At 41.2% G+C, this 72,089-nt stretch overlaps 1 protein-coding gene across 1 annotated transcript; it reads left to right on the top strand.

Moving 5' to 3' along the window:
• Positions 1-71,389: 71,389 nt before the first annotated feature.
• Positions 71,390-71,815, top strand: LOC147453309 (uncharacterized). The gene has a single exon (XM_086519145.1). It carries the CDS (start codon positions 71,390-71,392, stop codon positions 71,813-71,815), a length of 426 nt encoding a protein of 141 aa, XP_086375271.1.
• The last annotated feature ends 274 nt before the right edge of the window (positions 71,816-72,089 follow it).

The following is a 72,089-nucleotide window of genomic DNA, read 5'->3' as shown; positions in this document are numbered from 1 at the left end:
AACTTGTCTTCATCAAAGTTGTAGCTGATGAGCTGGAGATTTTGACAGTATTTTTGTTATAATTTTTGCATCTACGGTCTAGGAGATATAGCCAAAATGGCGGACGCCCGTTTTTTCAACTGTTGTGCAGACCACCCCCTCTACCTTTGCACACACACCCTTCCTTTTCAGCATTGAGACCTTCTCTAAAAATTAGCCATTAGTCTTCTCACCCTCCCCTCCTTCCTCCTCTCTCTCAAGCTCAAAAAACCATCACAAATTCCTCTTCTAATCACCTCTCAAGTCATGCTTAATCTTGTTGTAATTCATAAGTTCTCATTCAACTCCTTTCTATTATTACTAGATATGTATTGATTTTATTTAGATTCTTTACATTTTAAAATAAGGAAGCTCTTGGACTCAAGCTATGGAGGAAGGAGTGAAGACAACACAAGTGATGATGGAGCCAATTAGTTGCAAATTGGTCAACAAATCACTTGGAAGGAGCTTCTTCATTGGTTGAATGTCCCTAATCAAGCTTCATTTGTACAAATTACACTTGGATCTTAACCTCACTCCTAATCACTCTCTTTCCTATATAAAGAGGCCTTCCCCTTTGTAATTTTAAGCCTCCCTCAGCCCCATTGAGTCTTTGTATCACTCACCATGAGCCCATAATGCTCATTCATTCACTCTATTCTTGCACATTCTAGAGTGCAAATCGTTTCATGCTAGTAACATCCACTCCTCTTACTTATGTTAATTAAGAGAAATATTTTATGTGTGTGTGAGAGTGCTTGATGTGATTTTGGCTAATCCTTGAGTGGTTGTTTAGTAATCTACATGCTATTTGTGTTGGGAGTGTTTGAAGTTATCCATTCCTTGTACACACACTAAGGTTAATGCTTCATTCATAGTGATCTCTCTCTCTCTCTCTCTCTCTCTCTCTCTCTCTCTCTCTCTCTCTCTCTTTGTGTAGCGGTCCTAGTCCACGCTTCCAAGACTAGGTGGTGCACTCATCTCATTTCCCTTGTGGCACAATGGAGTTTGTTTTGGTGTAGAGGCCGCCATTCCAAATTTCCTTCGTCATTGCCATGGGCACTGATGCCAACTCTGCAAATGAAGGCACGAAAGTTTCCTCCTTTGCTGGCAGAGACGTCGCCACATGATGTGCAGCCAACGCTACTGCAGCCAAGGCTGTCATCAATAAGCACCTCGCCACAGCTGAGGCTCTTGGTGTTTCGTGCAGCACCTTTCTGCAGTGAAAAGACAATGCCAACATGGAGAGTCAATCACTTGGGGAGGCCCTCCCTCCTCCAACACAGCCACCGGCTGTTGCTGAACTTGTCGGTTATGCTCCAACTTCGGAGCCTCGCAAGCAGGTGCCACATCACTGCGAGCCTACTTTGGCTCCAATTTCCAAAGCCAGGCCCCATGAAGTCATCTTTCAACCATGCTCCACAGCTCCTACTGCTTCCCATCCAATACCTGCTACACCTGTCAACCTTGATAGCGATGGTGTGGTCTTCAAAGAAGCCGCTGCTGCTGTCGAGATCGCAACGATTCTCCGTCAACTTCTCATGATGCATGGACTAATTTGTCAAGCTTCTCTTGCCCCACTTAATGGTCATGCATCTGCTAAAAGTAATTAGGTCAATAATTGTGGTTATTTCCTCTCCAAGCTGGATTTTATTGATGCTTTTAATATTGTGCCTCTTCCTCACGAGCGCCTTCTCCACTTACTCGTTGCATATCAGGTGCTCATTGGTTCAATATACATGGATTGCAACAGTTCAATCATCCTTCACCCCTCATCTCTAAATATCCATTTGTACCTTTTGCTCTCACACTCGTCTATGTTCCCTTTGATACTGGTGGTGTAGTCCCTCCTAGTTAGCATGCTGAGGCTCATTTCATGCCTCTCCTTCGAGTGCAATACCATCCTCATCATCAGCTGCTCCTCTCCAAACCCCACAGTGCCCTGTTGGAGATTCTAATACCACTCCTTGACAACCTACTGCAAACTGTTTGCCTCGACGCCCTGGTACTACTATTGCATCGCAAGTCGACGTTCGATCCTTGCTGTAGATCTCCCAGTTTTTTAAAGGCAAGTTCAAAATTTAATTAATGATTAAGAAACATTGGACTCCGGAGAAATTTTGTCAAGTTTTGAAAAAAAAAATATTAGCGTTGTTGACAGTGGACCGCACACCGACGTGTGGTCCTTGGTGTAAGAGGTGATTCCGTAAAATACAACCCAAAAGCACGCTAGAGCACCCACAAATTCGAGAGACCCACATTAACAATGCCACTGTCATGTGCACTTTGTACAGCTTCCCGATCGCTCTACTCTTTCCCTCCTCAGCCTATGGCCTACGTAGTGCTGCTTGGCGGGCCTATGTTGCAACTTTTGTATACGTCTTCTATTTGGCTCTCTCTCATGCGCAAGAGATAGTAGGCAGTCCTCTTTCCACATGCAATTCCTCTTCCCTCTAGTTTGCATTGCAGGGGTCCAACCCCAATTACCCCACCATTGCAAAGTGTTGAAACTCTCACCCAAAGCCAGTTGTGCACCCAACTCTCACCCCACCATTGCAAGGCCTTCCTTGATCTCTTCAATGAAGCATTTCACACACACTCTTAGTCATCGAGCTACACACACCCTCGCATGATGCTACCTGCCAATATCACCACCCAACCATTTACCATGGTCTGCCTTAACATGTAGCCCAATTCTTTATGCATATTGGCACACCACAAAAATCTACTAACACACATACACTCACTCACTCTTAGGCCCATGTCACACTAGAACATGCGGCTATACCACTTTTTTGAAGGTGGCCAGGAAAATGTAGTCACATTGGGTCATTACTTAAACAATGCCCACATTTTTTAATGAATTGCTTGTAACCAGGTGGTAGAGCCTCCGGGTTTCATGTTGACAAGCAGAGTTCAAGACTTGTAATCTTCTTTCGTGCATTCACTTTTTGCAGTTGGCCGCTTCACTCACAAGTTGGCTGGCCTCTCTTGCTCGGGTTTTAGTTCGCTCGAGAAATCTCGCTCGAACTATGGTAAGACTCGAGTTCGAGTGTTACCTAGAAGAAGCGCATGTCCAGGATTGTGCATTTTATTGTTCAACAGTGAAAACACACCAGAGACTCAAACAATTAGGGGTTTATTTGACAACTATGTATGCCGACACACATGCTTATGTTCACAATTGTACTATATGTAGTGCCAAATGACCAGTGGATCACACAACATTGTTTCGGGTAAACATTGCACCTGCATGGAGTCAATATATCATTGACTTCTTAACCACAAGGATGTTTTCTGAAAACATAACAAGAGCACGGAAAAGGGCTATAGAGCTGGAGGCTCGTGACTTTTAGTTAATTGGGAACCAACTCTATAAACGAGGAAAGGACAATCAACTTAGAATCTGTGCAAGTGAAATTGAATACCTGTTGATTCTAGAACACACACATGGAGGCATAAGTGGATGCCATTTTTCAGGCGATAAGACGGCAAAAATTGTCTTAACCGCAAGAATATGGTGGCCTACATTGCATATGGATGCTGACAAATTTGTAAAGCGTTGTGACGCTTGTCAATGCACAAAGGTGCCGATAAAGAGAGATGATATGCCACTATGGCCAATGATGGGAGCAAGGGAATTCGCAAAACGGGGCATTGATTTTGTGGGACCTATTTCACCCCCTGCATATCGCACCCATACCAAATATATCATTGTGGCTATGGATTATACAACGAAATGGGTGGAAGCCAAGGAAACACAAAAAGCAGATGCATGAACCACTGCACAATTTTTGTATGAAAATGACTTTGTACGATACGGGTTACCAATAGAAATTGTCAGTGATGGAGGAACACATTTTCTTAATGAAGTCATTGAGTATCTGCTAGAGGAATTCATGGCCATACATAGAAATTCTGCTCCATATCATCCATAGGCAAATGGACAAGCTGAGGCAACAAATAGAACACTATGCACGGTTCTTACTAAAATTTTATCAGAGTCAAGAACAGATTGGGATCAGCAGCTACACTCCACACTATGGGCATACAGGGTAGCTTACAAAATATCAATAGGAACAACAGCGTACACCATGGTGTTTGTCCTAAATGCTTTATTACCCATAGAGTTTTTAATTCCAACTCTACGAGAAGCGAAACGCTTAGAATGGACAGGGCATGAGCTCTCTTCAAGAATAGATGATCTTGAAAAGCTAGATGAACTTTGCTTGAGAGTTGTAGCTTCGATCTATTCTAAAAAGAGAAGACAAAAGGAGTTTTTTGACAAGCATGTGCGCACGAAAGAGTTCAAAACAAGTGATTATGTACTTGTATATACCTTGAAGCAACATGCTAAGAAACTTAAAAAGCGAGGGATAGGACCCTTTGTGATTAGTGACCTATCACAAAGCGGAGCTGTCAAGCTTGCTACATTAGCAGGTGAAGAAATGCCAAATTGGATTATTGGGTGTCGATTGAAGAAATATCATTTACCACTAACACTAGCAACTCAAACAAACAGATGTACTACTTTCTAGCACTTGTGGAATAGGATGTAGTTGACCTGTTTGCTTGAGTTGCTTCAACAAATCCATCAATAAAAACAACGAACGAAGGAGAAACAGAGGGTACGAAAAGAAGCTCAAGCAGAAGCAAAAGAACGCATTGCAAAAAGAAGACTTATGCGCAACAACAACAATGTGGAGCACCATTGCAAATCAATGCCATTCGACTAACGAAATTTGATGAAGACACAGTGGAGCCAATAATTGGACTCAAAGTTGGGAGAAATCAAGTTGAATCGACGGCGTTGCTTGATTCTGGAGGTCAATAAAATTTGATCTCTTACGGATTATACAAACAACTCAAGCAAACATGTCAACTACATCCTACTCCACAAGTGCTAGAAAGTAGTACATCACATTCGTTAAAAATAGTGGGATGGATTATATTGCATGTCCAAGTATATCCATATATTTACCTACACAAGTTTTATGTCGTCGAGGATAAAAGCACACAACACCACATGTTGTTGAGACAACCTTGGCAAAAAGAGTACAACGTGCAAATAGATTGGAATGTGAATACGGTCAATATCCAGCAAGCACATGAACAACAGGTGGTAACCTTTCTCAGCAACCCTAGAAGAATCAGCGGTGGCCAGCAATGTAATCACTGGATAAAGAGACAAAAGGAAGGGTGCCAATAAAGCACAACATGACACCTAAGGCTAACAAACATGGAACTACAAAACATGCTCACTACAAGCATAAACAGTCACCAACCGCAGTGAAAAGATCATAGTTACCAACACAAGAAAAACAAGTATGGGTGCGGAAGGATCGAAATGACATGGAAAAACACACACAAGAATCCAGAAGAAGTCAACCAAAGCAGACAGTTCAACCAAAAACCAAGGAAATAAAACAGATATGGATCCCAAAGAAACTACTCAACAACCACTCAAATACGACTCGCATTTGGATCCCAAAACCGAAGCAAAAGGAACTCCCTTCAGTACAAGCAACATCGGAAGGCAGACAACTACATGAGAAACTGGCAAACCGATTTATGTGGGTGCCCATCACCCACAAAACAATGGCAACCAAGGAAGTAACAAGAAACCTACAAACAACGGCAAAAACAAGCTACCAATGGAAAGCAAAAGAGAGAAAGACTACGGCCAATGCCACCACGACAATTAACTCCAAGGAGACGACCATGGCCATATCGACAGTAGCAGCAAAGCAAGAGACTTTTGCGAATAAGACGATCAAACAAAGAGCGGTAGAGTTACAAATTTTTCTTGCAAAGAAACTCTACCAACCAAATCATCAACAAATGGGAAACCTTGACGGCGAATGCCAATAAGCATCTTGCTTATACCCTTCTCTTGCACAGCATTAACTTTTCCATGCATTGACCGAGTATGCATTGTATAGGGCCACATTACACGGCCAAGCATTAGCACAAATGTTTCTACCCGTGCACAACACATACTCCAAGGCGATACCTTGTCGTCTGGGAGGACTCCGGCTAGGAGGGGGGGAGGCATTCTCAAATGCGGACCCAATGGCAGAAAAAAGCAAAAAAAGGGCATGTTTTTTGACTATTTTTAAGGGTTGTTTTTTTATTGCAAACTTTTCTGGACTAAACCAAGTACATATGCCCTTATACAGCATGAATTTACAAGTATATGGGAACAAACGCCAAATCAAGCCCCTAGGTGTGTGTATATAAGTAGAAATAACCATTTTTTATGTAAAGTATTGGTAAAACGAAGAAATCCGGCCATAAAAATTGCATGTGAGTGTATATAATGTTTTGCAGTGATGTTTTTGATTTATTATGATTTTGGGGGATTTTTTGGATTTGATTTGCTATTTTCCTTTTAATTTTACTAATTTTTGGCCAAAAAACTTAAAAAATACAAAAAGCGGGTGAAAAACAGCCGTAATGAAAAATGAAAAATATGGAGATGATGATTGAATACAGAACAACCTATGGTACAGTGGGGGTGCAATTATGAGACTAGAGGGGAAAGCGTGATTTGGCTAGATTTTTACCGAAACGGCAAATTTCTTGTAAACTGGACAAATGGAGTCCAAATCAAGAAATTTTTTAGCCTAAACCGCATCTCGCAAGAAGTTGGGAGCACATGTCAAATTTCATGAAAAGTGGTTCGGGGACCCCCATTATAAGAATTTTTCACTTCATTTTTTAGCTCATTTCCACTATTGACCTTTTGGAGAGAGCTTCTGCCACCTAGAGTGAACGGGACTTCCAACAGCTTCTACGATGCGCACAACTACCCGACAGACTTCAGACATGAGAGGTAGGCTTACGACCTTGAGCTTTTCGCGCATGTTTGTCGTTTTGTCGCGAAAACTAGCATAGGGATCACACACAAAGCGGGCTATAGAGACCCACAAGTAGAAATGGCCACCTAACGGCTAACCCAAAAGTAATGAAACTTCATATGTAGTTTACCCTAGCATAGGAGAACATCTTGGATGTCCAAAGACAGTAGAAAACCATCGGGGAAAACCCTAATTCCTAGAACCCCGCAAGAGGCCACCGGATGGGAAATCAGCGGGAGAGGCACCCAAATGCTACCAAAATTCATGGGTAGGAGCATCTCGACATGCTCGACAAGTATATGTAGCCCACATGACCAAAAAATGACCTGAAGTGGCACTAAACTTGAGAAACGGCATCAGACACACAAAGCGTCAAATAGCTCTCGCGGCCAAACCGCATGTCCGTTTGCCACCAAACTTCACAAGCGGCTTTCCTAGACCATCAACAACCAAGGCCTATTGTGGTAGACCACCACAAATCATTGAAGACATGTAAACGCAACCACTTGAAAGAAGTTGTGACGACCTCTGAGAACATCCTCTACCAAAGGTGAGCAAAGAGTTTCATGACCATAGGGAAATGATGGATTCTGGCCAAGTACCATTGTAAAGCGGGATTGCAGTGGTACAGAAACAAAAAGGGTCTCTCCTGATCCAAAAATAGGTAAAACGTTTTCAACGGGCTCCTTGGTAACAAAATATGGATCAATATGTTTTACAAAACTTGAAGATTTGAAGAGATGTGAGAGGCAATATGTACATAATGTACAAATGGGCATGAAAGAGAGTGGGTTGCTAGAAAGACCATATTAGGTATTTTGGTAAAAATCTCACATTATGGGAATCTCCAAATCGACTAAATTCATGTAATTTGGGAATTTTTCACTTAAAGTGGGAAAAATTGAGGTGTGTGGTTAGTAAATAAAATGAAAATCTCATAGGATTGTTGTCAGGCCAAGGGCAGGGCCAAGGGCCAGGACGGACATGCGGTCAAGGGGCGCTATATTTAGGGGCTAGGAGTCTATATATGGCACGGTTGGGTGGAGAGTTGCATGGTCTAGTCCCCCGTAGTCTAAGACTAATGTCAGGCCAAGGGCAAGGACGGACATTCGGTCAAGGGGCGCTATATTTAGGGGCTAGGAGTCTATATATGGCACGGTTGGATGGAGAGTTGCATGGTCCAGTCCCCCACAGTCTAACACTAGTATCAGAGCTCAGGGGAGGAGGAGGAATGGAGGAGGGAAAGAAGCATGGATCTCGTACCCTCTGGTTCTCACTCTCTCTCTCTCCCTTTCCGTTCATGGGAATTCAGGGGTATGTGCTGCCATGAACTTCCCTTCCAAGTGATGAAGGAGCAATCTATGAAACTCATGCAAGGTTGCATGCATGCGAAGCTTTACCGCGGGTAAGCGCCCTTGTACACAGAACTGGAGAGAGGAACGATGGTGTGCAAGCGCTCTTGGAGCGGGAAGGGTTGAAGGACGACCACCACGAAACAGCATGGGCTTCGGCTCGTTGGGATCGCAAGGCCAAGTACACCAATTATGGACCCTGCAACGAGGATGATGGCGCAACCTATTAGTAAGGGTGTCGTTCTCTTTCTCGGCGCAAATTCCAGCCCGCCATCACTGTGAAGAGGAATTCTTTTTTTGTTTTTTTTGCTTCTCACTTAAGTGGCCGCCCACGGTTTAGGGGGTGGCCACTCCTCAAAAAACCCTAAGAGGGTATGTACACCCTCGCCACGGCTTCGCCAGATAGCGTATGACGCACCCGAGCAATGAGGGATGCTCACTTGTCGACGTGATTGGCACGGCCATAGCAGTTGATATGGAGAGTTCTTGACATTAAGATTTTCCCAAAACTACAAGAAGATCATATGTACTCAAGCACAACTTGAGATTCAGCAGGGCAAATCTACCAGGATCCGAAATGCTTGGCATGCATGCTCATGAATCATGCATGAGATCGATCGTCAGCACGTCGAGTCACGTGAGTAACAAGGTGTGCATATATTTTTATTTAGCTTAACACCGCCAAGAGCATGAAATCAAAAATTCTGGTTCAAGTTATGTGCCAAGGAAGCTCCTCTATTTCGGGAAGCGCTCTACACAACAGTTGACACACATGATATCGACAACCTGGCATGTCGATTCAAGTAATTGATGAGGTATGCAGTAATTTTTTGATTTTGTTATGTAATCATTTGCACTTTGTTGGGTTTGCGAATGACAATTTATGCAGTGATTACCGGCCAAGGGGTGTATTGGATTTTCAAGCATGGCTTAAGGGTTTTACAACAAGGTTGTTATTTGAACTAGCCAATTCCGGTTCTTGGCATGGTTTGTCGAGCCATGCCGCATTAAACATTTGACGATTGCAGACAAGCACGGCTTGTCTTGACTTTGAAAATGATGAGTATTTGTTGAATGTATGCATCTACTATAGTGTTACTGGCATACATTGTTGGCATAGGAACAATGCCAATTAGCCTCACGCAGGGCTTGAGTGTATACCGCCTTAAATTGAAGCACAATTCGTCAGCAGTTCAATTTGATGCAAATGCATAGCAAATTGGGCAAGGCCCTTGACAACATGAAGTAGAGTAGTTATTGAGCATGTGCTTGATAACTCTAGTATGCAATGGAATGGATGATCACGGCTATCATTCATAGAGCCAAGCAGGTACGCGATGCATAATTTGCATGTGTTCTACTGATTTTCCACTACATTTACAATTCGACACGGTCAATTTTTCATGCATGATCGACAAGGTCGACTCTCTTTGCTATGACTCTACTGCTAATAGCATTTGTTGGCAATGAGGCCAGACATAGTTATATGAAGCATGGCTTCTCCTGAGTACCTTGATAGAGCACGCTCATCACAGGTTACATTTTGCTTCAAAGGCAAGGCCAAGGGCCAATTTTTCCGTATCTCAAGGAGACAGGCAGCAGGTTGCTCGGCATGGCCGACTCCTTGTCACTGTTTCTACAAGCCGACATAGGATGCTTGCCACACAGGCATGGTTAATTTCACTTGAAATTGCTCGACAAGGTCGATTATTTTTGTCATGCTATTGGCAGCAACAATAGTTGGCTATTAGCACTACCCAATTAGGATGAAGCAAGGTTTCTTCCTTGTGCCAAGGTACTGCCCAATGACTTGGAGTCAACGGCATTGGCACACAAGTTTGGGAAACTAGCAAATTAAGGAATATTCGCTCACACAATCCCTACCAGTTTGGGTTGCTGTCAACCTACAACAACACTTATTTCACAGGCAATGTGCCAATACTCAGTCATTTTCATAGAATCACGACCACTACAAGGAAGGTAGGTCAAGATGTGATACCTCTCTCAATGAGCGAGTTATTCGGGACAATTGTGGACTGCTTATACGATAAGCTGCAGGTCAGGCATAAGATGCGTAAGAGCACACAGCTTGGGTGCACACTCTAAAACTTAAGGAAAGTTCCTCATCCCAGCATGTTCTTCTTTTCTCTCTCTTTAAGGGAATAATGAAAATCTTCTAAGAAGCTTTTGATACATGTTTTGCTCGCGAGTTAGCCTGAGCCAAGGTGCTCTAACTCTCAGCTAGCACGTGGCTAAGATGCTACTCATATTAGTCTTCAACGGTTCAATGGAGCCTGAGCCCAGGTGTTCTAACTCTCAACTAATTTGCATAAGGGATATGAGCCACACAGGCTAAGAGCCAATGTCAGGCCAAGGACAGGACCCAATTATTGGCATTCTTTGGGTGATTGTTTTCCAGATCAAACAGATCTACCCAGGGAAGTATACATCGATGTTAATGCATAAGCAAGCGTCTTGTCATTACAGATGTTTAGTGTGTCATTTTTGCACTACATGTTTTTAGTGCAGCACTAAAGTTGATTTTTTGATACATCTTCAACTCACAGCAGCTGATCTTTACAAGCCAGTATAGATGCAGCAATCAATTGAGACAGCATGGCTGTCCACTACAGCTAGGCAGTTCACTTGTGTGGATTTCGTGCTCTCTCTATAGCACTACGGAGTGTCTATGGACATATTGTTTTGGGGTACGACCCGACGGGTGACTGCTACATCACCCCATAGGCATTGAGGATCATAGTTGATCTGCATTGAGGATCACAGTTGATCTGCATTGAGGATCCAAGTTGATCTGCATTGAGGATCACAGTTTTATCTCTCTCAGTTAGACTTTCAAGGAAATAATTCCGCAATCTACCACGCGGTAGCGGACAAACCCAACTTTTCAAGTTGATTCCAATCATTATGTACACGGTTAACTATGTTGGTTGCCGTTAAATGCTAGTTGAGCAGTTTCTACAAAGGGTCTTACCAAGGGGTTTGACTACGTAGATTTTAACCAAAGGGGTTGGATTGCAAAGGCAACACCCACGGTTCCCAGTGCAATGCTATTTGATTTTTCAGATAGGAGATGTGCTCCTCTCCGTTTGAATACAAGTAAGAGAACATTACGTTCAAACCTCCAGGTACGCATCTATTAATTTGGAGTTATTCCATTTTTTGTATGCTTTGCTTGTTTTTTTTTTCAAGACGTATAAGTACGCATGAATGTTACAGCGGCATGCCAAGGGCATGTCGGCACAAAGTATTTTGGTCCAAGTGTCCAATCTACCTTTTTGCCTTATGTTGTTACGAACCTACTTGTAGGGTTCGATTTGGCACATGTTGTCACATGGGATACAACATGGTCTAGGAACTCAAGGAGTTTGGTTTAGCCAGTGTGGAGCATGATAATGAGGGTCCCTCTCACTCGCATCGCAGAGTGTTTGTAGTTACCTCCACACACAAGTACATCTCGTACTTGATGGATGTCACTTTTTCTAGCATCCTTATTTGAGATATATTCCACATGTGGAGAATATGAGTCTCTGGGACTGACACTAGCACCCAATTCGAAATGATGTGTTGCGATGAAGTCCCTAGGTGCTGGTCGCATCCGTTCATTAGACCAATTGACGCACACAGTATCAGGAACAATTTCAGTGGACAAAAATTGTGGGGTACTAAGTACAGACTTGTTGTGATTACAAGTGCTGTGAAACCACCTTAACGGAGGGTCTTTTCTACATATAGAAAAGTATGCTACGTTCCTGAGAATGTCTCATGGTTGGTTCCTAGGTGTGACCAGGTTGTCACATTCCATTATGGTCCAACTTTTGCTGCAAAGTATGCTACGTTCATGAGAAGGTCTCATGGTTGGTTCCTAGGTGTGACCGGGTTGTCACATTCTATTATGGTCCAACTTTGTTGCAAGATTTTCACGTAAGTATCGTGGAAAGTCTCATCATGGAATTGCGGTTTGGATATGTTTGTGTTAAATGCATGCACACTAGGTGTTATGGGCCCTAGTGTTTAACACAATTTTATTTGGAGCGGCATGCAAATCCATGGACTTCATTATTTCTGCATCCTTTTGCACTGCTAGTGCAATCTCTCTTGCAGATTTAGTATGAGTTTACACCCTGCCATACAAGGTGATGGCTGAGTATGGATGTTAGTGATTGGCTGCTGGAACCTTTAATCTACCTTGAACCTAGTTGGTTGTCTCCATTCCATATCAAGTATATGGCTGGATACTCAATGGTTGAGTCATAGTTTGTCGTCAGTCATGGAAGACTGTCTGTAAGTGGTTGGGTAAAGTACCTCACTCTTACTGCTGTTATTCATCCCACGTTGGATGGGCAGCTTACAAGTATTCTATTTAGTAATAAAGGATATACTAAGCGCATACGTTAGTAAACCGTGCTAAAGGATGTGCTAAGAGCATACGTTAGCACAATGCATTCTGAATAGGTGATTCTCTCCTTATTCTAGAATTTGCTTAGGTTCGGTTTTCAACTTTGAACACTTGTTGTGGTGGGGTTGGATACCGATAGTTTCATAAGTCAAGGACTTAGTAGGTGTGCTGACAGAGTATGTTGGCATGTAACCTTTGTTAGGGGTGAACATGTGGTTCTGTGTGTTCCAAAATGTTCAGAAGTCTGACATGAGGAAACTCCCTATTCTATCTTCCAGTACCTATGAGCTTTTCAAGATACTCCCATGAGTTATCATGAGTTACCATTTAGATACGGGTGGTTGCAAAAGGACAACAATGTTGAAAATCAAGATGTTTCTCTTGGTTTCATTGAACCTCCTCACTGCACCAGGTATCGGTCATATGGAAAATTGGCCCGTGTAGAGGATGCCGATAAGGAAAACATCAGTATTCTTATGAAGATACTACCACTTGTGTTTTCGAGGAAGAAAACGCTTCTCCAAGGGGGGAGTAATGTGAGGACAAGGGCAGGGCCAAGGGCCAGGACGGACATGCGGTCAAGGGGCGCTATATTTAGGGGCTAGGAGTCTATATATGGCACAGTTGGGTGGAGAGTTGCATGGTCCAGTCCCCCGCAATCTAACACTAATGTCAAGACAAGGGCAGGGCCAAGGGCCAGAACGGACATGCGGTCAAGGGGCGCTATATTTAGGGGCTAGGAATCTATATATGGCACGGTTGGGTGGAGAGTTGCATGGTCCAGTCCCCCACAGTCAATTAGACTGCGGGGGACTGGACCATGCAACTCTCCACCCAACCGTGCCATATATAGACTCCTAGCCCCTAAATATAGCGCTCCTTGACCACATGTCCGTCCTGGCCCTTGGCCCTGCCCTTAGCCTGACATTAGTGTTAGACTGCGGGGGACTGGACCATGCAACTCTCCACTCAAGAGTGCCATATATAGACTCCTAGCCCCTAAATATAGCACCCCTTGACCGCACGTCCGTCCTAGCCCTTGGCCTGACATTGGCTCTTAGCCTGTGTGGCTCATAGCCCTTATGCAAATTAGTTGAGAGTTAGAACACCTTGGATCAGGCTCCATTGAACCGTTGAAGACTAATATGAGTAGCATCTTAGCCACGTGCTAGCTAAGAGTTAGAGCACCTTGGCTCAGGCTAACTCACTAGCAAAACATGTATCAAAAGCTTCTTAGAAGATTTTCATTATTCCCTTAAAGAGAGAGAAAAGAAGAACATGCTGGGATGAGGAACTTTCCTTAAGTTTTAGAGTGTGCACCCAAGTTGTGTGCTCTTACGCATCTTATGCCTGACTTGCAGCTTATCGTATAAGCAGTCCACAATTGTCCGGTATGACTCGCTCATTGACAGAGGTATCACATCTTGACCTACCTTCCTTGTAGTGGTCGTGATTGTATGAAAATGATTGAGTATTGGCACGTTGCCTGTGAAATAAGTGTTGTTGTAGGTTGACAGCAACCCAAACTGGTAGGAATTGTGTGAGCGCATATTACTTAATTTGCTAGTTTCCCAAACTTGTGTGCCAATGCCCTTGACTCCAAGTCATTGGGCAGTACCTTGGCACAAGGGAGAAGCCTTGCTTCATCCTAATCGGGTAGTGCTAATAGCCAACTGTTGTTGCTGCCAATAGCATGACAAAAATAATCGACCTTGTCAAGCAATTTCAAGTGAAATTAACCAGTACTGTGTGGCAAGCATCCTATGTCGGCTTGTAGAAACAGTGACAAGAAGTCGGCCATGCCGAGCAACTTGCTGCCTGTCTCCTTGAGATACGGAAAAATTGGCCCTTGGCCTTGCCTTTGAAGCAAAATGTAACCTGTGATCAGCGTGCTCTATCAAGGTACTCAGGAGAAGCCATGCTTCATATAACTATGTCTGGCCTCAATTGCCAACAAATGCTATTAGCAACAGAGTCATAGCAAAGAGAGTCGACCTTGTCGATCATGCATGAAAAATTGACCGTGTCGAATTGTAAATGTAGTGGAAAATCAGTAGAACACGTGCAAATTATGCATCGCGTACCTGCTTGGCTCTATGAATGATAGCCGTGATCATCCATTCCATTGCATACTAGAGTTATCAAGCACATGCTCAATAACTACTCTACTTCATGTTGTCAAGGGCCTTGCCCAATTTGCTATGCATTTGCATCAAATTGAACCGCTGACGAATTGTGCTTCAATTTAAGGCGGTATAGACTCAAGCCCTGCGTGAGGCTAATTGGCATTGTTCCTATGCCAACAATGTATGCCAGTAACACTATAGTAGATGCATACATTCAACAAATACTCATCATTTTCAAAGTCAAGACAAGCCGTGCTTGTCTGCAATCGTCAAAAGTTTAATGCGGCATGGCTCGACAAACCATGCCGAGAACCGGAATTGGCTAGTTCAAATAACAGCCTTGTTGTAAAACCCTTAAGCCATGCTTGAAAATCCAATACACCCCTTGGCCGGTAATCACTGCATAAATTGTCATTCGCAAACCCAACAAAGTGCAAATGATTACATAACCAAATGAAAAAAATAAATCACACCTCATCGATTACTCGAATCGACATGCCAGGTTGTCGATATCATGTGTGTCAACTGTTGTGTAGAGTGCTTCCCGGAATCGAGAATCTTCCTTGGCACATAACTTGAACCAGACTTTCTGATTTCATGCTCTTGGTGGTGTTAAGCGAAATAAAAATATATGCATACCTTGTTACTCACGTGACTCGACGTGCTGACGATCGATCTCGTGCATGATGCATGAGCATGCATGCCAAGCATTTCGGATCCTGGTAGATTTGCCCTGCTGAATCTCAAGCTGTGCTTGAGTACATATGATCTTCTTGTAGTCTTGGGAAAATATTAATGTCAAGAACTCTCCATATCAACTGCTATGGCCGTGCCAATCAGGTTGACAAGTGAGAATCCCTCATTGCTCGGGTGCATCATACGCTATCTGGCGAAGCCATGGCAAGGGTGTGCATACCCTCTTAGGGTTTTTTGAGGAGTGGCCACCCCCTAAACCGAGGGCGGCCACTTAAGTGAGGAGAAAAAAAAACAAAAAAATAATTCCTCTGCACAGTGATGGCGGGCTGGAATTTGCGTCGAGAAAGAGAACGACACCCTGACTAACAGGTTGCGCCATCATCCGCGTTGCAAGGTCGAGAATTGGTGTACTTGGCCTTGCGATCCCAACGAGCCGAAGCCCATGCTGTTTCGTGGTGGTCGACCTTCGACCCTTCCCGCTCCAAGAGCGCTTGCACACCATCGTTCCTCTCTCCGGTTATCTGTACAAGGGTGCTTACCCGCGGCAAAGCTTCGCATGCATGCAACCTTGCATGAGTTTCACAGATTGCTCCTCCATCACTTGCAAGGGAAGTTCATGGCAGCACATACCCCTGAATTCCCATGAACGGAAAGGGAGAGAGAGAGAATGAGAACGAGAGGGAACAAGAGCCATGCTTCTTTCCCTCCTCCATGCCTCCTCCTCCCCTGAGCTCTGATACCAGTGTTTTACTGCGGGGGACTCGACCATGCAACTCCCCACCCAACCGTGCCATATATAGACTCCTAGCCCCTAAATATAGCGCCCCTTGACCGCATGTCCGTCCTGGCCCTTGGCCCTGCCCTTGGCCTGACATTTTGGTGTTATTCCATTTTTTGTATGCTTTGCTTGTTTTTTTTTTCAAGACGTATAAGTACGCCTGAATGTTACAGCGGCATGCCAAGGGCATGTCGGCACAAAGTATTTTGGGCCAAGTGTCCAATCTACCTTTTTGCCTTATGCTGTTACGACTTGTAGGGTTCGATTTGGCACATGTTGTCACATGGGATACAACATGGTCTAGGAACTCAAGGAGTTTGGTTTAGCCAGTGTGGATCATGATAATGAGGGTCCCTCTCACTCGCGCCGCAGACTGTTTGTAGTTACCTCCACACACAAGTACAGCTCGTACTTGATGGATGTAACTTTTTCTGGCATCCTTACTTGAGACATATTCCACATGTGGAGAATATGAGTCTCTGGGACTGACACTAGCGCCCAATGGAAATGATGTGTCGCGATGAAGTCCCTAGGTGCTGGTCGCATCCGTTCATTAGACCAATTGACGCACACAGTATCAAGAACAATTTCAGTGGCCAAAAATTGTCGGGTACTAAGTACAGACTTGTTGTGATTACAAGTGCTCTGAAACCACCTTAACGGAGGGTCGTTTCTACATATAGAAAAGTATGCTACATTTCTGAGAATGTCTCATGGTTGGTTCCTAGGTGTGACCGGGTTGTAAGATTCCATTATGGTCCAACTTTTGCTGCAAAGTATGCTACGTTCATGAGAAGGTCTCATGGTTGGTTCCTAGGTGTGACCGGGTTGTCACATTCTATTATGGTCCAACTTTGTTGCAAGATTTTCACGTAAGTATCGTGGAAAGTCTCATCATGGAATTGCGGTTTGGATATGTTTGTGTTAAATGCATGCACACTAGGTGTTATGGGCCCTAGTGTTTAACACAAATTTATTTGGAGCGGCATGCAAATCCATGGACTTCATTATTTCTGCATCCTTTTGCACTGCTAGTGCAATCTCTCTTGCAGATTTACTATGAGTTTACACCCTGCCATACAAGGTGATGGCTGAGTATGGATGTTAGTGATTGGCTGCTGGAACCTTTAATCTACCTTGAACCTACTTGGTTGTCTCCATTCCATATCGAGTATATGGCTGGATACTCAATGGTTGAGTCATAGTTTGTCGTCAATCGTGGAAGAGTGTCTGTAAGTGGTTGGGGAAAGTACCTCACTCTTACTGCTGTTATTCATCCCACGTTGGATGGGCAGCTTACAAGTATTCTATTTAGTAATAAAGGATATACTAAGCGCATACGTTAGTAAACCGTGCTAAAGAATCTGCTAAGAGCATACATTAGCACAATGCATTCTGAATAGGTGATTCTCTCCTTATTCTAGAATTTGCTTAGGTTCGGTTTTCAACTTTGAACACTTGTTGTGGTGGGGTTGGATACCGATAGTTTCATAAGTCAAGGACTTAGTAGGTGTGCTGACAGAGTATGTTGGCATGTAACCTTTGTTAGGGGTAAACATGTGGTTCTGTGTGTTCCAAAATGTTCAGAAGTCTGACATGAGGAAACTCCCTATTCTATATTCCAGTACCTATGAGCTTTTCAAGATACTCCCATGAGTTATCATGAGTTACCATTTAGATACGGGTGGTTGCAAAAGGACAACAATGTTGAAAATCAAGATGTTTCTCTTGGTTTCATTGAACCTCCTCACTGCACCAGGTATCGGTCATATGGACAATTGGCCCGTGTAGAGGATGCCGATAAGGAAAACATCAGTATTCTTACGAAGATACTACCACTTGTGTTTTCGAGGAAGAAAACGCTTCTCCAAGGGGGGAGTAATGTGAGGACAAGGGCAGGGCCAAGGGCCATGACGGACATGCGGTCAAGGGGCGCTATATTTAGGGGCTAGGAGTCTATATATGGCACGGTTGGGTGGAGAGTTGCATGGTCCAGTCCCCCGCAGTCTAGCACTAATGTCAAGACAAGGGCAGGGCCAAGGGCCAGAACGGACATGCGGTCAAGGGGCGCTATATTTAGGGGCTAGGAATCTATATATGGCACGGTTGGGTGGAGAGTTGCATGGTCCAGTCCCCCGCAGTCTAACAATTGTGGTGTTGATAAACACCAAAAGTCAAGAGGATGTAAAATACATGGATTTGAATAATAACTACGAATTACATAAAACAAAGGAAGATACAAAAAAGATTTTGTTTACAAATTGACTAGTATAGTCACAATAGAAGCTCCACATAATTCTACTCCACATTTGATACTATATTTGAAATTTGAACCAAGTGTGGTTGATGTGCACGAGTGAGGCCTTCTTTGGCTTTTAGAGCATGCCTTTCTGGAATCTTTATTCTATAAAATGGTCCTTCTTTGTTGGGTCTCCAGGACCAAACAATTGCATCTATAGTTTCCCACACTTGTGGGTCCTTATAGTTGATAACCCAATAACCCTTCCAGCAATTACTATAAGCTTGAGTATCTATCATCCCACTTTTTCTCGCGCAAGGTGATCAATATTGAATCAAGAGTTTTCTATAGTTTGGTGATGTAGGCTCATTATCAATGTCAGATAAAGCCATTGCAAGCCACACTGGATGTATTTATATGTCACTCGGAGCAAGCATAACAAAGTCACCTTGGTGCACATCAGACATAGGGTCAAACTCTTCCCTTGGCCTATCTCGTTGAGGCCCACAAAAATGATCATTCAACTCTTCAAGGCCTAGGAATCTTTCTGCTCCTTGTTGCAAATTCATTGTAGTGCTTTGTAGGTGAGAATATTCTTGAGTTTTGGCCAAAACATTTCATACAAGACTCCCTCTGATATGATTTCTTTTCCAATCTCTTCAATTACCTTACTCCAATAATCTATCACGGGTCTATAATATCGCGGAATACTTGAACCATTCCCTAAATTTTTCCAAAATTTTATATAGTTCTTTAGCCCCAAAATGACTTCTTCGTTGGCCTTGACAGACTCCGCCATTGGTACTAGAGGTGGATCTCCATGTGGTAACATTGGCTGCCTTCTGTGTCTGTTTTCCAAAGGCGAATACTTCCACTCCAACTTGATACACCTACATGTGCCTTATATTTCATCATTGGTGTCTCATCCTGCATAAAGAACCTGAACTGAAGCGGTTTGGAATGTCCAACAAGTATCTCTTGTCCATCACAAAGATAGCCATCACAATATTTCTTGAAATCGGGGATCTTTGTGAGAAAAAATGGAGCTGGAGATGAAGATGAGCTGTTTCGTAATGTATCCATCAAATGCGGAAAAGTATAGGTTTGTGTAATCACAACTACTATAGGACTATGCTTTCCAATGTCCAAGTATCCCTTGAGTCTTTCAAGGTTGAACACGTGGTGGACCTTGAAACAAAAATCTCCTTTCTATATCAGAGCATAGCTTGGACAAGTGGTGGACCTAATTATAATTCCCAATATCCAAGGTGAAATACCTTAGGACCTTGCTACCTTGCTTGACAATGTTTATGTAGCCCATCATTTCTTTAATGGAAGCAAGGTTGGACAAGTGGTGGACCTTGAAACCAAAGCCTCTTTGCTATATGAGAGCATAGGTTGGACCTAATTGTAATACTCACTGCCACCTATCAACTACTATAGGACTATGCTTTCCAATGTCCAAGTATCCCTTGCGTCTTGCAAGGTTGAACACGTGGTGGACCTTGAAACGAAAATCCCCTTTCTATATCAGAGAATAGCTTGGACAAGTGGTGGACCTAGTTATAATGCCCAATATCCAAGGTGAAATACCTTAGGACCTTGCTACCTTGCTTGACAATGTTTACGTAGCCCCTCATTTCTTTAATGGAAGCAAGGTTGGACAAGTGGTGGACCTTGAAACCAAAGCCTCTTTGCTATATGAGAGCATAGGTTGGACCTAGTTGTAATACCCACTGCCATCTATCAACTACTATAGGACTATGCTTTCCAATTTCCAAGTATCCCTTGAATCTTGCAAGGTTGAACGCGTGGTGGACCTTGAAACAAAAATCCCCTTTCTATATCAGAGCATAGCTTGGACAAGTGGTGGACCTAGTTATAATCCCGAATATCCAAGGTTAAATACCTTAGGACCTTGCTACCTTGCTTGCCAATGTTTACGTAGCCCCTCATTTCTTTAATGGAAGCAAGGTTGGACAAGTGGTGGACCTTGAAACCAAAGCCTCTTTTCTATATGAGATCATAGGTTTGACCTAGTTGTAATACCCACTGTTTTTAATATGTTAATATTTGTATTATATTTTAGTATATGCTAAATATAATTTATGTTCAAAATTTCACTAATGAAGAATGTTCCCATTTAGCACTCCAGATGCGGGGTATTAGGGCAATGCCACACTGGGGTGCATCTGGCGAGGCAGCACTTCCACGTGAGGATTGGGGGTAGCGCTGTTGATGAAGATGTGGAATATAGCGCTCTCAATGGCGGGGCTTGGGAGGCTGATTTTGGGGTATTGTTCCGGGCGGGGTCAAGGGGCGGCAACGCCCATAGATTTTTTTTTTAAAAGTGAATTCCTAGTATAGAGTTACGCATGTTTTGCATATTTTCAACCATGATTTCTTTAATTTTGGCTGTGTGAATTGGTTAATGTTTTATACTGCTTTTGTTTTTTTTAATCCTATGATAAAACATGGACTTGTAGCATACGTGGCATTCTAATAAACCCTATCAAGATTAAGCACAGAGAGAGCGCACGAGCAACACACACAGAGAAAGCAGGCGAGCAGCAAACACACAAAAAGCGCACACGGATCGCATACAGCTGGAGTATACGCGCGGGTAGAGGACCAAACCCGGCATCATACACAACGCACAGGTGGAGAGCACAGGATTGACAGTTCGCGCACAATATAAAGAAACAACATCGTACACAACGCTTTCCATAAGGGTAGGATCCGGCATAGCTTCTTCTCAGGAGACATTTCACACCTCACGAATAGAGAAAAAATAGGTATTTCTCTCTCTCACACTCTCTGTCTTTCTCCATATAGAGAAGATGGTTCTCTGTAACTCTTTCTTGCACACACACACTCTCGTCAAAAGACAGAGATACATAGTCTAAAAGTATTCCCGCACATATACACATATTCCCACACATCATCTTCCTCTCCCCCACATACATAACCACAGTGAAATCTGTTATCTTGTTGTCTCTCTCTTGAAAATACATGCACATATATTCCCACACACTGTCTTCCTCTCTTCCACATACATAACCACAGTGAAATTTGTTATCTTATTGTCTCTCTCTTGAAAATACGTGCACATATTCCCATACATCGTATTCCTCTCTTCCACATACATAAACACAGTGAAATCTGTTATCTTTCTCTCTCCTCTCTCTAGAAAACAGGTATTTCTCTCTCTCTCTCTCTCTCTCTCTCTCTGTATCTTGCTATCTCTCTCTTGAAAATACATGCTCATGTATGTGTGCGTCTGTGTTATCCATGTGTATGTATGTATATTTGTGTTATTTCATTGTAATACTCATACATAATGCAGATACACAATTACACTTAATTACGATATGCACACATAGTATATATACATACATAAATATCACAAATAACTAACACATTTTAATACTAGTAAACTTGAATGGAAGACTTACTTGCGTGATCTGCTAAAGTCGATTCTTGTAGCGAGTTCTGGATGTATGCTGAGCTGATTTTCCTCTAATCCATTTGTAGATATGATTGTAACTTCTGTTTCTCAACAAAAGTAGTGTTTTTTAGTGATACACCTAATGGACATAAATGGTTGACACTAGGACATGTAGACCAAAAATATGTGTATTTCTTTGGATGAATATATACACTTTTTGGTGACCCTTACCACAAGTGGTGGACCTTGAGACCAGTGGACTATAAGGACCTCCAAACAATACCTTGTACACTCAATCCTTCTTGGTATCTAGGTTGGACAAGTAGTGGACCTTGTTCAAATTCTCTAACCACTCTCTCTAACATGGTGACATAATTTAGGTGTGATAAATTCATATCTATGAAAACTAATATCAGTTTAGGCTTGTTAATTTGAATTTGTTTGAATTTATGTACAATATAATGATTTGAGGTTTGCATATTTGAATTTAGGTGGGATAATGATATCTTTTTGTGGTAAACTTCAATTTAAAATCAAGTTCGCGTGGAATATTTTGAATTTAAGTGGTAAAAATTAAATTTTATAAAAAAGTTTGAATTATAAAATTTGGGCGGGATATTTTAAAATTTAGGCGGGATATTTAAAATTTGGGACGGATATTTTAAATTTGGGACGGATATTTTAAATTTAGGAGATAAGATTTTGAATTTTAAATTTAGGTGGGAAGGTTTTGAATTTATAGCGAGATCTCCCTGACATAAGAGAGTATAGGTTGAACAAGTGGTGGACCGTAAAGCCAGAGCATCCATGCTATTGGACATGATAGGTAGGGAATCTAGTTGAATATTGTATGTATAATATATATGTAATAGATCTAGCTTGGACAAGCGGTGGACCTTGGAACAAAACCCCATGTCAAACATATCATGCACATTCCAAGTGGTGAGAAAAAATATCATTTAAGATATAGCCTGATAGGTTGGACAAGTGGTGGACCTTAACACCCAAACCTTCTTAATATACCGACATAGAGTGAAAAAGTGGTGAATCTTGAGACCAAACCACTCATGCTACTAAGGATAATAGGTTGGACAAGTCGTGGACCCTGAATGTAAACCTCCCATGTACGAAATATTGTGGGTTTAAGGTATTTCAATGCACTACAAGAGGTTGTGTGCTCTTGTGACGCTGTTAGCGACGGAAATACATTGGGTTTTTATAACCCCCGGCGTCGCTAAAACCGTCGCTACGAGCGTCGCTACGAGAGCGTCGCTATAGGCGTCGCTATATGCGTCTCTATCAGCGTCGCTATATAGCAACGCATATAGCGACGCCTATAGCGACGGTCTCACAGAAGACTATAGCGACGCTACAGAGCCATAAATAGCGACGCTTATAGCGACGCCCGAGAGAATATTTTTTTGGTGGCAGGGCATTGAATGCCCTGCCACCCATCAACCATATTGTACTTGATTCACTTTTTTAAAAAAAGTGCAAAGGTAAATAAGAGACCCAAAATAGTCACCCACAAGACGCATTGTTTGCAAAATTGACAATTGTACACATCATAAGCAAAATGAATTGATTGGCAAATGTAATAATGACAATTGTACAACATCATAGGCATAAAGAATTTATTGGCAAAAGGAACTGCGGTGACAAATGTAATAATATACATGGTTCAAAAAGACGTATAAAATCCGTCTCATGATACATAAGCTATGAGAAACCCTAAACTAATGCTATCTAGCTACGGCTAAACTGACATCGTCTAGTCAGACGTCTCATCGCGTCCAAGCGGCGTATCTGTCGGATTCTGCAAAAAAAGACAATAAGACAGTTTTCAGTAAATATAAACATATAACGACATTTATAAAACAATACAAAAAATAAAAAAGAGTAAACCCTAATACTAACCATGCCGCCGCGAGAACTGAGAATGTCCATCAGGGCGTTTAAGCCCTTCCTGCCTGCGTACTCGCGCTCGTACGGTGTGGGATCACGTCCTGTCATCGACCACTGTCAAAACATACAAAGATTTCATTATGTTAGAACTAAAAAACTCATAAACCCTAAACTATCGAACATGCATAAAGAGCAATGTGAAAAGACTTACAAAATCGGCCTCAAATGATGCCCATCCACCTCTCCCCAAGTGGTGCGAGCTCCCTGCCTCTACTCGTGCTCTGGCTGCATCCTTTTGTTGCTTCCACTTGTCGGGATTCTCGCGCGCTGCTTTCTTCGCATTCTTCCAATCTTCTTTGGCCAGCCAATCTGGCCTGTTCCACCCATTCTTGATTGCTTTTTGCACTTCGGAACGCTTGTGTTTGCAGTATTCGCGCATTCGAATCTTCATCAGGTCTTCATTGAAGCGCTGATCCCGTGTTGGAACGGGAAACTCATCATGAAGTATGCTGATGACTCTGTTTTTTAAATCACTTGGTACTTCACTCCATTTGTTTAGTAAATAGTGTCTAAACAGCTGAGAGCAAAGACCACGCATGCGCGAGATCACCTTCTTGCCGTCATCATCCATGATGATGCCGCCGCTGATGTCGACGGAGTAAGGCAAGCCCTCTGGCTGGTGACGCGTGAACCTGGGTGTCCCGGCAGGGGTCTCTAGCGGCGTGTCGATGGGGGTACGGACGTCAGGTGTCTCCACCGGCGTCTGGGCCCCGAAGCGAGGAGTGTCGAGTGGGGTGGCTCCTGGCGGAGTAGGTAGAGGTGTGTAGCTTCTAGGAACGGTCAGCCGTGCAAAACCTGGCGTAGACGGCGATGCTGTGGCTGGTGTGGGGGCGGGCAAAGAAGGGGAGGGTAAAGAGCCTCGTCGAACACGAGGCGGTGTGGAGGCATCGGTGGCGGAATCCCCACAACAACCGCCACCGCCACCACTAGAGCGCCGGTGTCTAGACGAGTGTGACGCTCGTCTCGTCGACGCCGAAGCTTCGGAGCGCGCCGAATGCTCCGAAAGAGAGGGAGATGCGGATGGTGTAGGAACGCGCGATGATGCGCCAGAGCGATGACGCTCCACGTACCACTGTCTCTGCTGCGGTGACAAAGAAGAAAGAAACTCCTCATCATCCATACCTGCATTAAACACACGAATATTTAAACTTAATATTGAATGAATAGAGTAGACAATGACGCAAAGACCATTAAATACAATGACGTAATGACGCATATAAATACAATGACGCAATGAGTCGAGTGATAGAAGAGGCAAGTCGAAAACAGAGCTTTTACAGCACGGAGCAAAATTGTTGAAATACAATATTTGTGGCTTTAAGAGATCTCTCTCTCATCCTCGCATAACTCAGCATAACTTCCTATATCTATATAGAGCTCTCCGTTTAAACACATATCCTCTGTTTCATTTTGTAGCTCCTCTGCATGCACCCCATATAGAGTAGTAGCATCTTTATGCTCGTCTGGCACCACCGCAGCGGCTTCTGATTGAGCATCTTCTCTAATCTCCTCCATTGATGCGTTGTGATTGGCACATGGTAGCCTTCATACGTCCTTGCACTACGAGGGGCTACCTCTATGACGTACCACCAGTTTGATGTAGACTTTGTAGGATGAAATACTACCTGCCAGAGCCACATAACTTACATGAGAGCTTTCAAGCACATAACTTGTAAAAGGGGGATGTTAACTATTTATATACTTACTTGTTCACAATGCTCGGGTAGTACGAAAGTGTCTCTTAGGTCAGTCCATTTCTTAGTAGAATCCACCTCAAGAAAACCAGACTCTCCTCTACGCACAGTAGCGTTGCGACCCTCCATGATTATCTTGAACCATTGCACGTCGAATAAGTCGACAAAAAATCCTCTGTAATCGATCCTCAAAATCTCTTGCAGCGTGCCGAAGTAAGTGAGTTCCGCCACCACAGGATCTGCATCAGAGGAACGTCGTCGACTAGACTGTTCAAATTTTGCCATGATTCCACAATCTTGAGTAAAACGCTTTTTGTCGATTCGTTCCACCCTAAAATGTCGACCTTTACACCATGCTGCTGTGTATGACTTATACTACAACGAACAAAGATTATGAGTGGCCGTTCAAACGTTTATAAATAAAGTCACTTGCTAGTCGTACATTGCAAACTTACCTTGGTCGCGCAACCCCGAGAGTACTCCCACTCTTCTTCAGTCACTTCGTCACCGCATTGTTGTGCGCTTTTCAATTGGTTGTGCAACCATCTTAAGCTCATGAAGGTTGGTAGGCTCTCCAGAACCGCTGGATAGTGCATCGGTGGTCGTCTTCCCCGTCTCCACTCGATTCGTGCCCTTTGTCGCTCTTGCTTTGCATCCTCATATTGTGAAATCCACTTTTGCATCACTGGATTGTGAAGCATGCAAAATCGGTTGATTTTAGCCTCTAGATCTTCCGTCATCTTCTTCTCAACACCGAGATTGCACATGACAATCCCAGATATGCGCTCATCATCTATGGTTCGCCATAGCGTGTCCCGGGATTTATCAAATCCGTCTAGCCACTCTCCAATGTACACTAGGGACTCTGATACCAACCAACCTTCTGCCATGCTACCCTCCGGACGTGCCTTTTGACGCACATATCCCTTAAGCGTTTTCATGAAACGCTCTAAGAAGAACATCCATCTCGAATGAACTGTGCCAGCTATTTCCACCTCATCAACTATGTGAACAAGAAGATGCACCTGAATGGTTAGCATTGTAGTAGGAAAATGTTTCTCAAACATGCACACAAGCTCTGCAGCATTTAGTTTGGCGAATGGTATGGAGTCTACGTCGATCTCCTTTTGTGAGATCCATTGCACCAGCTTTGCAAGTTTGTAGATTGTGTTACGGATGTCAAGAGACAAACATCCCTCAATGGCAGCCGGTAAGATAAACTGTAAAGTATGTGTAGCAATGATATTAAAGTCCACATTTTATGCAATGATATTAAAGTCCACTATGAACGTACCTGACACATTTTATGCCAATCGTGTGACTTCAAACCGGTAAGCTTTCCTTCTTTAGTAAAACACGTTCGGAGCGAGTGCATTACGCTAGTGGGGGTCCGCAAAGATCGAATGGCCTCTTTTACTTTGCGTTCTTGGGCTCCTGTGAAAATCCATGGTGCTTTAGGGAGTTTTATCGATCCATCAGACGCTGTTTGCGGCCAATATTGCTCCATACGATCCACATTTCTAAGGTCAACTCTGGCTCCCAAAGTATCTTTCTTGCCGGTCAAATGGTCCCATAGTAGATTACCCACATTCTTGAATATGTGCATTGGATCGAGCAAGTGATTGATCACGAGTCGAGGCCAGTATGGTAACTCGTACCATAGAGATAGTCTCTTCATCCCTGGAGGCAATCCGTCATCGCACATCTCCTTCTGCTCTAACCATGCTTGTGCAGACATCCTTGGTGGCTCTCTTCCCAAAAAGCCGTCGCGTAACACATGATTCTCTGGAAGATACGCTTGATGACATTCGTAGATTTGCTTCTTCAGTGAGGGTGCCCTACGTGCATTCAGTCTAGGTCCACATGTGACACATGCTCTGTATCCGCTTGTTTGAAGCCCTGCATGTATACACATGATAATAGATCAACTATGGGAAAAAACAAGATTTACAGTGTCTGAGTGAGGAGTGTCAATAGATCACCTGAGCATTCTGTTAGCCCGGGATAGTCATGCATGGTCCACATTAGAATACCTCTGATCAAAGCATTCCGTCGTCCTGTGTGTCGGCTCATATCCACCACCTCTATGCCAATCCACAATTGTTGTAGCTCTTCCAATAGTGGACGAAGATACACATCCATATTCCCCACTTTATATCGCCCTGGCACAATCAAGCTTAGCCATAGGTGCCCCTTCTTCGTAGTCAACCACGGGGGAATGTTGTAGTTGACGATGACAACGGGCCATACACTGTAAGATGTTGATCTTTGACCAAATGGATTTACGCCATCCATAGCCAGGCCTAAGCGCAAATTTCGAGCTTCCCTGGCAAAATCCGACCATGTTCCATCTATATGTTTCCAGGCTGCGCAATCTGCAGGAATTCGTAGCACACCATCCGAAGATTTATTCTCCTCATGCCATGATGCTAGGGCGGCCATGGACTTACATTCGAAGAAATGCTTGATGCGAGGAAGCAAAGGAAAATGTCGCAAAACCTTTTGTGGAATTTTTGTCCCGTGGAGATCTACTCGATATCTTTTGGAATCACATTTCGGACACTTCTCCATGTCTGTGTATTCCCCTCTGAAAAGAATGCAGTCATTAGGACAAGCGTGGATAGAATTGTAATCCATCCCCAAGTTTCACAAAATCTTTCTTGCTTCATCTCGGGAATCTGGCATCACATTGTCAGCTGGTAGTATGTGCTCTTTCAGCAATCTACACAACATAAAAATATGATACAGTCGTGTAAAAATCTATCAGATCATTATACATTTAGAGTTCTATTAAAGTAAACTAATTGTAATAGATCACCTGAAAAGCGCTGTGACGCTAGTGTCACTCCATCCAAACTTTGCCTGCATGTTGAGAAGAACCAGGAGTGCTTTCGATCTAGACATACGTGCTCCATTATACAATGACGTATCGGCTTCACTTTTCATATCATCATAGATAAGCCTTTCTGAATCCATGATCGTCTCGATCATTTCATCAATCTCGGGCTCAGACATTGCCTCGTTGGGAATGTGCTCTGCATGATCATCCCCCGAGCTGTCAGAGGCTACATCTTGTGGCCTCACATATTCTGCTTGACCAAAGCGCCTGCGAACACGTCTATTGGGTTGCAAGATTGCTGCTTGTTGGCCAGCGTCAGAGTCCGACGAGTTATAATTGGCAACAACTCGATCTATAATAGATGGATCGAACTCGCCAAATTCGCGAACGTGCTGCAAAGAAACACGTCTTGTCCGTCGCACAGCATGCTTGCATTGATTACAAGGACATAAGACCCTCGTTGAGAGATAGGTGTTTCGATTGGACGGTCCCACATCCTCGTCGCTACTCATAATTAGGATAAAAAACTTATAACCTGGACAACAAATTTAATATTCTATTGGCATTCTTCGTCTTATCTCTCTCTCTCTCTCTCTCTCTCTCTCTCTCTCTCTCTCTCTCTCTCTCTCTCTCTCTCTCTCTCTCTCTCTCTTTATCTCACATTCTCTAGTCATGTCCAATCCCCGCACACCTCGGTCTAGAGGTGCACGGAGATCAGAACCACCGGGTTATCATCTTGTCTTTATTGGTCAATACCTATATTTGTGGGTACAAGAAATCTACACACCCACGTCTACATGATACTGCATGTAGTGGACAAAATCCCTTTGCCTCTTCTCTAGCTGTAGCACTTCACTTCATCTTAACATCTTTTCACAGTAGATCTTTTCACTGTTTGTCTAACTCTAAACCCTAAACCGTAAGTAATTCTTGCGTGGACTCGATCTAACGTAAATAAGCGTAAATCTAAATAAACGTAAATCTAACTAAAAATAAAGCTAAATCTAATTTAACGTAAGTCTAATGACTAGAGGTTGTCTAGATGGTCATTGTGTCGGGGATGTAGTGACTCTTGCCACCCTGAAGATCCACCTTCTTCCCTATCTTCTGAAGACATTTCACCAGTACTTTTGGATCGACGGAGCCCACCATGAGTGAAGACAGCAATACCCTATATTCCATTGAGGGCTTTCTTCACCCGCTTCATGTAGGCATCGCAGTCTATGGAGACCTAAATCTAATCTAATATAACGTAAATCTAGTTAAAAATAAACCTAAATCTAATTTAATGTAAGTCTACATATAACCTAATCTTTAACGTCTTTTAAGATAGTTTCCTACGACATTATAACTCTCTTCTTCTTGTGTGTGTACGCGTGTGTGGATGTGTGTGCCAATAAAAAGAGATAAACGGTATAACCTTTCTATCACCCATGCCAAGTATGATAGATTGATTATGCCATTTCTCTCTTGAATAATAGGTCTTCAGTTCAACTCCTCGTCGGTTAGATCTTTAGGTCTTTTAATTTTAATTAGTTTCCTACGACGTTAAATTAGTTTCTCTCTCTTTCTCTTTCAATGTGTGTGCGTTTTTTTGGATCGTATGCATGTTTTCTCTCTCTTTTCCTCTCTCAATGTGTGCGTTTTTTGTTTATGCATGTTCTCTCTCTTTTTTCCTCTCTCAATGCGTGCGTTTTTTGTTTATGCATGCTCTCTCTCTCTTTTTCTCTCTCAATGTGTGTGCATTCTTTGTTTATGTATGTGTGTGTGCGTTTTTGTTTTTGTTTGTACTCTCTCTCTCTCTCTCTCTCTCTCTCTCTCTCACAAAACACTGTGTGTGTGTGTGTATGTGTGTGTGTGAGAGAGAAAGAGAGGGAGAGAGAAAGAGGGGAAGGGAACATGAGAATGAGGAGAGGGAAGGAGCATACCTGGCTCTCCTTCCTCTCCTCGTGTGTGTGTGTGTGTGTGGAGAAGAAAAAGAGAGAGAAAGAGAGAGAGTGAGGGAGAGCGTTACCTGCTCTTTGCTTGAGGGCGTTGAAAAACTCAGATCTGAGATCTGAGTTTTTGGGCGCGCTCGGTTATTTTTTTTACCCCAGCCGGCGTCGCTATGAGTGTCGCTATAAGCGTCTCTATGAGCGTCGCAAATTTACAAATAAATTTGCGACGCTCATAGCGACGTCGGGAAATTTTTTTTTGAGCGTCGCTGTGTGAGCGTCGCTAATATGAAGAACCTCTTGTAGTGATGGAGCCTAGAATCTTGGAGACATGATGCAGCTTTTTTCTCTTCATGTTTCAATGGAGCCTATCTTGGACAAATGGTGGAGCATCCTTGTCTCCATGTTTCAATGGAGCCTAGCTTGGACAAGTGGTGGACCTTTGCTTCTCTCTATGTTTCAATAGAGTTAGCTTGGACAAGTGGTGGACCTTGGAACCAAACCCCCATGTCAAACCTATCATGGTCACTCCAAGTGGTGAGAAAGAATAACCCTTACGATATAGCCTTATAGGTTGGACAAGTGGTGGACCTTAACACCCAGATATTCTTAATATAATGACATAGAGTGGAAAAGTGGTGAATCTTAAGAGGAAACCACTCATGCTACTAGCGATAATAGCTTGGACAAGTGGTGGACCTTGAAACATGGTGCAGCTTGCTTCTCTTCATGTTTCAATGGAGCCTATCTTGGACAAATGGTGGATCATCCTTCTCTCCATGTTTCAATGGACCTTAGCTTAGACAAGTGGTGGACCTTTGCTTCTCTCTATGTTTCAATAGATTTAGCTTGGACAAGTGGTGGACCTTGGAACCAAACCCCCATGTAAAACCTATCATGGTAACTCCAAGTGGGAAAGAAAGAATAACCTTTAATATGTAGCCTTATAGGTTGGACAAGTGGTGGACCTTAACACCCAGATATTCTGAATATAATGAAATAGACTGTAAAGGTGGTGAATCTTGAGACCAAACCACACATGCTACTAGCAGTAATAGCTTGGACAAGTGGTGGACCTTGAATGTAAACCCCCCATGTACGAAATATCATGGGTTTAAGGTATTTCGATGGAGCCTAGCATCTTGGAGACATCCTGCAGCTTGCTTCTCTTCATGTTTCAATGGAGATTATCTTGGACAAATGGTGGAGCATCCTTCTCTCCATGTTTCAATGGACCCTAGCTTGGACAAGTGGTGGACCTTTGCTTCTCTCTATGTTTCAATAGAGTTAGCTTGGACAAGTGGTGGACCTTGGAACCAAACACCAATGTAAAACCTATCATGGTCACTCCAAGTGGTGAGAAAGAACAACCTTGAAGATATAGCCTTATAAGTTGGACAAGTGGTGGACCTAACACCCAGATATTCTTAATATAATGACATAGAGTGAAAAAGTGGTGAATCTTGAGACAAAACCACTCATGCTACTAGTGATAATAGCTTGGACGAGTGGTGGACCTTGAACGTAAACCCCCCATGTTTCAATACAGTTAGCTTCGACAAATGGTGGAGCATCCTTCTCTCCATGTTTCAATGGAGCCTATCTTGGACAAGTGGTGGACCTTTGCTTCTCTTTATGAAAGGAATAGAGTTAGCTTCGATAAGTGGTGGACCTTGGAACAAAACCCCCATGTAAAACATATCATAGTTATTCCATGTGGTGACAAAGAGTACTGTTTATGATATAGCCTTAAAGGTTGGACAAGTGGTGGACCTTAACACCCTGATCTTCTTAATATAATGACATAGAGTGGAAAAGTGGTGAATCTTGAGACCAAACCACTCATGCTACTAGGGATAATAGCTTGGATAAGTGGTTGACCTTGAATTTAAACCCCACGTGTAAAAAATATCGTGGGTTTAAGGTATTTCAATGGATCCTAGCATCTTGGAGACATGGTGCAGCTTGCTTCTCTTCATGTTTTAATGAAGTCTATCTTTGAGAAATGGTGAATCATCCTTCTCTCCATGTTTCAATGGAGCCTAGCTTCGACACGTGGTGGACCTTTGCTTCTCTCTATGTTTAGATATAGTTAGCTTGGACATGTGGTGGACCTTGGAACCAAACACCCATGTAAAACATATCATGGTCATTCCAATTGGTGAGAAAGAATACCCTTTAAGATATAGCCTCATAGGTTGGACAAGTGGTCGAAATTAAAACCCAGATCTTCTTAATATAATGACATAGGTTGGAAAAGTGGTGAATCTTGAGACCAAACCACTTATAGTACTAAGGATAATAGGTTGGAAAAGTGGTGGAACTTAAATGTAAACCCTCCATGTAAGAAATATCGTGGGTTTAAGGTATTTCAATGGAGCCTAGCATCTTGGAGACATGGTACAACTTGCTTTTCTTCATGTTTCAATGGAGCCTATCTTGGACAAATGGTGGCGCATCCTTCTCTACATGTTTCAATGGAGCGTACCTTGGATAAGTGGTGGACATTTTCTTCTCTCTATCTTTCAATAGAGTTAGCTTGGACAAGTGGTGTACCTTGGAACCAAACCCCCATGTAAAACATATCATGGTCACTCCAAGTGGTCAGAAAGAATAATCTTTAGGATATAGTCTTATAGGTTCAACAATTGGTGGACCTTAACACCCTGATATTCTTAAGATAATGACATGGACTGGAAAAGTGGTGAATCTTGAGAGCAAACCACTCATGCTACTAGCAGTAATAGCTTGAACAAGTGGTGGACCTTGAATGTAAACTGCCCATGTGAAAGATATTGTGGGTTTAGAGTATTTTGATAGAGGCTAGCATCTTGGAGACATGGTACATCTTGCTTCTCTTCATGTTTCAATGGAGTCTATCTTGGACAACTGGTGGATAATCTTTCTCTCCATGTTTCAATGGGCCCTAGCTTGGACAAGTGGTGGATCTTTGCTTCTCTATATGTTTCAATAGAGCTAGCTTGGACAAGTGGTGGACCTTGGAACCAAACCCCAATGTAAAACCTATCATGGTCACTTCAAGTGGTGAGAAAGAATAACCCGTAAGATATAGCCTTATAGGTTGTACAAGTGGTGGACCTGGAGAAGTGGTGGACCTTAACACCCAGATATTCTTAATATAATGACATAGAGTGAAAAAGTGGTGAATCTTGAGACCAAACCACTCATGCTACTAGCATTAATAGGTTGGACAAGTCGTGGACCTTGAATGTAAACCCCCCATGTTTCAATAGAGTTAGCTTCGACAAATGGTGGACCATCCTTCTCTCCATGTTTTAATGGAGCCTAGCTTGGACAAGTGGTCGACCTTTGCTTCTGTCTATGAGAAGAATAGAGTTAGCTTGGATAAGTGGTTAACCTTGGAACCAAATCCCCATGTAAAACATATCATGGACATTTCAAGTGGTGAGAAAGAATACCCTTTAAGGTATACCCTTATAGGTTGGACAAGTGGTCGAACTTAACACCCAGATCTTCTTAATATAATGACATAGAGTGGAAAAGTGGTGAATCTTGAGACCAAACCACTGATCCTAGTAGGGATAATAGCTTGGACAAGTGGTTGAACTTGACTATAAACCCCAAATGTAAAATATATCGTGGTTTTAAGGTATTTCAATGGATACTAGCATCTTGGAGACATGATGCAGCTTGCTTCTTTTCATGTTTCAATGAAGCCTATCTTCGACTAATGGGGGATCATCCTTCTCTCCATGTTTCAATGGAGCCTATCTTGGACAAGTGGTGGACCTTTGCTTCTCTCTATGTTTCCAGAGAGTTAGCTTGGACAAGTGGTGGACCTTTGAACAAAACCCCCATATAAAACATGTAATGGTCATTCCAAGTGGTGACAAACAATACCCTTTAAGATCTAGCCTTATAGGTTGGACAAGTGGTCGATCTTAAAACCTAGATCTTCTTAATATAACGACATAGAGTGGAAAAGTAGTGAATCTTGAGACAAAACCACTCATACTACTAGACATAATAGGGTGGACAAGTGGTGGACCTTGAATGTAAACCCCACATGTACGAAATATCATGGGTTTAAGGTATTTCAATGGATCCTAGCATCTTGGAGACATGGTGCAGCTTGCTTCTCTTCATGTTTCAATGGAGCCTATCTTGGAAAAATGGTGGAGCATCCTTCTCTCCATGTTTCAATGGACCTTAGCTTGGAGAATTGGTGGACCTTTGCTTCTCACTATATTTCATTAGAGTTAGCTTGGACAAGTGGTGGACCTTGGAACCAAACCCCCATGTAAAACCTATCATGGTCACTCCAAGTGGCGAGAAAGAATACCCTTTAAGATATACCCTTATAGGTTGGACAAGTGGTCGACCTTAACACTCAGATCTTCTTAATATAATGTAATAGAGTGGAGAAGTGGTGAATCTTGAGACCAAACCACTCATGCTACTATGGATAATATCTTGGACAAGTGGTTGACCTTGACTTTAAACCCCACATCTTCTTTTCACGTTTTAATGAAGCCTATCTTCGAGCAATGCGGGATCATCCTTCTCTCCATGTTTCAATGGAGCATAGCTTGGACAAGTGGTGGACCTTTTCTTCTCTCTATGTTTCTAGAGAGTTAGCTTGGACAAGTGGTGGACCTTGGAACCAAACCCCCATGTAAAACATATCATGGTCATTCCAAGTGACGAGAAATAAAACCCTATAAGATCTAGCCTTATAGGTTGGACAAGTGGTTGAACGTAAAACCTAGATCTTCTTAATATAACGACATAGAGTGAAAAAGTGGTGAATCTTGAGACCAAACCACTCATGCTACCAAGGATAATAGGTTGGACAAGTGGTGGACCTTGAAAATAAACCCCCCATGTACGAAATATCATGGGTTTAAGGTATTTCAATGGATCCTAGCATCTCGGAGACATGGTACAACCTGCTTCTCTTCATATTTCAATGAATCCTATCTTCGACAAATCGTGGATCATCCTTCTCTTCATGTTTCAATAGAGCTTAGCTTGGACAAGTGGTGGACCTTTGCTTCTCTCTATGTTTCAATAGAGTTAGCTTGGACAAGTGGTGGACCTTGGAACCAAACCCCCATGTAAAACATATCATGGTCATTCCAAGTGGTTAAAAAGGAAAACCGTTTAAAATATAGCCTTATAGGTTGGACAAGTGGTCGACCTTAAAACCTAGATCTTCTGAATATAATGACATAGAGTGGAAAAGTGGTGAATCTTAAGACCAAACCACTCATGCTACTATGGATAATAGCTTGGACAAGTGGTTGACCTTGAATGTAAACCCCCCATGTAAAATATATCGTGGGTTTAAGGTATTTCAATGGATCCTAGAATCTTGGAGACATGGTGCAGCTTGCTTCTTTTCATGTTTCAATGAAGCCTATCTTCGAGCAATGGGGGATCATCCTTCTCTCCATGTTTCAATGGAGCATAGCTTGGACAAGTGGTGGACCTTTTCTTCTCTCTATGTTTCCAGAGAGTTAGCTTGGACAAGTGGTGGACCTTGGAAGCAAACCCCCATGTAAAACATATCATGGTCATTCCAAGTGGCGAGAAATAATACCCTTTAAGATCTAGCCTTATAGGTTGGACAAGTGGTCGACCGTAAAACCTAAATCTTCTTAATATAACAACATAGAGTTGAAAAGTGGTGAATCTTGAGACCAAACCACTCATGCTACCAAGGATAATAGGTTGGACAAGTGGTGGACCTTCAAAGTAAACCCCCCATGTACGAAATATCATGGGTTTAAGGTATTTCAATGGATCCTAGCATCTTCTGAATATAATGACATAGAGTGAAAAAGTGGTGAATCTTGAGACTCAACCACTCATTCTACTACAGATAATAGGTTGGAATAGTGGTGGACCTTGAATGTAAACCCCCCATGTATAAAATATTATGGGTTTAAGGTATTTCAATGGATCCTAGCATCTTGTAAACATGGTGTAGCTTGCTTCTCTTCATGTTTCAATGGAACCTATCTTGGAAAAATGGTGGAGCATCCTTGTCTCCATGTTTCAATGGACCCTAGCTTGGACAAGTGGTGGACATTTGCCTCTCTCTATATTTCTATATAAATATCTTGGACAACTGGTGGACCTTGGCACCACACCCCCATGTAAAACCTATCATTGTCACTCCAAGTGGCGAGAAAGAATACCCTTTAAGATATAGCCTTATAGGTTGGACAAGTGGTCGACCTTAAAACCCAGATATTCTTAATATAATGACATAGAGTGGAAAAGTGGTGAATCTTGAGACCAAACCACTCATGCTACTAAGGATAATAGGTTGGACAAGTGGTGGACCTTGAAAGTAAACCCTCAATGTACGAAATATCGTGGGTTTAAGGTATTTCAATGGAGCCTATCATCTTGGATACATCGTGCAACTTGCTTCTCTTCATGTTCCAATGGAGCCTATCTTGGACAAATGGTGGAGCATTCTTCTCTCCATGTTTCCATGGACGCTAGCTTGGACAAGTGGTGGACCTTTGCTTCTACCTATGTGTCAATAGAGTTAGCTTGGACAAGTGGTGGATCTTGGAACCAAACCCCCATGTATAACCTATCATGGTCACTCCAAGTGGCGAGAAAGAATACCTTTTAAGATATAGCCTTATAGGTTAGACAAGTAGTGGACCTTAACACCGAGATCTTGTTAATATAATGACATAGAGTGGAAAAGTGGTGATCCTTGAGACCAAACCACTCATGCTACTAGCGATAATAGCTTCGACAAGTGGTGGACCTTGAATGTAAACCCCCCATGTACAAAATATCGTGGGTTTAAGGTATTTCAATGAAGCCTAGCATCTTGGAGACATGGTGCAACTTGCTTCTCTTCTTGTTTCAATGGAGCCTATCTTGGATAAATGGTGGAGCATCCTTCTCTCCATGTTTCAATGGACCTTAGCTTGGAGAAGTGGTGGACCTTTTCTTCTCTCTATGTTTCAATAGAGTTAGCTTGGACAAGTGGTAAACCTTGGAACAAAACCCCCATGTAAAACCTATCATGGTCATTCTAGGTGGTGAGAAAGAATACCCTTTAAGATATAGCCTTATAGGTTGGACAAGCGATGGACCTTAACACCCAGATCTTCCTAATATAATTTGACATAGAGTAGAAAAGTTGTGAATCTTGAGACCAAACCACTCATTCTACTAGCGATAATAGGTTGGACAAGTGGCGGACCTTGAATGTAAACCCCCCATGTATGAAATATCATGGGTTTAAGATATTTCAATGGAGCCTAGCATCTTGGAGACATGGTGCAGCTTGCTTCTCTTCATGTTTCAATCAAACCTGGCTTGGACAAATGGTGAAGCATCCTTCTCTCCATGTTTCAATGGAGCCTAGCTTGGACAAGTGGTGGACCTTTGCTTCTCTCTATGTTTCAATAGAGTTAGCTTGGACAAGTGGTGGACCTTGGAACCGGACCCCTATGTAAAACCTATCATGTGCATTCCAAGTGGTGGTAAATAATACCATTTAAGATATAGCCTTATAGGTTGGACATGTGGTGGACCTTAACACCTAGATCTTCTAAATATAATGACATATAGTGGAAAAGTGGTGAATCTTGAGACCAAACCACTCATGCTACTAGGGATAATAGGTTGGAAAAGTGGTGGACCTTGAATTTAAACTCCACATATACAAAATATCGTGGGTTTAAGGTATTTCAATGGAGCCTAGCATCTCGAAGACATGGTGAAGCTTGGTTCTCTTCATATTTCAATGGAGCCTATTTTGGACAAATGGTGGAGTATCCTTCTCTCCATGTTTCAATGGAGCCTAGACTGGACAAGTGATTCAATTTAAGTGTTTGAGCCTAGACTGCTGGGACAAGTGGTGGACGTTTGCTGCTCTCTATGTTTCAATAGAGTTAGCCTATATTAGACAATTAGTAGACTTCAAATCTCTCCATGTTGTCTAAAGCTGAGCTTGGACAAGTGGTGGACCTTACTTCCCCCTTCCCTTAGTTTACTAGCTTAAAAGATCACAATGTATACTTGCTTAGATCTAGCTTAACAAGTGGTGGACCTTACTTCCCCCTTCCCTTAGTTTACTAGCTTAAAAGATCACAATGTATACTTGCTTAGATCTAGATTGAACAAGTGGTGGACCTTGTATTCACATAAACTCAATCCATTACAAAAAAGTATATGTTAAAATAAATTTTGGTTTTTTTTTGTTTCAAGAAAGATGGCTCCAAAAAAACAGGTTGAAAGGGTTGCTGTCTCAATTGACTATACTTGCAATGATCTTAGGAAATGGTATTTGGACATAAATGGTATAGAGGGTGCACAATTTCATAAGGTGCATCTATTTATTTCCAAAAAGGAGAATGAAAGCTTGTTTGAAGATGTTGGACAAGTTGTGGAAGTATTTGTCTCTGTACTTGATAGTCATCCGGAGGTGGAATGCATTGACATTCTAGTTCTAATGAATCTAGAATTTCAACTATCTCCAGGATCATATGCATTGGAGCGCATGTCTAGAAACAAAGAAGAGACAATGTTTTCTCGAGGATGGAAGTTTGCAGAATCAAGTCCAAATATCACAGCAGATCAACTTCAAAGCTCCATCATTTCCACACTACAACGAAAAAAGGTGAAAGCTTCACAACCACCATCCACAAAGAAGTAAGCAAAAGTGCAGAAAGTAGTAGCTAAGCAAAGTAGTTCCATTTTGGATGTAGACAAAGCATCTTTGGCATCCTCATCAATAGAGGGTTCAATGTCAAAGATGAGAATTGTGGATCCAGATGTTTTAGAAGCTGAGGCCATGAAAGGACAAGAAAAAGAGGGTTCAATGTCAAAGATGAGAATTGTGGATCCAGATGTTTTAGAAGTTGAGGCCCTTCCAATATAGGGAATTTGATATCCCTATTCAAAATTGTTGGCTTGCTCATGATCACTATAATGCACGTATTATGGATAAAAAAACACGTTGAAAGTGTGTTCTTTGGATTTTCACGGAGTACGACCAAGCCTGCAGCATGTGCATATTTGATGCCTGTTCAAAATGCAAAGTCAAAGAAGGGGACTCCTTTGGCAGTAGAAGAGGTAGAAGAGAAAAAAATTAAAGATTATCATTATTGGATTCTTGATGGGCAGCATTCAATCTATGCTGCAAAATTTTTGCTTCACAATGAACAAAACAACAAGGAGATATTTGAAAGACTGATTAGCGTGTATAAATTTAGAAAGGCGCGCATTTTTGTGAATGCTCCTCCATTTTTTGCAACTGCTATATCTGCCATTGCAAATGAGGAGGCTCACGCATTGTATGTCAAGCAACCTTACAGCCAAATATTGAGACATTTACGGAGTCAATGGATCTTCTCAGGACGACCACCAAAGGGAGCAAGTGGAATTGCAGAGGGACATGCATCTCGTGCCGGATGGGATGTAAGTTATTTTCTTTGTCTTTTTGATAGTGTTTAATTAACAAATCCTGCTCAATAGTTTAACTATTTCTCTATTTCTTTTTAGGATTTTCTTCGATTGGCAAGAATGAGTGCAGCAGCAAGCTGGATTGCTAAACAGGCACACATGGTCACGTACTCTGATTTAATTTATGATTGCTGGATAGAAATCATTAAAAGGCTAGAAGAGGAGAATAAGAAACCCCCAACAACTGTATTTAGATACCTTTGTGGCCTTGAGAAATTAGAGGTAAATACTATTCAAGAAGAGATTAGAGATGAGAAGATTTTACTGTCAAAGAGTGCAAAGGATGGTGATGCAACTGACATGTATGATCGAATCAAGCAGTTGAAGCAAGACAAATTGATTCAAGATGCACTTCTTGAAGGCTTCAACAATTTGAATGAGTCTTCACCATGTAAAGACTGGGAGGAGGTGGTCAAAATGTATAACATCAATGATGTTGTTTATAAAACACTTTTAATGCTATGCGAGGAATGGATCAGATCTAGTTTGATGCGTGGAACAAAGAAAATGACTTTTCCAGATGGAGCAATAAAATACATGCTATGGGCAATTCACCTTTAAAAGGAGAAAATTGAGCCTAGAGATTTGCCATGGTCAATCTATGTGGTGAGCCTACAAATGGAAGGCAATCTCTACTTGATGCGCCACTTCAATAATAAAGTGCCTATTGGCTTATGTGTTTTAGATATGACAAAAAACGTTGGAGGCAATTTGAAGTGGAGTGAGGAGACATTTAACAATGCTTTGGATGGGATCTTGGCTATTGTTGGAGGGTCAATAGATCCTGGATTTTTCTTTCTTGCATTTGTGGATTTCATTAACTTCACAAAATTGCAATGTGCCTTTCACGCCATGGGAGATAATTTGAGCTACCATTGTTGTGGTGCATTGCATCACTTTCCATCAGCTCGTTGCAAAGGAGAAATTCAATTCCTAACAGTTATTGCCTGCTTGGGACAAGGAAATGCATTTGAAGACCTAAGAAGAAGATGAGAGGAACATCCCATGCCAATTGATTGTTCTCTTCTTCAAGTAGTAGATAACGATATGTCAGATTTGCAATATTTGGAGGCCAAAAAAAGAGCTTTGTTCAAGCACTACATTCGTACATATTTTTTTGAAGACCGCAAGCTTGTTGATTTTTTTGGTGATGGCTCCTTGGTTGCACAAGAAGGAATACAACAGAAAAAAGAAGTTATATGCTTAGTTGATAGTGTGGAGGAGGCAAAAAATGTAGAGACCATGCTGCTAGACTTTGTTAAGTCTCATGAAGATATAGAAAAATGGGCTGTACTTCAACAATCCACTTCGCAATCAGACGACACTGTGCCTATTACAAAGGAGTGCTCTCCACGAAGAGAAGAAGAAGAAGAAGAAGAACATCCTCTTTCAATGGAGGAATTTTTGGAAATGGAGACACGTATGTTTTGAGTTTCTTGTGCATGTTAGTGTTTCTTGTAACTGATTTGATACTCTTAATGTTATATTTTGCTTTATATAGTATTGATTGAGCTTGTATTTTTTATCTCAAGCATTCAAGGTTTGAATGTAAATAGTAAATTACTTGATTTTTTGAATGGTGGATCTTTAGACTAAAACTATAACATTTAATACTCACAAAGACTTAATTACTTAAGAGCTTGAACTCAATAAGTTTTGGACCTTTTATCAATACCCCCTTGATATGACACATTAGATCCTAGCATGGTTAAATGGTGATGCTTCATAAATTGAACCTAGCTTAGACAGGTGCTGGAGCCTAAATTTAAACTAACCTTGCTAGAAGGGAGCTTATGTTTGGACTTTGAGAACTAGCATAAGTAATGAATTAGAGCATAGATTAGACATGTGGTGGTTGCCTTAGAGACCAAACTCTTAATGAGCTTGGAAAGGTATTTAAGTACTGCAATTTACTTAGTTTTAGTACTCACTAAACGCATAGCTTGACAAAATGTGGACCTTACATGGATCCTAATTTCAAGGGGTGTGGTAGACCTTCAAACCAAGCTCATATAGCTTGGACATGTGGTGTGTCTTGCATGGAGACTGTTTTAGACAAGTGTGGTACACCTTGTAACCAACACCCATTTGTTATATTAGCTTGGACAAGTGGTGGACCTTGCTTTTATGTTTCAATGGAGCATATTTTGGACAGGTGGTAGACCTTGTTTCTCTCCATGCTTCAATGGAGAGAAACATTAGCTTGGACAAGTGGTGGACCTTGCTTTTATGTTTTAAAGGAGCATATTTTGGACAAGTGGTAGACATTGTTTATCTCCATGGTTCAATGGAACCCACCTTAGAAAAGTGAAGTACCTTGAAACCAAAACCCCATAATACAACCTACTAAATAGGTTGGAAAATTGGTGGGATATGAAACCATCCATGATAGAGCATAGTATAGGTTAAAACATAGTGGTAATTATATCAATTACCCATACATAGCTTGGACAAGTGGTGGACCTTGATTCTCTCTATGTTTCAATGGATCCTATCTTGGACTAGAGATATATCTTACTTATTTCCACGCTTCAATGGATTGTAGTTTGGATAAGGAGTGGACCTTCAAACAAAACTCCACAGCATAGCATATATTAACAATTCATGGGTTTTATAGAGATTTCCTTGTCTATTTTGGAGAGTAGGTAGACCTTTCTTCTCCATTCTTCAATGGATCTGAGGTTGGACAAGCGGAGCTAGAGAAGTGGTCAACCTTAAAATGAAACCTCCCATGCTACAACCCATCATAGATCGTATATGTAGTGGACCTTGAAAATCTTTTATGTCCCTAGATTAGAGAAGAATTGCACTCTTAATTATCTCCATACATGAAGGCAAGGTTGGACAAGTGGTGGACCTTCAAACCAGAATCTCTATGCAATAATAGGCAAGTGGTGGAGCTTGTTTTCTCCATGTTCCAATGGAGCCTAGCTTAGACAAACAATGGATCTTGCTTCTCTCCATGTTTCAATGGATCCTAGCTTAGAAAAGTGGTGGAGCTTTGCTTCTCTCCATGTTCCAATGGACCATAGCTTAGACAAATGGTAGACCTTGAAAAACACCCCCGGTATACAACATATTCATGTTTCAATGGCACCTAGCTTGGACAATGGTAGATCTTGCCTCTCTTTATGTTTCAATGGATCCAATCTTATCCAAGTGGTGGACCTTGACATAAGAACCGCCCCCCCCCCCCCCCCCCCCCCCCCCCATGTACAACGTATTATGGGTTTTGAAAGTACTGGGAGAAAATAATAGCTTTGATAAGTGGTGGACCTTGCTTCTCTCCATGCTTCAATGGAGCTGAGGTTGGACACATGTTGGAGAGAAGATGGTTGCCCATGAAATAAGACCATGAATGCTATAATCAATCATATGTTGTACACATGGTGGACCTTGCAATTGTTTTATATGCCTAACTTGGACAAGTGGAGGACCCTTGACTACCTCCAGATATCAACAACAAGTGAAGTTTGGACAAGTGTAGTACCACCAAACCAGAATCTCTATGCTACTATAGAGTATAGGTAGGACACGTGGTGAACCTTGATATCAAACCATCCATGCTACTAGAGATGATAGGTTTCACATGTGGTGGAACCTTGTATCAATGTTCTATGTGTAGTTTTTGACTAGTGATAGACCTTGAAATTAATCCCTCTAGGCTACAAGAAAAAAGAGATGGATGAGGAGGCTAGACTACTTTTTTTGCATCAACGCATCCCATGTTACCACATATACTATAGGGCTCTTAGATAAGTGTTGGATCTTGTGTCAATTCTCCATGTCTAGCTTGGACAAGTCGTGGACCTTTGTTCTCTCTATGCTTCAAATGGGCAATAGATTGGAGACACAGTAGCCTTTTTTTTCAATTATTTTATTTTTTGGAAACCTTGGAGGCACCATGTAAGAGGCACTCTAAGTCTTCCATACAATGGACCTATTGGACTATAAAATAATGATATCTTTCTTTGATTTTGTCATTAGTTTATGCATAATATTTTATTCTTTTTGCAGACACAAAGGAGTTAAGTGATATAAAAACTAGATGTATTTCACACTATGATTGGTATGACGATCCTTTTGAGACACTAACTTTTCCTATTCCCAAAGATGTAATTTTCCATATTAACGGTTTGGATTTTGAAGTGCGACTTTCATGTATTCAAGGAGCTGGTTATGGGCTATTTGTGCATACTACCCTGGAAAGTGGTTTGACTATTCTAAACTATGGAGGGCATAAGTATAGATTTCAAGACTGGAAAAAGATATAAAAAATATTTCCAAGAGCTTATAAATATTGTCTTCTAGAGGATCCAAACATAGAAGAAGAGGAAGATCAATCATACATTATTGGTTGTGTAGAAGAAGGAAACGTGTCAGGCTATATAAATAGTTCTCACAGTACAAATGTCTGTCCCAATGTACGCTATACATTTGATCCAAATTTTCCACCTTGGCATAAATGCACCTCTTCACACATCAAGTCAGAAGAATATGGCCATGTATGCATTGAGACTATTTGTCAAGTTGAAGCAGGAGAAGAGTTGTTTGCTGACTATAACTTTACTTGACATTGTAAAGTATTGTACATGGATGGAAATCTCAAGTACATGCATCATTTTTATTTTTCATGGATGAAATCTCAAGTGAATATAACATTTGATTATTGTTTAGTTTATGCTCAACGAGAATGTAGAGTGCTCTTATGCTTTGTGTGTTGTCTAACTTATTTGACTACCTTGGCCATAGAATCTTGATTTTACTCTAGATTTGTGATAAATCTTACCAAAATTTAATCAATATTTAGGTTGGACAAGTGGTGGGGCTTCAAACATTACTGTCTTAAACAAGTGGAGTTATCTTATTTGAATAAGTGGTGGCCTTTGAATCCAAATCTAAGCCAAATCTCTAATTGTTTGCTTGTAGTCTAGGTTGGACATTTGGTGGACCTTGTATCCATGTTTCCTCAGCAAGTTGTGGCTTTTAGTTTTCACTTTAAGTACTCATCTTTAATAAAGTGGAGGATGGAAAATGTTGAGTTAGTAGATTGTATTTTAGAAAAGTGGTGTATTGTGTACGAATGCTGGAAATGGTTGCAAGGATTCCAACAACGACTTTACCTTAAATAAATTTCTTACTAGGAGTTTTACATATAAATATGGAGAATAAAATTCTAGTGGTTTTGAGATACCATTTGTGTGTGTGTTTTCTTAGATTCACAAACTGGGATGGATAACGCTCCTATGGTTCAGTCAACAACTATAGAATCCATAGATGCTATGGTTTCTGAAGTGCCCAAGATGGATGATATTTCTATACTAGAGTCTAGTGTTGTGCAACTTGAGCAAGCTTCCAATAATGAGAGCCAAGAAATCGATGCTTCAAAAATGCAACATACATCAAAAGAGACTGAAAATTCCACTCACGAGCTATTGCCAATTGCTACTACGTCATGTAGTGTAGATGTTGAGAAATGCATGCTTACAATTATATTGGATTTAAATGGTCTATTGTTGAAACGTTTCCCTCAACCATCCTCACACCACAACTCAATGCAAATGGATTCAAAAATATATATTATACTCAGGCCATGTTGCATCAATTTCTTGAAGACTATTTTACAGAGGTTTAATGTTACAATTTGGTCGCAACTACTAGGAATAATGTGTATCAAATCCTTGCAGCACTAAACAACTTAGCTGAGGATACATTGCCTTTCTTTGCAATTTGGTTGCAAGATGTTTGCTAACACTGCTCAAACGAAAAAATTGTCTAAACCCGACAATCCAAACGTTGAGGCAATGTTCAAGCCTCTAGCCAAAATTGCCATGGGCTTTGAATGTGATCCACAAAGAACAGTGCTTATTGATGACTCTCCTTACAAGAAAAAAATTACATTTTTCCACCACAATTTGATGCTGAGAAGATGGTTGACAACATGCTCTTGCAGGAGCTACTGCCATACTTGATTCAACTTGATGAGAGAAGGGATGTACGTGATTTAATTGCTTCTAATCGTTATGGACAACCTATAGTGACAAATGATAGTGAATAAGAAAAAATCATGACGTATTGGAAGCACAAAAATGATGTTTGGTCAGCTAAGGTGTTCTTTACAAGAAGAATACCACCTGCAAAAGGTGACAGAGATGAAACTATCATTGAAGACTCAAGTGACACAAGCCACCGCAATGAAATGAGAAGAGCCCAAATACAAGAGATCTTGGCAAAGGAGTGTACACCCATTGAATGCATGAAGGCATCACAATTGACCACTTTAGCTAGGCAATTGGGTTGTAACACAAAAGGAGTTTTGAAGGCAGCCACAACAAATTAGGCTTATATAAATAAGGTGAAAGCTGAGAACAATCTTCTAAGGCTGGATAGAAACCAAACCCTAAGGTACTAGTGACATGTCATATATTCTTGATACACATGCTTGAACACTCATGTGCATGGTATCTAACAAATCTTTCCTTTTATTCCTTCTTGCAGGATCTTACAAAGGGTACTACTAGATGGAGCTCAAAGATTTTGATATTTTTGCTCAAAATAATGAAGCAGTCACCTACATTTTTTGTTTATCAATTTCTTGAGAGACTTTCTTTTAATTTGTAATCATCAAATGAAATGAAAATTATCCTTTTTATTAAGATTGCTGATCTTTTTCTTGTTCAAAACTTTCAATTGTGATTTATAGTTTTGTTAGCATGAGATTGTGCTTTTTTAGTTTTAAAAAAATTGTCAAAGATCCAAGTGTTTTTGGCTTTACTTAAGTTATTAATTGTGAAAGATCCAAGTCTTTTTGCTTTACTTAAGTTATTGATTGTCTATGTAATAGTCCTTAAAACAATATCGGATGGCTTTCTTGCTCCCATGTCTCACATTGGTCTTTAGGTAAGACAAGTGGTGACCTTGAAAGTATGGCCTCATATCTCGATCAAGTGAAGAGACATGAAGCTTAAATATCACTACTATGTATCCAGTGTTAAACTCCATCGAGACAAAGATACTAGAGTGTCAAATTGCAGTCTAGTTTAAGTGAAAATCCATTCGAGCTAAAGTAAAACTTATAGTGCCTCATTTTTCTAGGATTATTACAACATCAAGGAAGTTAGAATCTAGCACAAACCAATTAAGACTCTTTTGGAGCCTAGATAGGACAATTCGTGGAACTTAAGAAACTTATTATTGAGTTAGAGTCTAGTTTAGATAAGCAAAAGATCTTGAAACCAGTATTTGACCAGCACTTGACTTTCTTACTATTCAATATTGAAAGTCCCTTGAGGCTAACAAATTACGTACCTACTTGTAACCTAGCTAATGAGTAATTATATAGATCTAAGCAAGTATATATTGATAGCCGTTTTTCGGCTTTCCATAATTGCCATAGTAAGCTACCTCACCCTATCAAATCACTCAAACATTTTGGTTATCCCTACCATTTCATTGTACATAGGCATGTATGAGTTAGGGGACTTTTCCCATATCTTCTTAAAAACCCTCAATTAGCTATTCACTGGGCTAGTTGAGCCAAAAAACTTAAAAAATATAAGTATATTATGGCCCATTTGTGTGTAAATATTTCATTGTATATAGGGCCGAAATAAAATGATTTTTCATAATTATTTTGATATTTATTTAAATATTTCTACCTATGGTGTGTTATTTATGCTATGTACATTGACTCACCATTACCATATTTTTTCTTACCATTTTGCATACTCTTTATTCCATATAAAAATAATTTCATGCAAGCTTCTCTTATTTTTGGTGTAACTCCATCCCAACAAAAATCCAAAAAAATTAGTTCTATTTATGTGTATATTTTTTCACTATTGTAATTTTTTTCTTCCTACATCTATTCTCTATTACTCTCATAAATTAGACCACCAAAAATATTCATATTTTTATGGTAGACTTATAATGAGAGAGATTTATTTTGACCCTTTATATTTTTTCCACCTATATTATTTATATTTGACATATACATTTTTTTTTAGACCCCTCAATATTTGATTTTCTTAGTTGTATTATTCACTTATATCATGATCTCAATAATATCTTCAATTATAGACCTACCAAATAAGGTGAAGGGTATGTGGAATGCAAGCATGCACCATGGGGAGCTCACTCTTGGAGGTATTCAAAAGAATCATCCAAAGAAGGACCTCACAAGGACTTTGTGTAGTGGAAAAAGCAGTCGGTTTTGCTGAATTTTTAAAGATCACATGCTCCCCGAATTTGAAAAGGTGGTACAAACAAAAGTTGTAGCTCGTGAGTTGAACTTTTATCTTAAATTTTTTCATATTTTTTTGAGCTACGAGCTGTGAGCTATGATTTTATTGGTGGACCCCAATTTGCCCATGCTATGCAGCCACACTCCCTCTTCCACTTTATCATTTTCCTCTTTCACACACAGTCCTCCCTCTCCTTCCCACTCCCAAACCTGCAACTCCCATGTCCTAATTCACCCTCTTCACCATTGCCACATCTCTCACACCTCCATAGCCTTCATCCTCCATTTCTACACCCTATGTGTCCCCCTTTCTCTCTACATATATGTCCATATTACCATACTCTCTTCAGCTTTGTAAAGAACTTCAAAAAATCAGCAAAAATCCAAGGATAACCTCTGCAAATGAAGGCTTTTGTAATAACATATCTTCATCGACACGCGCTGCTTCGCCATGCTGACTGCTTCTTCTTCCTGTTGTGTAAAGAGGTGAATGTCAACTTCTCCAAAGCTTCAACCTCTCTTTACAAGCTCATCCCTTCTCTAACTTTTCTCATCATATATCTCACCATTTGGTGAATGATTTTGTAAATACTTTTTAGTGATAATTACTAACTACTAACCACTAACCTTATTGTAAAATGCACCCTCTACTAGAGTAGGCACTCCCCAATTATTCACTCAATCCTCTCTTCTTTCATCCTCAATAATTCTCTTCCATTGAGCCCACATCCATGTGACTCAAAGGACAAGAGAGATCCACCCTCATTAAAAAAATATATATATGCATAATCTTTTATTCCTTCAAATAAACTTGATTAGGCCTAATCCTAATCGGAGCTTCTAAAATCTATAAATAGAGCCCTTCTCTCCCTTGTAAAAGATCACATGATCACACTACACCACACCATTCTCAACACATAAGACACCACTCTTCAAGCCTAGTTGTGTAGAGTGTGTACATCGTGAGTACTCTATTCCATCATTACACATAGGTGCATGGAGAAGCTTGAATTTAGTTATGCCATCTAGAGGAGTGGAGTGTATGCCATACTCTTCACCACACTTGTAGCCTACTCTTGTGCATAAATAAGATTCATAGTTTTGGGTGCAATTGTATGCTGCAACTGCAACTCTTCTCTCCAAATTGACTTGATAAGTTGGCTCATCAGGTGGTTGAAGGTATATTGTCCTTGAAGTTTGTTGTGCCATTTCATGCTTGGTGGTTTGAGGGCTTGTTGAATTGTTTTCCTAAAAGGTGAATTGTAAGAGGGTGCTCGGTGAGAGGGCTCCCGTGACCCTAAGACAATTTTTGTATTGGCAACAAGGTCAAGTTTTGTGTTGTCTCTCTATTTCTCATCAAGCTTTGTGTGTATCTAGTCTTTAAGGCTAAGACTGAGTTGCTCAAGTTGATTTGTGCTCTTTACCTCTCTCTGGCGTGGTGAATGTTTGTGTTTGGTGTGTGTGGCTATCTTGCATTCCCCTCTCTTTGTGCGTTTGAGTACAAGGAGATATCACGTGCGTCCTAGTTCGCATCTACAACTAGGTGGTGCCCCTTTTCTTGTTTGGTTTCTGGCTGTGGGTTGTTGTTGTCTCTGATTGTGCTTGCCCCAGCCCCAATTGAGCAGCACGGGAGCCTCGAAGGGTGTTTAGAGGCCGCTCTTATTGCTGCCTGCCCCGGACCACCTCAATATAATGAGTCTTAAAACTAATAAACCAAGGTAAGAGAGTAGCAAGGTCCACTACTTGTCCAAGCTCATCTCTAGACAACATAGAAAGATGCTAGTTCTAGTAATTGTCTATTTATAGGCATGGAGAAATGATACAAGGTTGAGCACTTGTCCAACCTATCATCTCTAGTAAGATGGGAGGTTTGGCCTTAAGTTTCACCATGTAACCAACCTTTACATCATTGTATTATGAAGAGTAGAAAAGCAAAGCTCCACCACTTGTCCAAGCTAGTTCTAAAATCCACATGGAGATAAGCAAGCTCCACCATTTGTTGAATCTCTCTGCCATTAAAACATGAAAAAACTTAGCTATGTTGTACAGGTGGAACTTTTTTCCAAGGTCCACCACTTGTCCAAGCTAGGATCCATTAAAACATGGAAATAAACAAAGCTCCACCACTCGTCCAACCTTTAGAGTTACAAAGTGTATGGGTTGTCTAAACTCGGTATGGGAAAATAATTGAAGGTCCACCACTTGAAACATGGAGTGAAGCAAGCTCCACCATGTCTCCAATATGTTAGACTCCATTGAAACACCCTAAACCCATGATATTTTGTGCATAGGCGATGTACATTCAAGGTCCACCACTTGTCCAACCTAGTATCCCTAGTAGATTTATAGGTTTGGTCTCAAGATTCACCACTTGTCCACTCTATTTCATTGTATTAAAAAAGATTGGGTGTTAAGGTCCACCACTTGTCCAGCCTATAAGGTTATATTTTAAATGGTTTTGTTTCTCACAACTTGAACTACCCATGATATGTTTTACATGGGAGTTTTGTTTCAATGTCCGCCACTTGTCCAAGCTAACTCTATTGAAACATAGAGAGAACCAAAGGTCCACCACTTGTCCAAGCTAGGCTATATTGAAACATGGAGAGAAGAATGCTCCACCATTTCTCCAAGATAGGCTTCATTGAAACATGGAGAGAAGCAAGCTCCACCGTGTCTCCAAGCTAGGATCCATTTAAATACCCTAAACCCATTTTATTTTGTACATGGGGGGTTTCATTTCAAGGCCCACCACTTGTCTAACCTATTATCCCTAGTAGCACGAGTGGTTTGGTTTCAAGATACACCACTTGTACACTCTATGTGATTATATTAAGAAGAACTATGTATTAAGGTCCACCACTTGTCCAACCTATAAGGTTATATCTTAAATGGTATCCTTTCTCACCACTTGAAATACCCATGATATGTTTTACATGGGGGTTTCATATTAAGGTTCACCACTTGTCCAAGCTAACTCTATTCAAACATAGAGAGAAGCAAAGGTCCACCACTTGTCCAAGCTAACTCTATTCAAACATAGAGAGAAGCAAAGGTTCACCACTTGTCAAAGCTAAGCTCCGTTGAAACATGGAGAGAAGTAACCTCCATCATTTTTCCAGGATAGGTGTCATTCAAACATGGAAATAATCAATATCTACCATGTCTCCAAGATGCTAGGCTCCATTGAAACACCCTAAAACCATGATATTTTGTACATGGGGTGTTTACATTCAAGGTCTACCACTTATCTAACGTATTATACCTAGTAGCACGAGTGGTTTGGTCTTAAGATTCACCACTTATCCACTCTATGTCATTATATTATGAAGAACTAGGTGTTAAGGTCCACCACTTGTCCAACCTATAAGGGTATATCTTAAATGGTATCCTTCACCACTTGTCAAGGTCCATCACCACTTTTCCAACCTATAAGGTTATATCTTGAATGATATTTTTTCTCATCACTTGTAATGCCCATGCTATGTTTTACAAAGGGGTTTTGTTTCAAGATCAACCACTTGTCCAAGCTAACTCTATTGAAACATAGAGAGAAGCAATGGTCCACCACTTGTCCAAGATAGGCTCCATTGAAACATGGAGAGAACGATGCTCCACCATTTCTCTAAGATAGTTTCCATTGAAACATTGAGAGAAGCAATCTCCACCATGTCTCCAAGCTAGGCTTCATTGAAATACCCTAAACCCATAATTTTGTACATGAGGGGTTTACATTCAAGGTCCACCACTTGTCCAACCTATAAGGTTATATTTTAAATGGTATCCTTTCTCACCACTTGAAATACCCATGACATGTTTTACATGGGGGTTTCATTCCAAGGTCCACCACTTGTCCAAGCTAACTCTATTAAAACATATAGAGAAAGAAAGGTCCACCACTTGTCCAAGCTAGGCTCATTGAAACATGGAGAGAAGGAACCTCCATTGTTTCTCATAGATAGGCTCCATTGAAACATGGAGAGAAGTAAGCTCCACCATGTCTCCAAGTTGCTAGGATCCATTGAAATACCCAATACCTATGATATTTTTTACATGGGGGGTTTACATTCAAGGTACACAACTTGTCCAACCTATTATCTCTAGCAGGTTTGGTCGCATGATTCACCACTTGTCCACTCTATGTCATTATATTAAGAGGAATTCGGTTTTAATGTCTACCACTTGTCCAACCTATAAGGTTATATTTTAAATGGTATCCTTTCTCACCACTTGAAATGCCCATGATATGTTTTACATGGGGGTTTCATTCCAAGGTCCACCACTTGTCCAAGCTAACTCTATTAAAACATATAGAGAAAGAAAGGTCCACCACTTGTCCAAGCTAGGCTCATTGAAACATGGAGAGAAGGAACCTCCATTGTTTCTCCTATATAGGCTCCATTGAAACATGGAGAGAAGTAAGCTCCACCATGTCTCCAAGTTACTAGGCTCCATTGAAATACCCATGATATTTTGTACATGGGGGGTTTACATTCAAGGTCCACCACTTGTCCAACCTATTATCCCTAATAGGTTTGGTCTCATGATTCACCACTTGTCCACTCTATGTCATTATATTAAGAGGAATTGGGTGTTAAGGTCCACCACTTGTCCAACCTATAATGTTATAGCTTGAATGGTATTTTTTCTCACCACTTGTAATGCCTATGACATGATTTACATGGGGGTTTTGTTCCAAGGTCCACCACTTTTCCAAGCTCACTCTATTTAAACATAGAGAGAAACAAAGGTCCACCAATTTTCCAAGCTAGGCTGCATTGAAAGATCGACCTTAATACCAAATTATTTCTAGTAGCATGAGTGATATTTTATACATGGGGTGTTTACATTCAAGGTCCACCACTTGTCCAACCTATTTTCCCTAGTAGTTTTGGTCCCAAGTTTACCACTTGTCCACTCTATGTCATTATATTAAGAATAATTGGGTGTTAAGGTCCACCACTTGTCCAACCTATAAGGTTATATATTGAATGGTATTTTTTCTCACCACTTGTAATGCCCGTGATATGTTTTACATGGGGGTTTTGTTCCAAGGTCCACCACTTTTCAAAGATAACTCTATTCAAACATAGAGAGAAACAAAGGTCCACCACTTGTCCAAGCTAGGCTCCATGGAAACATGGAGAGAATGATGCTCCACCATTTATCCAAGATAGGATGCGTTGAAACATGGAGAGAAGCAAGCTCCACCATGTCTCCAATCTAGGCTCCATTGAAACACTCTAGGGGGTTTTATTTCAAGGCCCACCACTTGTTTAACCTATTATCCCTAGTAGAATGAGTGGTTTGGTTTCAAGATTCACCACTTGTACACTCTATGTCATTATATTAAGAAGAAAAATGTGTTAAGGTCCACCACTTGTCCAAACTATAAGTTTATATCTTAAATGGTATCCTTTCTCGCCACTTGACATGCCCATGATATGTTTTAAATGGGAGTTTCATTCCAAGATCCACCACTTGTCCAAGCTAACCATATTCAAACATAGAGAGAAACAAAGGTCCAAGACTTGAAATGCCCATGATATGTTTTACATGTGAGTTTCATTCCAAGATCCACCACTTGTCCAAGCTAACCATATTCAAACATAGAGAGAAACAAAGTTCTAGGACTTGTCTAAGCTAGGCTCCATTGCAACATGGAGAGAAGGAACCTCCACCATTTCTCCTAGATAGGCTCCATTAAAACATGGAGATAAGTAAGTTCCACCATGTCTCCAAGATACTAGGCTCTATTGAAATACGCAAAACCCATGATATGTTGTATATGGGGGATTTACATTCAAGGTCAACCACTTGTCCAACCTATTATCCCTAGTAGGTTTGGTCTCACGATTCACCACTTTTCCACTCTATGTCATTATATTAAGAGAAATTGGGTGCTAAGGTCTACCACTTGTCCAGCCTATAAGGTTATATCTTGAATGTTATTTTTTCTCACCACTTGTAATGCCCATGACATGCTTTACATGGGGGTTTTGTTCCAAGGTTCACCACTTGTCCAAACTAATTCTATTGAAACATAGAGAGAAACAAAGGTCCACCACTTGTCCAAGCTAGGCTCCATTGAAACATGGACGTTAATACCAAATTATTCCTAGTAGCATGAGTGATATTTTGTACATGGGGGATTTGCATTCAAGGTCCACCACTTTTCCAACCTGTCCAATCTATAAGGTTATATATTGAATGGTATTTTTTCTCACCACTTGTAATGTCCATGATATGTTTTACATGGGGGTTTTGTTCCAAGGGCCACCACTTGTCCAAGCTAAATCTGTTCAAACATAGAGAGAAACAAACGTCCACCACTTGTCCAAGCTAGGCTCCATTGAAACATGGAGAGAATGATGCTCCACCATTTATCCAAGATAGAATCCATTGAAACATGGAGAGAAGTAAGCTCCACCATGTCTCCAAGATGCTAGAGTCCATTGAAAAACCCAAAACCCATGATACTTTGTACAAGGGGGGTTTACATTCAAGGTCCACCACTTGTCCAACCTATTATCCCTAGTAGCATGAGTGGTTTGGTCTCAGGATTCACCACTTGTCCACTCTATATCATTATATTAAGAAAAATTGGGTTTCCATATCTAAATGGATCTTTGCTTGGATAAGTGGTAGACCTTGAGACCAAAATACCCATTCTACACTAGAGCATTGTTTAAGCCTTATGCACTTCAAGCATACCTTTAACAAGAAGTAGTAGTTATTAGTTGACTTAAGTCTAGTTGAACTCCATTCTATCGAGACTAAGAGAGAGTGTAGCATAAAAAAGAGTCAGAATTTTAATTTGACTTTCTTTCTATTAATGAGTAGATCATAGATGGATTTTGGTATCTAATAAAACCTTAGGGTAGACAATGTAAAACTCATGTCTATTGTTGTGTTTGCATTAAGCGTTCTTGTTCTTTAATTTCAGAATCATTACAAAAAAATGGATTGGCTATATGCTGGCATAAATTGAAGAAAACTATTGAATTACCCATCCAACCTCCTCCAAGACCTTGTCCAAGGAATGAATCACCTCCTTATCACGTACCACTTGCTTTCAAGGACATCAAAAGAGTACTTATCTTGGATCTAGAGGGGTTACTTCTCAAGACAATTGAAATGAAACATGGAGATTCTATGCCAGCTTGGGCTCAACACATGCGACTTGTGGAGGATAAAGATGAAGTTTATCATGTGGTGCGACCAGATGTACAAAGTTTTTTGGATTTTTGTGCTGAATACTTTGAGCTATGGATATGGAGTTGCTATAACTTAACAAGGGTGCAACGCATCACACAAAAATGTTTTCCTGAGCAGTATACCAAGTTCAAGGTGTTTATGAGTAACAAAAATTTCCGAAATCCAAATATCATGTTAGGATTTACAAAGGTTTATCACAAAAATTTGAGTGATATTTGGAAGATATTTGAGGATTTGGATGCAAACAATACTTTAATTTCTGATGACACTCCATATAGGGTGATGTGGAACATGCCAGGGACATATCTTATATTTCCAAAGATGTGGAGGCAAACTTCCGAGCAACTTCAAAACTTCTTGCAGAGAACCATAATTCCATGGTTGGTAGGATGGTTGTATGCAAGAGATAAGAGAGTATATACATACAACACAATTGTAAATCAGTATAGTGATTCTGAGACAAATTATGTCCTTGGTGTGTACTTGTCAACATGAAAGCATTGAATAAATATGGCCATAAGATGTTTTTTTTATTCTAGTGTGTATCTTTCAACATTTGTATAATTTGATATAGTCTTTTTTTTTAAAAACAAAGGTGTGTCAATTTTATGAACACTTCAATGGAGTGCACCCTACTCTAAGGGGACTTCAATGTACTATTGGAGTGCATCCTATTGTAAGGGGACTCTGATGTATTGCTAGAGTGCACCCAAATTTTTGGGGACTCATTTTTTATTTGATTGGGACCTATGTTGGGTCATATAGTAAAAGAATTTCATTTTTTGTCAATTCATATCGAGGTTGCATTTATTTGTAACTATGAGAGAATTGATGTTTGATGTCAAAATAAAACTTGTAAGTGTGGATTAGAGAATTCATGGACTTTAAATATGTGAGAGGGATCTTTTTCTTGGGCACAAATGTTTTCTTCAAGAATTCTGTCATTACATACTTTACATGAAAGAGTTTTAGAACCTAAAAGACTTTGAAAAGAAAACTATGGAATCTAAGTGCATGTATTCTTGAATGGCTTGAAAGTTGATGTATACATGCATGTCGCCTTGAAAGTTGATGTATACATGCATGTCACCTTGATGAAGATTTAGATCTGATAAGATGCAAAGCTAGAATTCTTGGACGTTACCTTTGTCAATTTGGTAATAACACATTTAACTTTCTTTTCTTACGGGTGGAAAATATATTATTATGTGCATTTGGAACCTAATTGCTTGACCTTCAAACCAAGATTCCTATGTTATTTTTTCATATACTTTTTAGTAATGAATTAAGATTGTCGATACAAGGTCCACCACTTGTTCAAGCTAGATATAAGAAACTATATATACTGAGTCTTCAAACTAGTAAACCAAGGGAAGAGAGAAGCAGGGTCCATCACTTGTCCAAGCTCATCTCTAAACAACATAGAGAGATGTTAGGTCTACTAATTGTCCAATATAGTCATGGAGAAATGATAGAAGGTTGATCCACTTGTCCAACCTATCATCTCTAGTAAAATGGGAGGTTTGGACTTAAGATTCACCATGTAACCAACCTATACTTCATTGTATTATGAAGAGTAGAAAAGAAAAGCTCCACCACTTGTCTAAGGTAGTTCCAAAATCAACATGGAGAGAAGCAAGCTTCACCATTTGTCCAAGATAGGTTCCATTAAAACATGGAAAACCTCATATATGTTGTACATGGAAGCTTTTTTCCAAGGTCCACCACTTGTCCAAGCTAGGATCCATTAAAACATGGATAGAAACAAGGCTCCAATACTCGTCCAACCTTTATAGCTGCAAAGTGTACCGGTTGTCTAAACTAGGCATGGGAAAATAATAGAAGGTCCACCACTTATCCAATATATTATCTCTAATAGCATGGGAGGTTTGGTCTCAAGATTTAGGAATTGGCTGACCTGTATTTCATTGTATTATGATGAATTTGGTTTTAAAGTCAACTACTTATCCAAGCTCTAAGTTTATATCTTGAATGGTATTCCTTCCCATCACTTAGAAAACCAATGATATGTTGTACATGGGGGGGTTTGTTACAAGGTCCACCACTTGTCCAAGCTAGTTTCATTCAAACATGGATGAAGGCAAGCTCCACCATTTGTTAAAGCTAGACTCCATTGAAATCTAGAAAATCCATGCTATGTTGTACATGGGGTTTTTGTTTTAATGTTCAACACTTGTCCAAGCTAAGCTCCATTGAAACATGGAGAGGAGAAACACTCCAACACTTGTCCAAGCTAGGAAACATTGATAGTAGTTGGTTTAGTTTGAAGATCCACCACGTGTCTAAGCTAACTCTATTGAAACATAGAGAGAAGCAAAGGTCTACCAATTGTCCAAGCTAAGCTCCATTGAAACATGGACAGAAGCAAGCTCCACCATTTCTCCAAGATAGGCTCCATTGAAACATGGAGAGAATCAAAGGTCCACCATTTCTCCAAGCCAGGCTCCAGTTGTCCAACCTATAAGGTTATATCTTAAATGGTAATCTTTCTAATCACTTGGAATACCCATGATATGTTTTACATGGGGGTTTTGTTCCAAGGTCACCGCTTGTCCAAGCTCACTCTATTGAAACATAGAGAGAAGCACAGATCCACCACTTGTCCAAGCTAGTCTCCATCGAAACAAGGAGAGAAGCAAGCTCCATCATTTCTCCAAGATAGGCTAGCCTGGATAAGTGCACCTTGAAACCAACCTTTCTATGAGGCAATAGAGCATATGCTACATATTTTATGTATGCCTCATGCCTCAAATTAAGAAGTTATAGATTATAAGTGGACCTTGCTTGAATGTCACATGCAATAAATTAAGGAAAAATAGCTAAGTGGATTGTATTCCTCAATGGATCCTTGCTTTCACAAGTTGTGAACCTTGAGTCACTTTTACATTAACTTGGACAAGTGGTGGACCTAGAAACCAAGCTCTCCATGTTGAGATAAGTTGTAGGTAGGACAGTAGAACATCGACAACGATAATGGATGCAATATACTCGTCTCCTAATAATCCAATTGATTGAAACCATGGTATTTTAGTTGTTTTCATTGTGTATTGTATGTGCATAAAGTGGAATGAGACCTTAAGAAAACTCAAATTTTTGACAAAATCTCTATATTTTGTACATGATTTATTGAAAGTTGTCCAACCTGGGAATTGGAATTTTGCCACTTTACCTAATATGGTCTTTAGAGCCTACTGAAAATGTTTTGGGTTTGTGTGAACAAGTTTCTTTTGTAGATACTATGGGTAAGCTTAATGCTATCATGGGGTCTAGTTTGCATCTTGAAATGAAGTTGTGGAAGTTTGCTCTATGGAAATGTATCAAGTAATAGAAGCCTTTAAAGAAAACCAAATAGTTGGCCTAGAAGTTCATGTTGAAACTAAATACAAGAGTGTAGCAAAGAAGGTGAAACCAGTATCTTTACCCTTACCGCCCAACAACAGGGAAAAGATTGAGCAAACTTCTTTGCAACCAAGTTTAAGGAATCCTAAAAAGATCGGGCATACCTCACAAAGGAGTCTTTTCAAGAGTTGCAGATTGGTTGCGAGGAGTTTCTAACATAGGAGGAGACAAAGTGCTTCAAATAAATGCTTTCAAAGCATGGTAAGGCTTTTGCATTTGAGCCACATGAGATAGGATGTGTTGATCCTTCTATTGTAGCTCCTATGGTACTTTTCACAATACCTCATTTGACTTGGAATTTGTGGCCTATTCCGGTTCCAAAGGCTCATTTACCAAAGTTAGTAGAGCTACTGAATGAAAAAATCAAAATGGGAATTTTGGAGCCTTCTTGTGCTCCATACTCAAGTAGGTGGTTCACAGTTCCAAAGAAGAATGGTTCTCTACACTTCATCCAAGATATGCAACCAGTGAACAAGGTGAAAATTAGAAATGTAGGTACAGGTCCAATTATGGATGAGTTTGCAGAGGCGTTTGCAGGGAAGGCAATCTACTCAATGGGGGATCTCTACTCAGGGTACGATCAATTTCAGCTTGCAATCAAAAGCAGAGACTTGACAACCATGAGGACACCTTTGGATTTGGTAAGGATGCGTACCTTGCCACAGGGAGCAACCAACTCGGTTGCACATATGATGAATGGGATGAATAAGGTCTTACGTGATTCTATTCCTCAAATTACAATGCCTTTCATTGATGATTTTCCTATCAAAGGATGTGAAGAAAGTGAGAAAGATGAAGCTTTGGATCTCAGAAGATGTCGTAGGTTTGTGGTAAATCACATAAATGATTGTGATAAAATTTGTCTAGGTTGGAGGAAGTGAATCTTACTTTCTCAGGGAAAAAGTCTATGTTTGGTGTCAATCAAGTGATCATTGTAGGGCACATGTGCGGGCCATATGGTAGAAAACCTTATCCAACAAAGGTAGATGCCATCCAAAGAATGAAAGAAACGTGCACTAGCATCACTGAGGTTAGAAGGTTCCTGGGAGCATGTGTCTTTTATGTTATTTGGATTTCACATTATGCACATATAGCTGATCCTCTTTATCAACTACTTAGAAAGAATCAAAAGATTGAATGGATAGAAGCACATGTAAAAGCCATGAGAAATCTAAAGGAGTTACTCCAATCACCACCACCAACTTTGAGAAAGTTAGACTATGAGTGTCAAAGGCCAGCAATTGTGATAGTAGACACTAGTCCTACGGGGATTGGATGGGCAATAGGGTAGGATGACAAAGAAGAACGCAGGTATGTGGTAAGATTTGGAGCAAAGGTACTAAGTGCTCGCCAAAGAAAATATCCACAGATAAAGAGAGAGCTATGGGGTATGGTTACAGCCTTCAAAAATGGGAAAGATTACCTAATTGGTGCATGTGTGGTTGTAGAATTAGATTGTCTACCACTTCTTGGGGAGATTACAAGCTGCTCAACGCCAGACATTGCTATGTTGCGGTGGATTGCCTACATTAAGTCCTTAAATCCTGAGTTTAAGCACATTGCAGGTAAAGACAATACAGTGGAAGATATGCTATCAAGGGCAAGGTATGAAGATGAGTCACAAATGATTGATGAGGGAGATGATGTAGACACAAAGTTCTATTCTATCTCTCATGTCAAAGATAACAATTTTTGCATGACTAATTCACTTGAATTGTTCTTGAAAGATCTTTATGAAGGTGATTGGCTTCTTATTGGAAGCTTTTTGAGTACTCTAACAAAACAAGATGATTGGTCTGAACAAGAATTCAAGAGGATACGCAGGAAAGCATATGGGTACTTTTTGAGGGACAATTACTTGTGGAAGCATTCTAAACAAAAGGGTGCTACACCACAAAGGGTTATATGTAAAAAAGAGACTCAAGTAAAGCTCATTCAAGAGTTTCATGAGAGTCTATGGGCTGGACACAGGGGTGTGTGGGCAACCTTCTCAAAGTTGAAAGAAATATACTAGTGGAAGGGTATGTACAAAGATGTATCTCAATTTGTAGAGTCATGTGTAACTTGTCAAATGTATTCAAATGTTCAACATCGTGATGGATTTCACCCTACATATCCACTAGTTGTGCACTATAAATGGATTGTGGATCTAGTCACAATGCCTTTAGAACTCTCGCAGATGAGATACTTGGTTCTTTCATGAGAGGACTTAACTAATCAGGTTGAAGTAAGAGCATTAAGAGCTAAAATCACAGAAGCAGTGTGCAAATTCCTTCTTGATGAGGTGATTCGCCGTTATGGTTGTGTGGGAAAGATCACAGCAGACAGAGGTGAGTTGGATGCAAAGGAAGCAAGGGAGTTCTTTTCTAGATTAGGAATCAAGCTTTCTCTTACTACAGCTTACTGTTAAGTATGGAGCCTGATTTACCCTTGTAATTTTTTGTGGTAAAAGCGCACATTTGTAAGGCCCCCATTATGAGGAGAAGCCATCGTGCGTGAAGGAAAATCACTCACCGGAAACCAAAATTTTCACGGACAAGAATCAGGGGCAACTTTAAAGGCCTCGGGGGCGGAGGCCCCCGAGATTTTTTTTCCCGCCGGAATATTATGGCCGGACGGCGGCCGGAAAGTGGTCAGAAAACAACCGGTCGGTTGGCCGGTGGCCGGTAGTCAATGGCCGATGGCCGGTGGTCGGAAGTCAATGGCCGGTGGCCGGTGGTCGGAAGTCAATGGCCGGTGGCCGGTGGCCGAATTCAATGGCCGGTGGCCGAATTCAAAAGCGGACTTGTCTTCTCAAGGGCGGCCACACATGGGCGGATTGGAGGGTCCGATTTGGACTTATTCGCACAAGGGCGGCTACACATGGCTGTCTCTCATAAGAGAGGGCATCCCTTTTGGCCTAGAAAAGGAGGCCATTTCTACACACATTTTATAGTGTGAAGTTGATGCAACAAGGTGAGTGTGAGGTGGTGAGAGTGAAGCAAGGCGGGAGCTCCATTAAGGGTATAATCCCTTTGTAAACTACTTCTTGTTTTGAAGTACTAAAGCCATTGAGTGGCTGCTTTCCCATGGACGTAGCCCACATTGGGTGAACCACGTATATCGTGTGTACTCTCTCTCTCTCTCTCTCCTCTATAATCTCGTGTATATAAATATGTCTCTCTCCATTAAGTAATCTACTCAATTATCTATTTAGCTACGTCTTATTTCCTAACAACTGGTATTAGAGCAAGGTCTGCTCGTAGCTAAATTATCTCAAGGAAAGGATTCCTTGAATTGAGTGGGAGTTATGGCGGAGGAAGGGAAGCTCAAGATTGAGAAGTTCAACGGCAAAAACTACCAACATTGGAAGATGTAGATTGAAGACTATCTCTACCAGAAGGACCTCTATTTGCCACTAGGCGGTCTTGCGAAGAAGCCCGCAACAATGGCAGATGAAGCATGGATTGTCCTTGATCGAAAGGCACTGGGAACAATCCGGTTAAGCTTGGCGTCAATGGTGGCCTTCAATGTTTCGGAGATGAAGACCACGGAGGACTTGATGAAGTCACTTGACGACTTCTACGAGAAACCATCGGCATCCAATAAGGTATTTCTTATGAAGCGCTTGTTCAATCTAAAGATGGCAGAGAATGGTTCAGTTGCAGAACACCTAAATGACTTTAACACAAACATAAGTCAGCTTCGATCAGTGAAAATCAATTTCGATGATGAAGTGCGAGCTCTCCTTATACTATCATCTCTACCGGATAGTTGGGACAGCCTTGTGATGGCTGTAAGTAATTCTATCTCTGGCACAAATACTCTTAAGTTTGATGATGTTGTGGGTGTTCTCCTAAGCGAGGAAATGCGAAGGAGAAGCACAGGAGAATCATCAAGTGCTGCACTATCAGTGGAAACAAGAGGAAGGCCTAAGGAGAGGTTCAAAAACCAAAAGGGTCATGATCGCTCAAGACGGAGCAAATCACGAACAAAGTCAGTTCTTGAATGTTGGAACTGCGGCAAGAAGGGCCACGTCAAGAAGGATTGCTGGTCCAAGAAGAAGAAGGAGACAGAGTCTCAAGACAACAAGCCAACATCGGAGGCCAATGTGGCAGGTAAAGTAGAGCAAGATCCTCTAATTCTCTCATTAGACAATGTGTCTAATTCTTGGATAGTAGATTCCGGGGCTTCATTCCATGCGACACCACACAAGCAACATTTCCAAGACTACACCAAAGGTAATTTTGGGTATGTATACTTGGGAGATGATGAAGCTTGTGAGATTGTCGGCAAAGGTACAGTTTATGTCAAAACTGCTAATGGAAATGAATGGAAGCTTAAAGATGTTAGTCATGTTCCTTCTCTTCGCAAAAATTTGATCTCTACAGGACAATTGGATGATGAAGGTCACAACATTGCATTCGGAAACAAACGGTGGAAGATCTCAAAGGGATCTTTGGTGGTTGCCAAGGGTGAAAAAGTCGGTACACTTTACTTGTGTACTGTTAGCACGCAACCTTCAGCTTGTGCAGCAACTACAGAAGTTGATAGTGCGGTGTGGCACTACCGACTTGGGCATATGAGTGCCAAAGGAATGCAAATCCTTCAAACAAAGAAGCTTCTACCAGGTTTGAAAGAAGTGGACTTAGAGTTCTGTGAAGATTGTGTTTATGGTTGTTGAGAGGCACATGTTAGAAAATGACTCTGAATAGCTAAGTCGGATATTGACTTATTGGATATTTACTGAGCTGTATTTTGCTAAGTCGGATGTAACTGTCTTTCAGTTGCAGTCTGCTGAATGTCTTGTGACTGGGTAGTTAAGTCGGATTTATCTATAAAAGTGGGGAATGTATCTGCGCACGAGGTATCTGTTCTTTGATGTGAATGCGATGATGATGGTACAGTGCAGCAACTATTCAGTGTATTTTCTGCTTACTCTGATATTTAGAGTAGTTAGGTTTACTGTGTCTGAATTGTTGTTAATATAGTATGGTGGAGTAGATGGTTATTATTGCTGTGTATGATGTTCATGTGTTGACCTAACCCACAACACATTTGGCGATCATGCTGGGTTAACGTTATTTTCAAGTAATGATGCATGTCAGAGGGAGACAGGAGAGTAGGAAGAGTGTACTACACAAGGGCTCAAGCACAGACTGGAAACATTGATCCATTTAACTATGATCATGACAATCAGCAATCACCCGATGCTCAGGGGCAGCAACCTGTAGACCAAGGAGGGGTAGGATCAGGAGCAGCAGGAGAAGAGAGAGTGAGGCAATTTATTGGAGCTTTATTCCTGGCAAGAAGAACCACCAGGAGAAGGATCCAGTTTGACCCACTTCAGGGGGCTACCAGGAAAAGACCTAGGAGACCACCACAACCCATTCCAATGGCTCAACCACCACCCAACACAAAGGTCAAGGCAGCCAAGTTTAGAGCAGGGAGTAAGGAAGATGCTAACTGTCATGTGGCACAGTTTGAAACTAAGTGGCAGGCAAGTGGCTATCAGGTGATGTATGCTGATGGAGTAAAGATGGAACAGTTTGCTGCCACATTGGAAGGAAAGGCCATGAGTTGGTTCAGCCAATATGGCATTGCACATTTTGCTACTTATAATGCTTTGAAGCAGGCATTTCTGCAGAGATTTAGAAAGGAGAAGACTCCGACTGATGTCCTGAGAAAACTCAGAGACATTAAGCAAAATAAGATGCTGGTTGAAGACTATGCACAGAAGTTCAGAATTTTAGTAGAAAGATTGCAGGGGAATGAAAGACCCACTAATGAAATGTTAGCAGGTTATTTTTTGAAAGGATTGAGAAGCAGCTTAAAGGGAGCAGTAGCTAGCATTGATATTGCTGGAGGTCTGGATGACCTTGTTACGGCTGCTGCAACGGTGGAGAAGAGACTTGGCATGACCAAAGCAAAAGGAAAAGAAGACAGTGACTCAGATTCAGAAGAAGCATCTGAAGACACAGATTCAAGTGGGAACTCAGATTCAGACTCACCATCAGACAGTGATGAGGAAACAGAAAAAAGAAAGAAGAAAAAGAGCAGTAAGAAGAAGAAAGTTAAGCAAAAGCAGAGTATTGAGCAAGATTTGGTAGGCAAACTTAAAAAGTTTGGTTATTCTGTTGTAGCACCTAAAGAAAAAGTGTATTGTCACATTTGTGAAAGGGATGGACATAGTACTGCTAGCTGTTGGTATAATCCAAAGAATAGAGGGCCGACAGCACCTAACATAGGAAGAGGAAGACCAGAAATTGGAGCAAATCAAGCAGTACCATTTAGGGGAAGACCACCATTTCAGAGGGCAAGACCTCCTAGACCTCCTTGGAGAGAGCAGGAGAACAATAATAATAGGAGACCCTGTGTGTACTGTGGTGCACCAGATCACTGGGTAGGTCCCAATTGTGCTTTATGGGTGAAGCATAGGGAAGAAAGGGGAATGCCCATTGTGAGATATAATCAGCCCAATCAACCTGAAAATCAGCAACAGCAGCAACAGCAGCAGCAACAAAATCAGCCAGCAGCTCAGGCAAATGTAATCTTGTTTGATGTGTTTTCTCAGGATAAGCAGATGCAAGATACTGACCAAGAACAGGAGCAGCAAGGGAATGAAGAGGAACATCAATGGGCTTGTGACTGTAACCAATGTGTGCAGGAGGATCATGTTGAAGTTCTAGCAGTGACTAGGTCTAAGGATAAAGCACCTTTGGATTGGAAGGAGCAAAAAGGGGTAAGAGACCAGGTTACAAAAAGGATTGCCAAACACCAGGCAAAGCAGGTGGATATTGAGGATGACCCAAAAGAAAAGGAAGAGCAGAATAAAGGGAGTAAGGAGATGGAAAATAAACAAGATAAGGATTGGTTTGAAATACTTATTAGCTCACCTCTTCAATTATCTTTGGATCAGTTGTTGCAATTGGTTCCAGCTTTCAAAGACAGATTGTTCAGAAAGCTGCAGAACCTGAATGGACTTGGCACAATGGACAGGCAGTTTTATTCAGCAGCAGCAAATAGAATTGATCCAGCAGATGTGGACTTTGTGGTACCAGTTATTAAAGTACACTTTCTTGGAGAAAATTTTGATGATGTGTTATTGGATGGAGGCTCTGGGGTGAATATTTTACCAGAGGCAGTGTACAAAAGAATGGAGTTGGGAGCTATGGCTCTAGCACCTTTTCAGGTGAAAATGGCAGACCAATCTAGGGTACAACCTTTGGAAATTCTCAAAGCCCAGGAAATTCAGGTGTCAGGATTATCCTTTTTTGTTAATTTTGTGGTACTCAGAATGTCAGACTCAGCAGCTGCATATGAAATGCTATTAGGAAGGCCTTGGTTCAGATTGGCTAAAGTAAGACAGGACTGGGGAGAAAATGTTGTCATATTGAAAAAAGGGAAAAAGAAAGTAACCATACCTATGAGGGGAAGGAAGATGGTTCCATTAAGTGAGAAACCACTGTTTGCTCAGACTATTAATTTTGCTGATGAGGTCACAGATGACCAAGAGGAAGAGTTCTTGAAGGCCAATCCAACTGTTGTACCTGTGTTTGAAGTAGATGTGGAAAGCATGTTACAGCAGGGTAAGAAACAGGATGAGCCAGATACAGGTTTAGCACCAGGACAGACAGTGCAGGGTAAGGAACTGTTGCAGTTGGTGGACCAGAAATATGCTATGTCTGATAAGGAACAGATTCAGCAGGAAGAAAAGGAGGCCAGGGATATGGCTGAGAAAATCTATGAAAAGAAGTTTGGGGCATCAAGCAGGGTAGAAAAGGAGGAGCTTCAGGAGCTAAATTTCGGAACAGAGGCAGAACCAAGAATGGTCAGAGTGAGTGCACACATTCAAGGGGAATTTCTGGCTCAGCTGTTGCAATTATTGGTTGATTATAAGGATGTGTTTGCTTGGGATTATTCTCAGGTGAGAGGCATTGACCCAGCACTACATCAGCATAGGATTAATTTGAAAGAGGGTGCAAAACCAATTGTGCAGCAAAGATATAGAATGAATCCTAACTTTGCCAAACAGGTGAAGGAGGAGCTTGATCAAGCTCCTGGCAGTAGGGTTCATTAAACCTGTACATGAAGTATCATGGTTGTCTCCTATACTGGTTGTGCCAAAGAAAAATGGAGCTTTAAGAGTATGTGTGGATTATAGAAAATTGAATGCAGCAACCATTACTGATCCCTTTCCTATGCCATTTTGTGATGCTGTGTTGGATGCAGTAGCTGGTCATGAAATGTACAGCTTTTTGGATGGATTTTCTGGTTATAATCAGATTAGTGTTGCTGAGTAGGATCAGCATAAAACAGCTTTTATAACTGAATGGGGAGCCTTTGCCTACACAGTGATGAGTTTTGGGTTAACCAATGGACCACCTTCATTTAATTTTGTTGCTCATAAGGTGTTTGAACCTTACTTACAGGACTTTATGAGAGTCTTTGTGGATGATTTCTCAGTGTTTGGAAAGAAGGATAAACATCTGCTACATCTGAAGCTCTGTTTTGAAAGATGCAGACAATTCAGGATGGCTCTGAATCCTTATAAAAGTGTAATTGCTGTGAGGAGTGGAATACTTTTAGGACATGTGGTGTCAGAAGCAGGAATGGCTATAGATGTCAAGAAAATAGAAGCCATTCAAGCAGCACCAGTTCCTACCAATGTTAAAGAGTTAATGAGGTTTGTTGGACAAACAAAGTGGCACTCCAGATATTTGAGGTATTTGTCTAATGTATGCTTGCCATTAACTCAATTAACAAAGAAGGATGTGGCATTTGTATGGGATGAACCTCAGCAGAAATCATTTCAGATGTTGAAGAAAATGATATCAGTAGCACCAATTTTGCAGCCACCTGATTGGTCATTGCCTTTTCATGTGTTTGTTGATGCCTCGGATATAGCAATAGGAGCTGTACTGATGCAGGAGAAGGAGAAGGGATGGTTCAGACCTGTGTACTATGCAAGCAGGGTTCTCACAGGTGCAGAAAGAAACTATCCTGTGACAGAAAGAGAAGCTTTAGGGATGGTATATGCATTGAATAAGTTCAGGCATTACTTGTTGGGGAACAAGATAGTTTTTCATGTTGATCATCAGGCCTTGTTGTATTTGATCAAGAAGCCACTTCTTACTGGAAGGCTTGCAAGATGGATGTTGTTATTGCAGGAGTTTGACTTTCAGATTGAGCATACTCCGGGGAAGGAGCATGTAATTGCAGATTATCTAAGGAGGATTGAAACAGGTGAAGCACCTACTGGGGTAGATGATGCACTTCCTGATGCTCAGCTGTTTGATGTGCAGACTGCTGTGACTGAGTCTTGGTATGATCAATTGCTGATGTTTTTGACTGATGGAACTATACCAAGGGAGTTCAATGCTGATCAGAGAAGAAAATTTGCACTGAAAACTAGACCCTATTTAGTTATTGCAGGGGCACTATATAAGAAAGGCATTGATCAAGTGATAAGAAGATGTGTACCAGAATTTGAGCAAAGTGCAGTCTTGCAGGAAGCACATTCAGACACAGCAGGAGGGCATTTCTCTAGAGATACTACAGGGAAGAAGATTTTGCAGGCTGGATTATGGTGGCCTACAGTTTTAAAGGATGCACATGATTATGCCAAAAGATGTGTAATTTGTCAGAAAACAGGTCAACCTGATTCAAACAGGGATAGGATGGGGGATCATCCTATTTTGCCTTTGGAACCTTTTCAAAAGTGGGGTTTGGACTTTGTAGGACCTGTCAAACCAACTTCCAAGAGGGGATGTAGATACATTTTAGTGGCTACAGATTATTGCACTAAGTGGGTAGAAGCAGTAGCATTGAAGGATAATAAAGCTTCAAGTGTCCAGATTTCTTTATCATAACATTATGACCAGGTTTGGGTGTCCAGTGGAGCTGGTAAGTGACAGAGGAACTCATTTTCTGAATGAAGTAATTTCAGAGCTAACAAGGACACATATGATTATGCACAAGAAGTCTATAGCATATCATCCACAGGCTAATGGTCAGGCTGAGAGCTCTAACAAAACACTGGTAAGGATTTTGAAAAAGATTGTGACAGAGAATCAGAAGGATTGGGATGATAAGTTGGATTCTGCCTTATGGTCCTTTAGAACAGCTTTCAAAGTCACTACTGGTATGACACCATTCAAGCTGGTGTATGGGCTGGAAGCTGTGGTTCCTATGGAGTTTGTGGTACCAAGTTTAAGAGTCTCAGCAGAGAAGCAGTCTCCAAAGTTGTCAGTACTACACAGGAACAAATATCTGATGCAGCTGGAGGAGGATAGGTTGGTAAGCTCTTACATTACCGAAGTCATACAAAGAAGAAGACAAGCATGGGTGACCAAGAATGTGAAGTTCAAGATCTTTCAGGTTGGAGATTGGGTAATGTTGTACAACTCTAAGCTGGGACCACATCCTGGTAAATTGTCATTGAGATATCAGGGACCATATCAGATTGTGCAGGATAAAGGACAAGGGACATTCATCATAGCTGATGTGTTTGGTACAAGAGTGGAAAAGGCAGTTAATGGTTTCAGGCTGAAGAAATTTCAGGGAAAGCCACCTCATTTGGATTGGCCAAGTGTAGCCTGCATAACTGTAATACCCCTAAAGTCAGGAGATTCAGAATCAGCAAAAGGAAAAGGAAAAATGCTGGTTTGCATGGATTTGAGGAGGTCTTTTCATAGTATCCCATATAATTCACGGGTTGGAGGAAGTAGGCAGTTCCAAAGTACACATCCGATTCAACACTGCAGATGTTGGAAGAGTACCTGTGTCGAAACTGACCAAGTCGGAATTTTTAATAAGAAATTATTAGGCCGGACTAATAACTTCGGGGAGTGTGCTGAAAAGAAGTTTCGTAGCACTTCAAGGATACTGGGTGGAGATATGTGTGCATGGTGCAGCGAGTATAATCATACATGCAACAAAAGTTTAGTACACATGCAGCAGCGCGGAGCATTCGGGTTTTCGCTTGAAGAAGATTTATTCAGTCCTGCCATGCCGAAAGCAAAGCAATTGATGGCCATGCAACCACAGCCTGATGAGGAGCAGACCAAAGGTTCGGGGCGACGTTTGAGAAGCAAAGCTTTGCCTATGCGGCTTGACGTTAGCAGTGCAGACGAAAATAGTGACTCTGCAGAAGAGGAAACACCAATGCCGACTCCTGTGTCAGAAGGTAAGGTGATGCAAACATTAATGGACCCTTTTATGGATTTCAAAGTTTACATAGATTGTCAGGCAGAGCGCAACGCCATATGGTTGCAGCAGGTAGGATTGTATGAGTTTGCCATTCTGCCTTGGGAAGAATGTAAAAACAATGTATATGCAAAGTCTCAGTTGGAAATACTTAGGAAGACTAAGGGGAGAGTGTCACCGCATGTGGTACTCAATGTGGAGTTGGTGTCTGAGGTGTTCAAGGTGCCTTTGCATCCTAATACACCTATTCCAAAGTGTTCAGAGGAAGCACTGAAAAAGGAGTTTGGTCCAAGAGAAGGAGGCAGGCAGTATTACATGTTAAAGAATGTGGCATATGCTAGGAGAGAGCAGCTTAAGTGGTACTTGGAGAGGCTATGCTTTATTGTGAAGTTTGATTATATGTCAAAAGAAAATTTTGCACCATTAAGCTATGCAGAGCAGGGAGGAGAAGTGAGCTGGGCTCACTGGGTGCATGAAAAGCTGGCAGCAGAGATTCATTCTTCAGATAAGAGGAAGACACAGGCAAATAGTAGGTTATGTGGTTACTTGTCAGCATTGTTTTTTTTTGCACAAAGAGTACAGAATGGTGAAGCAAGGTGGCCTGTGAAAGCAGAAAAACTGGTGCAGGAGAAGCAGCAGCCAGTTCAGATTGAGCATCCCATCATGGTGCATTCTGAAAAGACAGGATTTGTGAAGTTTAATGCTAAGCATATGGAGGCTTATGAGGATTTGGTGAAAGCCAAATATACTCCAGGAGAGGCCTTTGAAGAAATCACAGCAAAAATGCAGTTTGCAGAATTTGGTACCATGGATGTTGATTCACCAATGCAGGTAAAAGGAGAGGAAACACCAATAAGGCTTGGTAAGGCTTTCACATTATCCAACAAGAGGAAGAAGTCTGAACCAGTCAGCAGAGTGTTTTCTAGATTAGATTTCAGTACTGAGGAAGTCTCTGGAGTATCAGTAGATACTGGGAAATTGGACAGTGATAAAGTAGTTCAGATGCTGCAGCAGGTGCAGGAATTTGTGAGGCAGCAGAATAATATGCTGAAGGTTCGGAGTATGCAAGCTGAAAAGAATGCAGAAAAATTGATGGAGTTTAAAGGACAGGTGTCACAGGTGAAAGAGTTTGAAGAGCAGATAGCTATGATGAAAGTAAAGTATGAGCAGGATATGGAGGAAACAGTGGGGAAACAGAAGATGGAGTTAGCAAAAGTGAAGAGATCATTGGGGGAGTTTAAGCAATGGACTGAGAAAGTGGAGGCAGCGGTTCCTTTGGAATTGGAAGACATGGCAAAGAGGAATGCAGAGTTACAGGTCACTGTGGAGATGCAGAGGTTGAGATTGGAACCTTTGCAGATATTAGAGCAACAGATGTTGGCACAAGAGGAAATTAGCTTGAGTGCGGTATTAATGAAAGAAGGAGAAGTGTCTATTCTCAAGCAGTAGTTAGCTTTGGTTGCACAGGAGATGTGGCAAAAGACCAAGGAAAGAATGAGATTTGTCATTAAGTATCCATATGAGGTGTTAAAAGCAGGGTTAGTGCATGAGGTAGAAGCACAATTGTTGAAGGAAGTGGAGGAATTGCAAAAGGAGAGAGACTGTTTGAAGCAGCAGATTCAGCAGATGGAAGAGAATAAGAGACAGCAGCTTGCAGAGTCAGAAAAGAAAGAGGAGAATTTTACTAATAGTTTTTTGATGCAGGATGTAGCTGAGGAGAAAGTGGCAGAAGAGCAGATTGATACTGAGATTGCAGATAGAGCACAAGAGGTGGAAATGGGAAAAGATGATGCAGCAGAATCAGATGCAGTAAAGGAAGCAGAGCTGGTGGATCATAAAGTGAATGCTGAGGATCAGAGTAAGGAAGAAGCTGTGCAGCAGAGGGTGGATTCCTGATCAAGGGATATGTGGATCCGGGTCAGATTTCTGCGAAATCTACCACCGGGGCGTGCCATGTGTTGAGAGGCACATGTTAGAAACTGACTCTGAATAGCTAAGTCGGATATTGACTTATCGGATATTTACTGAGCTGTATTTTGCTAAGTCGGATGTAACTGTCTTTCAGTTGCAGTCTGCTGAATGTCTTGTGACTGGGTAGTTAAGTCGGATTTATCTATAAAAGTGGGGAATGTATCTGCGCACGAGGTATCTGTTCTTTGATGTGAATGCG

This window comes from Adiantum capillus-veneris, chromosome 8, assembly GCF_014529385.1.
Source record: "Adiantum capillus-veneris isolate H3 chromosome 8, ASM1452938v2, whole genome shotgun sequence".
NCBI classification, from domain to species: Eukaryota; Viridiplantae; Streptophyta; class Polypodiopsida; order Polypodiales; family Pteridaceae; genus Adiantum; species Adiantum capillus-veneris.
Note: the sequence above shows the minus strand (reverse complement) of the source record. Positions and strands in the feature narration are given on the sequence as shown.

Coding starts and splice junctions, on each gene's coding strand:
- LOC147453309 (XM_086519145.1), top strand. CDS start 71,390: ATGTGGCAAAAGACCAAGGAAAGAATGAGATTTGTCATTAAGTATCCA.